The sequence below is a fragment of the Schistocerca nitens genome, chromosome 1 (assembly GCF_023898315.1).
Source record: "Schistocerca nitens isolate TAMUIC-IGC-003100 chromosome 1, iqSchNite1.1, whole genome shotgun sequence".
In the NCBI taxonomy this organism is placed as follows: domain Eukaryota; kingdom Metazoa; phylum Arthropoda; class Insecta; order Orthoptera; family Acrididae; genus Schistocerca; species Schistocerca nitens.
In genome coordinates this window covers 387,432,030-387,504,118 of record NC_064614.1, presented here as the reverse complement: position 1 = coordinate 387,504,118, position 72,089 = coordinate 387,432,030, and the positions used below count along the sequence as shown (strand labels likewise).

The following is a 72,089-nucleotide window of genomic DNA, read 5'->3' as shown; positions in this document are numbered from 1 at the left end:
TAAACGCATCATTGGTCCGTCACTGCACCACACGCCTTCTGTCGTTCGAAAAGAGGAAAAACCGCGACTCCTCCGACCGCAGTTCACGCCTCCAGCCACTCAGTGTTCAGTTGTCTGGCGTATTGGAAACGTGTAGTTTTATTAGACCGGTCAACTAAGACCAAATAAGTAGAATAGCAGATAAAATTCGTGTAGACAGAAATTTTTGTACTGTGGTAGCAGGAAGTGCCATAGTGCCATGAAGAACGTAATAAAAATCCCGACCGGTGGCGTATGACCGCGTATGTGTGTGTGGGGGGGGGGGAGGGGGAGAAGGTGAGTCATTTAAAGGTATTTGGAACACTGTTGCAGAAACAATGAAAAAAGTATGCCAAATTTAAAAGAACACAGAATCTTTAAGACTGGCGGGGTTTTACTGAAACTGGAAACTCAGCGCGGAACTCAATGCGAGATGCTTTTAATAGCTTTCACAACGAAACACTGTCTCGAAATCTGGAAGCAGATCCAAAGAGATTCTGATCGTATGTGAACTACACAAGAGGCAAGCCAAAATTAATGCCTTCACTGCGAGCAATGGTAATATTACCGATTCAGCACCACCAAAGCAAACTTATTAGTTTTCCGAAATTCTTTCACCAAAGAAGACGAAGTAAATATTCCAAAATTCGAATCAAGAATTGCTTCCAACATGAGTAACTTAGAACTAGATATCCTCGATCTAGCGAAGCAGCTTAAATCACTTAATATAAGCAAGTTTCGCGGTCCAGATAGTATACCAGTCTGGTTTCTTTCAGAGTATGCTGACACAATAGTTGCATACTTAGCAACGATATACAATTGCTCGCTCGATGAAAGATCCGTACCAAAAGACTGGAAAGTTGCACAGCTTGCACCAATCCTCAAGAAAGAAAATAGGAGCAATCCGATGAACTACAGACCCATATCACTAAAGTCGATTTGCAGCAGAATTATGGAACATATACTGAGTTCGAACATTCTGAATTACCTTGAATAAAACTATCTATTGACACATAGTCATCACGAATTCAGAAAATATTGTTCTTGCGAAACACAACTAGCTCTTTGTTCGCACAAAGTAATGAGTGCTATCAACACGGAATCTCAAATTGATTCCATATTTCCAGAAGGCTTTTGACACCGTTCATCATAAGAGACTTCTACTCAAATTGTGGGTCTGTGTCAGGATCGCGTCAATTGTGTAGCTTGATTCGCGTTTGCTGTCAGATAGGTCACAGTACGTAGTAATCGACGAAAATCATTGAATAAAACAGAAGTGATTTCCAGTATCATTTTTTACAAGTAATGCTGTCATTTACCGTATAGTAAAGTAATCAGAAGATCAAAATCAATTGCAAACTGATTTAGAAGAAACATCTGTATGGTACGAAAAGTGGACATTGCCACTGAATTACGAAACCTGTGAGGTCATCCACATCAATAAGACACTAAATCCGTTAAATTAGGTTACACAATAAATCACACAAAAATAAAGATTATAAATTCACCTAAATACCTGTGAATTACAATTACGAACAACTTAAATTGGAACTCTCACTTAAATAATGTTGAATGGAACGCAAACCAAAGGCCGCTTTTTACTGGCAGAACACTTAGAAGATGCAATAGCAACATTGTCCTCCGAAAGCGAAAAACCCACATAGGGGGACATGATTATTTTAGTAATATCAGAGAAATCAGAGCTCGTACAGATTATTTTAGTCTTCATTTTTCCCGCGCGCTGTTTGAGAGAGAGTGCGACGGTACAGGAAGAGTCTGAAGGTGGCTCTAAGAACCTCGAGCCAGGCACTTAAGTGTGAATTAGAGTAGTCACGTAGAAGTAGATGTAGTTGTAGATGTCAACCACCGACGTCTAGTGAGAATGTTCCCCAGTACAAAATTGAAGTGTATTAAATTCTGTAGAAGAAAGGTCATATAGCCAGATTCTAAGTAAATCAATGCACAGTTCTTCACTACCAGAAGGGAAATCGATTCTTAGTCCTTCTATACGACGACAGAAGCGGAAAACGCAACTATTTGGACTACGAATGCTGCTCGCTTTTCAGTTTACAGTGAAACTGCACCGCCCCAGCACTTCTTGTCCACTTCTCTTACGTGAGTAGACAATATAACTTCCCTCAATGAGCTCCTGTTCATATAGAGGAGTCACCAGCGATTTATAAGGTACGTTTCGGAGGGTCGATATACACTACGTGATCAAAAGTATCCGGACACCCCCAAAAACATACGTTTTTCATATTAGGTTCATTGTGCTGCCACCTATTGCAAGGTACGCCATATCAACGACCCCAGTAGTCATTATACATCGTGAGAGAGCAGAATGGGGCGGTCTACGGAACACACGTACTTCGAATGTGGTCAGGTGATTGGGTGTCACTTGAATCATACGTCTGTACGCGAGATTTCCACACTCCCAAACATCCCTGGGTCCACTGTTTCCGATGTGATAGTGAAGTGGAAACGTGAAGGGAAACATACAGCACAAAAACGTACAGCTCGACTTCGTCTGTTGACTGACAGAGATCGCCGACAATTAAACAGGGTCGTAATGTGTAATAGTCAGAAATCTATCCAGATCATCACACAAAAGTTCCAAACTGCATCAGCATCCACTGCAAGTACTATGACAGTTAGGCAGAAGGTGAGAAAACTTGGATTTCATGGTCGAGCGGCTGCTGGAAAGCCACACATCAGGCCGGCAAATGAACGACGGCTCACTTGGTGTAAGGAGCGTAAATATTGGACGATTAAACACTGGAAAAACGTTGCGTGGAGTGACGAATCACGGTACACAATGTGGCGATCCGATGGCAGGGTGTGGGTATGGTGAATGCCGGGTGAACGTCATCTGTCAGCGTGTGAAGTGCCAACAGTAAAATTCATAGGCGGTGGTGTTATGGTGTGGTCGTGTTTTTCATGGAGGGGGTTTGCACCCTTTGTTGTTTTGCGTGGCACGCTGTAATGGACTGGCCTGCACAGAGTGTTGATCTGAATCCTACAGAATACCTTTGGGATGTTTTGGAGCTCCGACTTTGTGCCAGGCCTCACCGACCGACATTGATACCTCTCAGCAGTGCAGCACTCCGTGAAGAATGGGCTACCATTCCCCAAGAAACCTTCCAGCACCTGATTGAACGTATGCCTGCGAGAGTGGAAGCTGTCATCAAGGCTAAGCGTGGGCCAACACCATACTGAATTCCAGCATTACCAACGGAGGGCACCACGAACTTGTAAGTCATTTTCAGCCAGGTGTCCGGATACTTTTGATGACATATTGTATATCGTGAAACACCCTTGGTTGCTTCTTGTGACGGAGTGGGGAATCACTTGCTCACTCTTAAGGCTGCAGGCCTTTGAAGCAGGGAAATGCATGATGACAGTACGGCGACCTACTTTCGCTCGCACGTCTACCCTCCATTCCTCCCCCCCTCCACTCCGTTGCAACCTGTTACACTCCAGAACATAATTTGTACCTTAATACGGCTCTGTTGCACTTATACGTGGTATACACATTAAATATTTGCTCTTAACCAAAGTCATTTAATAATAAACATTAATTTTATAGCATTGAAACACTAATTTAATAATGTGTTATCCTTCCATCCCCTGTAACTCGGAAACCATAAACCCAAGAGAAAGAAACAAGTTGTTCTTTTCTTTATAGAGTATTTAACGTAGTTTAATTGTATAGTGGAAAATATTTTTGTCAGAAACCGTGGTATTCCAGTTATTTAAGAAAAACATAAACCGACCTTTAAGCGCCACCCTCTCAACCCGTCCTCCACCCTCACACACGGTCGGGAATTTTAATATGTTGTTCATGGCACTACCTCCTACAACTGTACAAAAATTTGCGCCTACTCACATTTTTCCCTAATTTTTCTTCGTTCGCTGTAATATCTGTGTCGCCGTGAGCAGTGGGCTTTTGCGAAGTAATGTCCGTTACATGCATTGTTCGCTCGGAGTCTGGTTGAAATGGACCTGTATTCACCGGCAGCAGAAATTCTTGCCGGGTTTGAAACCGTCACTCTTCTCTTGTGCCTGTTGGTTACGATCTTTTCCGATCACTGTGCTCACCCCGTGTTACATGGCTGCGAGTGGTACACCACTCCTTGTAAACATGTTGGACAGCCTCGTTTGATAAACTAACAAATCGGATAACTTCATTTACATGTGGTCATGGGTACGCTGAAATACGGATGCTCATTTCTGCCTTCTTTCCCGTTTCCGCTTTGCTGTGCTGGTTCCGTACAACCGACACCAACACTTAGACCAGCGATGGAGGGGGTCACGTGACCGACTGGTACCATTACCTATAAGATCTACAGCGCTTCAAGGCGATCGGACTGTTTGTTCAAAAGGGTGACTAATGTTTTCACCGCTGAACTTACAATGTAATTCTCATGCCAGTAATTGGTAAATGCGTCGATGTAGTTATTAATAAGCGTCTGATTTAGAGCAATATTGTTACATCTCAGAAGTGGTTCTTGGCCTGCAGTTCTTACACTGAAATTACAGCTATTACCTACGTCTGCAGACAATTTTTCTTCAGTCTGTGCTTCGGTTTTTCACGGAGTCTTTCTGTCAGAAGGATGTTCTCAAGTATACTTCTGATAATTTGACGAGTGTCTTCCTGTCATGTAGAGGTACATCATGTTGCTTCATTAGTTTTTTTCCTTATTCTTTTATGTAGCTTATTAACACTAAATTTTAGTTAGAATTTCATAGTATGAAGACACATGTAGTCTTAAGTCGGTGCTGAAAAGTAATGGAAGGGTCTCTGTCGTAATAATTATTTACTCTCCGGCGCCGCAGCTTGCAGTCGAAGTTAATTTCTCCTGGGGAACTTAAGTAGACTGATGGAAATTGCCTCTGTGTCTCCGTTCCTGAATCTACACTACTGGCCATTAAAATTGTTACACCAAGAAGAAATGCCAATGATAAACGGGTATTCATTGGACAAATATATTATACTAGAACCGACATGTGATACATTTTCACGCAATTTGGGTGCATAGATCCTGAGAAATCAGTACCCAGAACAACCACATCTGGCCGTAATAACGGCCTTGATACGTGTGGGCATTGAGTCAAACAGAGCTTGGATGGCGTGTACAGGTACAGCTGCCCATGCAGCTTAAACACGATACCACAGTTCATCAAGAGCAGTGACTGGCGTATTGTGACGAGCCAGTTGCTCGGCCACCATTGAGCAGACGTTTTCAATTGGTGAGAGATTTGGAGAATGTGCTGGCCAGGGCAGCAGTCGAACATTTTCTGTATCCAGAAAGGCCCGTACAGGACCTGCAACATGGGGTCGTGCATTATCCTGCTGAAATGTAGGGTTTCGCAGTGGTCGGATGAAGGATAGAGCCACGGGTCGTAACACATCTGAAAAGTAAGTTCCACTGTTCAAAGTGCCGTCAATGCGTACAAGAGGTGACCGAGACGTGTATCCAATGGCAACCCATACCATCACGCCGGGTGATACGCCAGTATGGCGATGACGAATACACGCTTCCAATGTGCGTTCACCGCGATGTCGCCAAACACGGATGCGACCATCATGATGCTGTAAACAGAACCTGGATTCATACGAAAAAATGACGTTTTGCCATTCGTGCACCCAGGTTCGTCGTTGAGTACACCATCGCAGGCGCTCCGGTCTGTGATGCAGCATCAAGGGTAACCGCAGCCATGGTCTCCGAGCTGATAGTCCATGCTGCAGCAAACGTCGTCGAACTGTTCGTGCGGATGGTTGTTGTCTTGCAAACGTCCCCATCTGTTGACTCAGGGATCGAGACATGGCTGCACGATCCGTTAAAGCCATGCGGATAAGATGCCTGTCATCTCGACTGCTAGTGATACGAGGCCGTTGGGATCCAGCACGGCGTTCCGTATTACCGATTCCATATTCTGCTTACACTCATTGGATCTTGACCAATGCGAGCAGCAATGTCGCGATACGATAAACTGCAGTCGCGATAGGCTACAATCCGACCTTTTTCAAAGTCGGAAACGTGATGACACGCATTTCTGCTCCTTACACGGGACATCACAACAACGTAACTGCTGTTTGTGTATGAGAAATCGGTTGGAAGTTTTCCTCATGTCAGCACGTTGTAGGTGTCGCCACCGGCGCCAACCTTATGTGAATGCTCTGAAAAGCTAATCATTTGCATATCACAGCATCTTCTTCCTGTCTGTTAAATTTCGCGTCTGTAGCACGTCATCTTCGTGGTGTAGCAATTTTAATGGCCAGTAGTGTAATAGACGAATAGACAGTTTGGACTGATGTCCATGTATCAAGAAGAATGCACCCTTGTAAAGTGATCTCATTTGAAAATATCTGTTTCATGCCATTTTGCTGTTGGCTGCAGTAGATTAGCAGCGCCACAGATTAATACAACTTGAGAAAAAATTACAAAAATATAAACCAAAAACGTTACTTGAAGAAGCAATCAGTGTGAAACACGTGATAGCGTCGAAATAGCACTCGAGAGTACAGTAAATAAATAAAATGTTTGAAACGTACAAAAAGGATGCATAGCATGAGCATAGTTCAAGAAATGTCACAATTAGGTGTCGTTGTCTTGAACAGCAATACAATATACACACTGAGGTGACAAAAGTCATGGATATCTCCTAATATCGTGTCGGACCTCCTTCTGCCCTGCGTTTTGCGGCAGCTTGACGAGGATGTACTCCACATGTCGTTGCAAGTCACCTGCGGAAACACTGAGCCATGCTGCCCCTACAGCCATCCATAATTGCAGAGCGTTGCCGGTGCAGGATTTTGTGCATTAATTGACCTCTCGATTACATACCGTAAATGTTCGCTGAGATTCACGTCAGGCGATCTGAGTGGCCAAGCCATTCATTGGAACTATCTAGAAAGTTCTTTAAACAAATCACGAACAATTGTAGCCCGCTGACATGGCATCGTTGTTTGAGAACATGAAGTGCATGAATGGGTGCAGATGGCCTCCAAGTAGCCGAACATAGCCATTTCCAGTCAAAGAGCGGTTCAGTTGGACCAGAGGCCCCAGTCCATTCCATTAAACACAGCCACGCCGTTGTTGATAACTTGTGTCCATAGTTTCGTGGGGTTTGCGGCACAGTCGAACCCTACCATCAGCTCTTACAAACTGAAATCGGGACTCATTTGACTAGGCCACGGTTTTCTACTCGTGTAGGGTAAAACTGACATGGTCACGAGGCCAGAAGAGGCGCTGCAGGCGATATCGTGCTGTTAGCAAAGGCACTCGCGTCGGTCGTCTGCTGCCATAGTCCACTAACTCCAAATTTCGCCGCGCTTTCTTAACGGATGCGGTCGTCGTATCTCCTACATTCATTTCTACGGTTATTTCAAGCAGTGTTGCTTGTCTGTTAGCACTGACAACTCCACGGGAACACCGCTTCTCTTGGTCATTAAGTGAAGGCCATCGGCCACTATGTTGTCCGTGATGAGAGATGATGCATAAAATTGCGTATTCTCGTCACACTCTTGACACTGTGGATCTAGGAATACTGAATTCCGTAACGATTTCCGAAATGGAATGTCCCGTGCGTCTAGCTCAAACTATCACTCCGCGTTCAAAGTCTGTTAAATCGCGTCGTGCGGCTATAATCACGTCGGAAACTTTTTCACATGGATCACCTGAGCACAAACGACAGTTCCGCCAATGCACTGCCCTGTTCTACCTGGTGTGCGCGGTACTTCCGCCATCTGCATATGTGCATATCGCTATCCCGTGACTTTGGTAACTTCAGTGTAGAGTGTTGGTTGATGTTGCCTGTGAGAACCACACTACGTCAGTGATGATCGTCCAGCAAGCTCCGTACACCGACCCTCCCCCAAATCTAAATATGTTCTGTGGGATTCACGTATGGGGATCGACTTGACAATTGTATAAACAGAATCATCAGTTATGGAAGGGTGCTTTGAGGTCGAGAGTTGTCCTGTGTAGTGAAATTTCCCGTGTTCGATCGGCATATGGACGCACGCGACATCGAGGATGGTGGCTTTATAGACCTGAGCGGTCAGTGTTCTACATTTGCCCCCCAGCCTACATACAAAAGACAGACACGTATTAAGGCACGGTTTTTGAATCAGCTCAGTGCACGTCTTGGCTTGCCATCCGTAAACCCTCCGTCTGTGACGAGAGGCACGTACATGTCTGGCCGGCCGGCGTACATTCAGCTTTCGTGGGTACTTTATCCACGGTGCGCTATTGTTTCACCCTTCGCGTCCATGCAGCAACGGCAGGGCACAACTGGTATGACGTCATGGCCTTGTACCATCGAACGCGTAACAAACATATCCGTCATCGGCACGCATCTTATTCCCTGGCCGTCCTGGGATCTGGACGTTCTCCTTCCATGAACAACAAAAGGAGGGGCAATTAACCACTTCGTCTCTTCTGACTGAGCTGCACTTGCCTCCAAAAAATGTGTGTGAAACCTTACGGGACTTAACTGCCAAGGTCATCAGTCCCTAAGCTTACACATTACTTAACCTAAATTACCCTAAGGACAATCACATACACCCATGCCCGAGGGAGGATTCGAACCTCCGCCGGGACTAGCCGCACAGTCCATGACTGCAGCGCCTGAGACCGCGCGGCTAATCCCGCTCGGCACTTGCCTCCAATCAGATAACGGCGTCTATCGAATTTCGTCCGGCAAATAACGGTCTAAAGTCTTCCATCAGACTGGCTGTCCCAACGGTATTATGTTGCTCGTAGCACCAGCGTTGCTGCCCTACTCTTAAAACACAGTCGCCTGCTGCACACAGTTGATATAAGCTCCGTTTTGTGGTAGTTTCATACAGCACTACTGACGTATAATTCACATCACTTTTTCAAGTACTTCATGTTTTTGCTACCTTCTGCTCCTGTACTACTTCCATGTTCTGTGTCAAGTGTGGTTTAGTGTCCTGAGAGCGTTCCACTTGAAGCTTATGGTGTCTACATCTACATCTACATCTATACTCCGCGAGCCACCTTACGGTGTGTGGCGGAGGGTACTTATTGTACCACTATCTGATCCCCCCTTCCCTGTTCCATTCACGAATTGTGCGTGGGAAGAACGACTGCTTGTAAGTCTCCGTATTTGCTCTAATTTCTCGGATCTTTTCGTTGTGATCATTACGCGAGATATATGTGGGCGGTAGTAATATGTTGCCCATCTCTTCCCGGAATGTGCTCTCTCGTAATTTCGATAATAAACCTCTCCGTATTGCGTAACGCCTTTCTTGAAGTGTCCGCCACTGGAGCTTGTTCAGCATCTCCGTAACGCTCTCGCGCTGACTAAATGTCCCGATGACGAATCGCGCTGCTTTTCGCTGGATCATGTCTATCTCTTCTATTAATCCAACCTGGTAAGGGTCCCATACTGATGAGCAATACTCAAGAATCGGACGAACAAGCGTTTTGTAAGCTACTTCTTTCGTCGATGAGTCACATTTTCTTAGAATTCTTCCTATGAATCTCAACCTGGCGCCTGCTTTTCCCACTATTTGTTTTATGTGATCATTCCACTTCAGATCGCTCCGGATAGTAACTCCTAAGTATTTTACGGTCGTTACCGCTTCCAATGATTTACCACCTATGGCATAATCGTACTGGAATGGATTTCTGCCCCTATGTATGCGCATTATATTACATTTATCTACGTTTAGGGAAAGCTGCCAGCTGTCACACCATTCATTAATCCTCTGCAGGTCTTCCTGGAGTACGTACGAGTCTTCTGATGTTGCTACTTTCTTGTAGACAACCGTGTCATCTGCAAATAGCCTCACGGAGCTACCGATGTTGTCAACTAAGTCATTTATGTATATTGTAAACAATAAAGGTCCTATCACGCTTCCTTGCGGTACTCCCGAAATTACCTCTACATCTGCAGATTTTGAACCGTTAAGAATGACATGTTGTGTTCTTTCTTCTAGGAAATCCTGAATCCAATCACAAACCTGGTCCGATATTCCGTAAGCTCGTATTTTTTTCACTAAACGTAAGTGCGGAACCGTATCAAATGCCTTCCTGAAGTCCAGGAATACGGCATCAATCTGCTCGCCAGTGTCTACGGCACTGTGAATTTCTTGGACAAATAGGGCGAGCTGAGTTTCACATGATCTCTGTTTGCGGAATCCATGTTGGTTATGATGAAGGAGATTTGTATTATCTAAGAACGTCATAATACGAGAACATAAAACATGTTCCATTATTCTACAACAGATTGACGTAAGCGAAATAGGCCTATAATTATTCGCATCTGATTTATGACCCTTCTTGAAAATGGGAACGACCTGCGCTTTCTTCCAGTCGCTAGGTACTTTACGTTCTTCCAGAGATCTACGATAAATTGCTGATAGAAAGGGGGCAAGTTCTTTAGCATAATCACTGTAGAATCTTACGGGTATCTCGTCTGGTCCGGATGCTTTTCCACTACTAAGTGATAGCAGTTGTTTTTCAATTCCGATATCGTTTATTTCAATATTTTCCATTTTGGCGTCCGTGCGACGGCTGAAGTCAGGGACCGTGTTACGATTTTCCGCAGTGAAACAGTTTCGGAACACTGAATTCAGTATTTCTGCCTTTCTTCGGTCGTCCTCTGTTTCGGTGCCATCGTGGTCAACGAGTGACTGAATAGGGGATTTAGATCCGCTTACCGATTTTACATATGACCAAAACTTTTTAGGGTTCTTGTTTAGATTGTTTGCCAATGTTTTATGTTCGAATTCGTTGAATGCTTCTCTCATTGCTCTCTTTACGCTCTTTTTCGCTTCTTTCAGCTTTTCCTTATCAGCTATGATTCGACTACTCTTAAACCTATGATGAAGCTTTCTTTGTTTCCGTAGTACCTTTCGTACATGATTGTTATACCACGGTGGATCTTTCCCCTCGCTTTGGACCTTAGTCGGTACGAACTTATCTAAGGCGTACTGGACGATGTTTCTGAATTTTTTCCATTTTTGTTCCACATCCTCTTCCTCAGAAATGAACGTTTGATGGTGGTCACTCAGATATTCTGCGATTTGTGCCCTATCACTCTTGTTAAGCAAATATATTTTCCTTTCTTTCTTGGCATTTCTTATTATACTTGTAGTCATTGATGCAACCACTGACTTATGATCACTGATACCCTCTTCTACATTCACGGAGTCGAAAAGTTCCGGTCTATTTGTTGCTATGAGGTCTAAAACGTTAGCTTCACGAGTTGGTTCTCTAACTATCTGCTCGAAGTAATTCTCGGACAAGGCAGTCAGGATAATGTCACAAGAGTCTCTGTCCCTGGCTCCAGTTCTGATTGTGTGACTATCCCATTCTATACCTGGTAGATTGAAGTCTCCCCCTATTACTATAGTATGATCACGAAACTTCTTCACGACGTTCTGCAGGTTCTCTCTGAGGCGCTCAACTACTACGGTTGCTGATGCAGGTGGTCTATAGAAGCATCCGACAATCATATCTGACCCACCTTTGATACTTAACTTAACCCAGATTATTTCACATTCGCATTCGCTAATAACTTCACTGGATATTATTGAATTCTTTACTGCTATAAATACTCCTCCACCATTGGCGTTTATCCTATCCTTGCGGTATATATTCCATTCTGTGTCTAGGATTTCGTTACTGTTCACTTCCGGTTTTAACCAACTTTCCGTTCCTAATACTATATGCGCACTATTTCCTTCAATAAGCGATACTAATTCAGGAACCTTGCCCTGGATACTCCTGCAGTTTACCAATATTACGTTAACTTTTCCTGTTTTTGGTCTCTGAGGACGGACGTTCTTTATCAACGATGCTGATGTTCTCTCTGGTAAGCCGTCAGGTATTTTATCGTTTCGCCCAAGGGGGGGTCCCTCTAACCTAAAAAACCCCCGTGTGCACGCCACACGTACTCTGCTACCCTAGTAGTCACAAAGTATTATTCTACAGACCATTCTATATTTTTACTGTGATCGAAACAGGCCATAGACCGCTTGACTGACGTCGGTATCTCGAGACTATACCAAAGACGCGTTCAAATAAGCAAGTAACCACTTTGCAGAAAATTATGAAATTTGGGAAGGTAACAATATGATTGCCTCCGAATGGGATGCCTTCAGACATTGTCTATACCTGCATCTGTATTCTGCAAACCGTTGTGTGAAGTGCATGGCAGAGAGTACTTCTCATTTGCCATATGTTAGTTGTTCCCCTTCCATTCGTGTACGGAGCACGAGGAGAAGCCTGCTTAAATACTCTTTGAGCGTGCTGTAATTAGTTTAATCTTGTATTGTGATAAGAGGAATGGATGAGGCTGTGGCATATTCCTCATGTTAGTTTTGCGGTGAATAGGTGATAGTATCATCTCAAATGGATTTTGCTACTAGCCGGTATCCATTGCCTACACCACCTTGCTTACGTCTTTCTGTAGACGGGCAAGAAGTGAGGTCGGTTTGAAAAGATAATATGTTTTCTAGGGGCAGAGGCAGGTGCTCCCCGCCTCTCCCCTCCCCCCCACACACACAGACACACATACACACACACACACACACACACACACACACGTCGGCGCGCTTAATTACGAGTATAAGCGACCGCCTACCCAAGTGCACTGTGAACTCGGCACGCTCTTTCGAACTGCACAAGGGGCTGTATATGGTAATTTCTGTTATCAAAAGAATATTGAGAAAGAGATCCCTATCTTTTTTTAAAAGAGGTTGTCGTTAGGAAGGTACCAAACCTTTTTGAGCAGTTTATGTAGTTTTGCCTCGAGAAAGCCTACTTAAAGTTGTTATGTACATCGCGTAGAATACTGTTAACACCACCACTCGTTGCTGATGTTACCGTCCGCTTTAGGTTATTCCGCGTTCCTGTCATTCACATACACACCGTCGACTGCTAACGCTTGTGTTGTCACTCTGTCCCATTTTCATTTACAGTAATTCCTGTCTATTTCTTGTTGTTGAGAAATCACTGAAGTTTTGCGAAATCCACGACGTCCTGCTGATGCGTTATGAAACCCGTTACCGTCTGTCGTCGAATTGTCAAAATATTTGATAATGCAAAACCTTAGCCTGTACAGGGTGATCCATTGATCGTGACCGGGCCAAATATCTCACGAAATAAGCGTCAAACGAAAAAACTACAAAGAACGAAATTTGTCTAGCTTGAAGGGGGAAACCAAATGGCGCTGTGGTTGGCCCGCTAGATGGCGCTACCATAGGTCAAACAGATATCAACTGCGTTTTTTTAAATAGGAACCCCATTTTCATTACATATTCGTGTAGTACGTAAAAAAATTTGAATGTTTTAGATGGACCACTTTTTTCGCTTTATGATAGATGGCGCTGTAATAGTCGCAAACATATGGCTCACAATCTTAGATGAACAGTTAGTAATAGGTAGGTTTTTTAAATTAAAATACAGAACGTAGGTACGTTTGAACATTTTATTTCGGTTGTTCCAGTGTGATACATGTACCTTTGTGAATTTATCATTTCTGAGAACGCATGCTGTTACAGCTTGATTACCTGTAAATACCACATTAATGCAATAAATGCTCAAAATGATGTCCATCAACCTCAATGCATTTGGCAATACGTGTAACGACATTCCTCTCAACAACGAGTAGTTCGCCTTCCGTAATGTTCGCACATGCATTGACAATGCGCTGACGCATGTTTTCAGGCGTTGTCGGTGGATCACGATAGCAAATATCCTTCAACTTTCCCCACAGAAAGAAATCCGGGGACAGTGAACTTGCGGGCCATGGTATGGTGCTCCAATCCACCTGTCATGAGATATGCTATTCAATACCGCTTCAACCGCACGCGAGCTATGTGCAGGACATTCATCATGTTGTAAGTACTTCGCCATTCTCTCATGCAGTGAAACATCTTGTAGTAACATCGGTAGAACATTACGTAGGAAATCACCATACATTGCACCATTTAGACTGCCATCGATAAAATGGGGGCCAATTATCCGTCCTTCCATAATGCCGCACCATACGTTTACCCACCAAGGTCGCTGATGTTCCACTTGTCGCAGCCATCGTGGATTTTCCGTTGCCCAATAGTGCATATTGTGCCGGTTTACGTTACGGCTGTTGGTGAATGACGCTTCGTCGCTAAGTAGAACGCGTGCAAGATATCTGTCATCGTCCCATAATTTCTCTTGAGCCCAGTGGCAGAACTGTACACGACGTTCAAAGTCGTCGCCATGTTATTCCTGGTGCACAGAAATATGGTACGCGTGCAATCGATGTTGATGTAGCATTCTCAACACCGACGTTTTTGAGATTCCCGATTCTCGCGCAGTTTGTCTGCTACTGATGTGCGGATTAGCCGCGTCAGCAGCTAAAACACCTACTTCGACATCATCATTTGTTGCAGGTCATGGTTGACGTTTCATATGTGGGTGAACTCTTCCTGTTTCCTTAAATAACGTAACTATCCGGAGAACGGTCCGGACACTTGGATGATGTCGTCCAGGATACCGAGCAGCATACATAGCACACGCCCATTGGCATTTTGATCACAATAGCCATACATCAACACGATATCGGCCTTTTCCTCAATTGGTAAACGGTTCATTTTAATACGGGTAATGTATCACGAAGCAAATAACGCCCGCACTGGAGGAATGTACGTGATACCACGTACTTATATGTTTGTGACTATTGCAGCGTCATCCATCACGAAGCGGAAAAAGTGGTCCAACTAAAACATTCATATTTCTTTACGTAATACACGAATATGTAATAAAAAATTGGGGTTCCTATTTTAAAAAACGCAGTTGATATCTGTTTGACCTATGGCAGCGCCATCTAGCGGGCCAATCATAGCGCCATCTGGTTTCCCCTTTCAAGCTAGACGAGTTTAGTTCTTTGTAGGTTTTTCGTTTGACGCTTATTTCGTGAGATATTTGGCCCGGTCACGGTCAATGGACCACCCAGTGTATATTATTTCTTAATCCTTAATAATAATTAGTTTCTATCATTAGTATTTTTCACGATGAATCTTTCGTTGATTTAAAACTGAACCTTGATTTGGGCGGTACAGTTATACAGTGGAACTAAAATATTAAATAGCAAAAACACAACCCATTATCACGTATAATGAAGTGTAAGAAAACCGTTAGCCTTCAAAACAATTTCCAGCCGTCTCGGAACAGATAAATACAGCCCCTGTCAAGTTTCCAACGGAATCTCTAACCATTCTTTCCACAAAACAGTGGCAGGTAACGATGATGGAAGTGGATGGAAGTCACGTACCCTTCCCTCCAAAGCAGACCACAAAGGCTCAACAATATTGAGATCTGGTAACTGTGGTGGCCATGAGGGATGCGACATATCATCCCCGTGCTCACAAAACCTATCCTGGACGATGCGAGCTGTGCGAAAGGGGACCCTGTCATCTTGGAACGTAGCATCATCATTGAGGAACAAACATTGTACCACTGGATGGATCTAATCACCCAAAATGGTCATCACACAACCGTTGACGGTATAGCGACCTTGCAACATACCATGGGGCCCATGGAATACCACGGTTTGGCTGCCCAAATAATAACCGAACCCGCGCCATTTTTCTCTCCTGGGACGTACATAAACTCAATCAGAAGTTGGAAACTCTGCGACAAGATTTATCCGACCAAATGACTTACTTCGACTGCTCCATAGTCCGGGTTTTGTGGCTTCGTCACCACGTTTTCATGTTACGGACATTTGTATCACTGATGTGTCGTCTTGGAATTCCACCTCGCTTGGCAGCTCTTACCTGATTGATTGATTTTATTGATTTATTGATCCATCTTTAAGCATTTTTTATGCAATTGATGTCATCATTTTACATACATCATATAATTACAAAATAAGTCATACGTTTTTAACATTCTGAATGAGTAAATATGTTTTATACTGCACATGTTTAGTAGTCATTAAACATAAATGTGTCGTGCAGAATGACAAAAGGAGATACTGTATGTGTAACACAATACACATGCTAAGAAAACCATTTTAACAAATATAAATGAGACAAGCTTAATGCATGTTAACCATTGGGGAAAATGCATTATGTAAATAAAGCACAACAGCATGGTACAATAACATTTTCAGAAGTGCTCATGTAATATGGTGGTCATGTCATACACAGTTTTAATAGATTAGATCATTTTTATTACATACTTTAAATTCTTCTATTGTATAGAATGCTTTTTGTCTAAGCCACCTTTTTCTAATATTTTTGAAGACATTCAGTGATACACTGTGTGCTGTAGGCGGTAGCATGTTAAATAATTGTATCCCTGTGTATGTGTAACTGTTTTGCTTCTTTTTTAAGCCTAGTAACTGGGATGTCCATCATCTGCCTTTGGCGTGTGTCATGGCTATGTACAGACTCGCGCAGTTTATAGCTTTCTTGGTTTTCCTTTATGTGCACTAAGCAACTGAGAATAAACAGTGATGTAAATGTCAGTATTTTTAACTCTTTGAAATAGTCTCTACATGATACAGGTTTCTCACTCCATCAATACACCTAATGGCCTTTTTCTGCCAAAGAAAAATTCTTTTTGCCCCAGAGGCGTTGCCCCATAACAGCACTGCATACGTGAGGTGGCTATAAAACAAGGCATAATAGGCATTTAGCAGTAGCTCGTCCGTCACACAAGTCCTGAGCTTAGTTAGTAGATAGGTGACTCGGGATAACTTTTTGCATGCATAATTGGTGTGATTTTCCCAGGTTAATTTTGGGTCCAGATGAATGCCAAGAAGCTTAACTGAGTAACTACAGTTGTCACTGTTACATAGGCTGAATAGAATGTTTACAGTTTTAGAGCTCCCTTCATGTTGGTGCTGAAAGGGTGCGAGAGCGCGACATTAATTTTGCAGTGACGTTTGCAGCTGTTGTCGCCTTATTTTTCGTCACAATACTCTTCGATGACTGCCTGTCTCAATCACTCAACACACACTTTGTCCGTTTCGTGACTTGGCGCATGATGTTTTTCGCCTTTCCCTGTATGCTATCCTGTATTCTGTAGACATTCCATACAGTGCCTCTTGGAACATCAAACACTGGCTACTTTGGTTACAGAGGCACCCGTCAAACGAGCACCAACAATTTGCACAATTTGATGCACTCACAACTTCACAAAACACTGTTCTGACCCCGACTGACACTTGCACAGCATTGAGGACATTGCTCAGACGTGGCCACCTGCATGTTTGGCTAGCTGCTGTATTTATGTTCAAGCATGCATTACTCGCGGTATTTCCATGTTTTTGATCAGCCACTGTATTTGACAGATCAGTTAATTCAGAAATAAAGCTTATGTAATTTTCTTTTCAACAAGACGACTTTCTTCGCTCTTGCCCAAAGTGTGTACTTGTAGTAGGCCTGTACTTTTGCGACAAAATGATTCTCGAGTAATATTATCAAGGACATTAAGAGATATTTTCTTTAGTTCGAAGGTATGTTAAAATTTCCTTTCGTAGGAACTAGTCTTTTCTCAGTGCGATCTTGCATGACTATAATTCCCCAGCTATTAGAAATTGTAATGCGAATTCCTTCTATACGATGATGCGTAATTACAACATTCCGAAAATCTTCCAGCTGAAGTAGCAGTGACTACAACCAAATGTAGGCATACATGGGTTAATTTCTCGTAAATATCTAATACCTGCCGCAACTCTCATTAGTAATAATTGGAAACATGGGGCGAGTCCAGCGAGAAACAATAGTATCGGTACTATTTTCCTTGCGCTCGGATGACTGTAAACTCAGGAAGCAAAAATCACTGGAGCAGTTGAGTCCCATATTGCTCAGAGCCATTTGAACCATTTGAACCAAAAATCACCGAGGTTTATCCACCAGCCAGCTGATACTGACGGGAAAATCTGAGTTATAATTATCGCTCTTAGTTCACGTATTGCTTTAGGTGTATATAAGAGTTTTGTGCTCCTTGTGTCTGAGTTTTAACGTGACTGTCAAGCGTCTTTTAATATAGATATGGCCTCGAGTTTGACCGTATCCCATAGTTACCGATTTTAATTTACAAATACTGGAATGGCTATCTTCTTCAAGGATTGTAAATGAACGCAAGTGAGTAAGCTGCCTTAATAAAACCCGCAGACATGGGACAGGTAAGTACAGTGATTTTAAGTAGGTTATTCAAACTGAAAGGAAGCAAAAAAATAATAATCAGAAACAGACTTTTTGCGAATTCTTCTTCTCAGAACCGATAATTTGCAGCTGCATTTCAGCGCCTCGTTTAAATGTTTCAACCTCCCGCCAAAATTTTCGCACTGCTAATGCGCTACTGAACTATAGGCTGCTATCATAGAAACACATTATTTTATAGTGGGACCTCTCATTTGTTGTTACAGTTACTTTCATACAAAATTCACTAGTTCCTTTCGGGCAACTGCTTTCTTTTATTAGCGGCATTAGCTGCAGTTGTGACTGGAGTAGTGAGCTGTGCGTTCCATATGTTGGCAACACTGCTTGTTTATACATCACAAGGAAGCGGGAGTTGAAGAAGGCAAGCAGTGTAGCAGGAGCGCGTAAACGCCATTTTAGTATTAGTATGTATCGGTATCGGTCACGAAGTTGTGAGGACGCGACGAACTGAGTAACCGCGCTGCAGGCGGTGCTGTGCAACCGGGCCAGCAGTGAGCAGTGTGTAGCGCGGCAGCTTTTGCAATGTAGACAGCCATGCCAACAGGTGGTTGCACTACGGTACTCCACTGCACCGTTGCCACGGATTCGTGACCAGAATTTGCGGACCGACTGGCTAAAAATAAAACCGTGTATCGGTGCAAATCATGGTTACACCGTTTCTGCCTTCGCCTGACTTGTGATTGCTGACGCCGCGATGGTAGGTCCTGGTGCGCACACTGCTAGAAGGAAGCCAAGGATGATGTCTTGCTCATTTGATGAAACACCAACTTATTCAAAGCCGGAGAAGAAAGTAGGGCCGTTGACAGGTGAGGACACAGCGTATTTTTAAGTAAATTTTTCTTATTGTCGAGGAGTACGAAAGATGTACCGTTGCTTTACCATCGAATAATTGTTTCAGATCATCTGTTACCGACAAACCTGACACTAAAATTCGACACTAACGTCAGGTTGCAGAGGAACAGTGTGCTGACAACAGTAACTATTTTAAATGCGTTGGTTACTGCTGCGTTAATCGTTGCTGCTGTCCCGGCGAGTGTTTACGTACATAGTGAACTTAATAATTCCCAGCATAAAGTCCTAGTCCTTCAAGAGCAAGTTAATTTCTTGACGGATCGTTACGAGTACATCCTAAAACAATTAAGGTCAGTGAGGATCCGATCAAAAGGAAGTTCCTTAAATGAAAATTTAAAGGAAAGTAGTAATAACGAAGATTTTATCAGTGCGCAACATAAATTTCCTAGTCAGTACAAGGATGTTGATTCTGTTAATAGTGGAGAGCGGAGCCAGCACCTGCAAATCAAGAAACCAAGTTTCGTGTCGAAAGACGTCGTGAAGGAGTCATCAAAAGGTGCCCAGGCTACAGAGGATACATTTCCTCCATTTTCTGAAGAGCCACACTCATCAAGAGCAGTGGCATTGGAATCTGACGGCAGTCAGTATGGCACTCATACACTGCGGAGGACTAAGCGTTCAGATTGGAGAGGTAAACAGTCACAGAGGAAGCCTTCGAATGGTGGACGTGGGCGACAGCGAAGGAGAGGAAAATTTAGTGGTACAATACTTTGCCTATACAGAGATTTGCACTTAGTGTTGCAGTTGATGTTGAGAGCTAGTTGGTGTAAAATACCTTATTTAGGGTTGTTGATCCCAGGTTTTTGTCTCAATAAACGAATTATTCTAGCCATAAGGCTAATTTTTGGTGTGATAATTCTCGTGGTCTTCCACACAAGATATTAAATCAGTTGAAATTCTGTAGCTGAAATAAATGGCCTCATTAGAAATTGTCACTGGACAACAAATATGGGTAGGTATGAAATTGAGGAAGAATTAGTTAAAGAGATAATTGAGACCTTGAAACACCCTGTCTGCTTGGCGGAGGATGGAAATAAGAGGGTGGTGGCAGAGGGAGGGGGGAGGGTATAATGGAGTTATAAATCACTGAATAGGTATTACTGTCATTAATATGTATCTGGTGTACGATACTAAAATTTGAGTAAATTCAAAACTTCATACTGTAGCCTGCATGTTGTTTGAAAAATTAATAGAAGGGGGGAGAGAGAGAGAGAGAGAGAGAGAGAGAGAGAGAGAGAGAGAGTGAGATAGTGACTAAGAATGTGTAGCTTTGTTTTGATGAAATTACTGGATGTAGAAATTTGCCTCTATTGTATTTCATAACAATATCAAAATTATTTTTATTTGGTTTCCCAGGTGCTGCTGTTGCACATTTCAAGGGTGGGCAGCCAGAAACTTTCATCAGAGATGGAGGTAGTATGTATAATTTTTTGCACTATTTAAAATACATCTATTGTGCCAGGTGCAGTTACCTTCAGAACTGAGTACATTAAAATAAATTTGGCACAAAGTGTGTTTCTTCTTAGTTAAAAGTACTGTAATAAGGATTTTATACTTTTCAAAATATCTGAATTGAGTTCTGTGCGTCTATGTGCAAATTTTAGTGTATGCGATTTATGTTACTGAGAATAAAACGGGGGGGGGGGGGAATCCTTACAGGTCTATTGAAAGATGTGAGCCATCGAAATACTCTTTGAAACTTGACAACATACATTATGCAGATGACATCTGCAGTAGTTTTGTATATTTGTTGTAGAGGCCATTCATATGTTTCCTTTAGAATATTGTATGTAGTTTTTGTGGATAGTTCAGATAACATTGTGTATTAGACATACAAACTGTGAAGATGTTGATCCATTGACAGGAGTGGTGGGAAGGGGGGGTGGATTGCTTTATATAATGGACCTCTGTAGTTTAGTGGACATAGCAAGTGTGTTGAAGAGTGATAATGCCATCTGATTTGAGTATCAATGTCACCGCCTCCTTTTATCCCCCCTTGGGTTGTTGAGAAAAGCACTAGGTTGCACTCAAAGGTAATGATATAATTCGAGTGTGAGCTAGCAAAGCCTACAAATGTCATGTCTTTTTTTTCCCATTCATTTCACATTCAATAGTTACATTTATGTTCTTGATAAAAACCCTCTGTTTCCCTCAATGATGTATTTGTTTTTTAATATGTCAGTGACAAGAACATCTGTACCCAATCTGTGAAGCCTTCTATTCTTGAGGAGGTCCTGTTAGTGAGTTACTGTTTGGCTAATGTGTTTTTGCTTTGTGATGTCACACACTGCTAAGTTTTTGAGGCTCAGAACTTCACCGTGTTAATGACACCATTAAGTCCCTTTGCAGTGCAGCACTGTTTACTAATCCTATGTTAGTGTGTACATAGTTCTGTCGCCTGCCAAATTTTCATTTTCTACTGGGATGGTTTCTTTGAAGAGGAAGCTTGCCTGTTTTCTTCCACAAACTAGTTTATTTGTTCTATGCTGATTGAATTATTGATGAGTTTGTCTAATTGTCATTAATTCATTCAGTTACTTAAGAAAAATTAAAATGCAGACCTTATGTATTCTGCACAACTGCTGCATTTTTAAAAAGTAAGGGTGGGAAGGTTTTCTGGTTTATACTATTAGTAAAGGTTAATTTGCTGCTCTCCACCACTAGCCCTTTATTCAAAACTGTAGTTGTAATATGAAGTAAGACCATAATATGCATCGTAATTCTTGGTGGACGTCTTTGACTGTATTGTAATACAGATTTTCTGAATTTAATACTGTTTAACAATGGAGGATCCAGGATGGAATAATGACAATATTATGACATGGATAGATTCCTAGTCACCATATAGTCAGTATGACTGGTTTGCTTTTGCCACTATTGTTGTAGTGATACGATGTAGTGTGTATTCTGTAGCAGGTGGTTGCTTTAGGTATCACTCACTCTCTTGTCATCAGTTTCAATATTGACAAAGTTTGGGTGTCTTTTGATTTGTAAAAGTTGTTGCCTTAGTTCAGAGTTCGTAGATTGTACTGCCAGATCTAGTGTATGTTGATGCGGGAAATGGTTATTTTTAGCACCATTACTTTTCTGTGGGTGAACTGGGTTTTGGTCTATAATTAAAGTGTCACCACTGTAGAAAACAAATAAAAATGGTGAAGATTACTAGTTACCAAACTAGCAATGGTTTTATGTTGTGCTATAGGAAGGATGTTTGAAAATCTATTTGGCATGGAACACGGTTTTAGAGATCTGTACTGTTGATCTGCAGTATCATTTATGTTGTGTGTTGTTTTTGTTAATATTACTCATGCTTGCAGCATTGTACCCACGAGATGGGTGTTAGTGAAAATTTTATTGTCTGGTTTTGTTTTTGTAAAAAAGTGCATTGTTAATTGGTCAGGTATAGGGGTACCTGAGGTGGTTGTGGAAATTGAGGAGTTGGCTTTTGTGAAGTGTGGGAAGTGGAAGAAACATATGGGGAGTTTTTATTTTGGGGGGGAGGGGGTTGGTTCTGAAGTTATTTTAGGACGGATGGGGAAATAATGAGTGGGGTGTTGAATGATAAGCCATATTGAGACGAGGTTGACTACGGTTTTGGGATATTGTGCTTAATGTAGGGGGTATAATAGACTGTAAATCTTAAAAAAATGAGACTGGGTCTTGTACTTTATTTTATTTTGGATTTGTAAATTGCGTGGTATAGCATTTTCTTTGTGCTACCATTTTTTTGGGGGGGTGGGGGGTGGGGAGAGGAGGAAATTTTGTGTTTTTAAGTATTTTCTGTTCGGTGTGGTTTATTTTGAAGTGGATGTTTCTATTTTTCTGTCTTCTTAGTTGATAAAGGGAAGAGTGGTTATTCGGGGCTAAGTAGGTGAGTTAGGTATTTCATTTGCTTGTTTGTTCTGTGTACATATGGTGTGTGAAAAATTTATTTAATTTGAAGTTAATGAATTTCAATTCTCGGATTTGTTTGTTTCATGTCTGAGAGTAAGGGGGTTTGTTTGACAGGTCAGTTCTTACCTAATCGTTGTCGGCATCCCATTGTTTACACATTGGTCTCTAGATTTTGAATATACTTTTGGTAATGAAATGTGTGTAGTGTGTTTGTTATGGTTATTTCATTTCCATAAGTTACAATATTTAGACATTTTGATATAACAGGTAAGAGGTGATCTCTAGTATTGAATGCATCAGTATTTCAATGCTTCTAATGTCTATCAAATGACATCTATAACATCACATTCTATTTGAAAAACAGCTAGTATGTGCATGCTATGGGTTACATAATTACTCGCCAGATTAGTTATGTCATTTCTTTTAACCTGCCAGTGAAGACAATTAGTTAATACCTTGCATTTTATTTATGAATGATGTAAGATACTCATAAAATGAAGTAGTGAATTACTCCTGTAAATACATTGTGGCAAATCAAAAGAAAACACTGTGCCATCGATATAAGCAGCTACTCATTACCAATGTGTGTGTGACAAATTCTCTACACTATGAAGACATTTGCCCCTTACAGAAAAAATGACAGATGTGATTTTTGCTCCATGTAAATCCTTATACATTAATATTTATTGTGCAAAGGTCAAGGAAGTCCAGTTGCACAGACTCCCAGTTAACCTAATCAATATTCCATGTTTTATCTATGTGGTAATTTAGACATCACTGTGTACTATACCCATCAACAGTGTTGCACATGCCTTTATCTTAAGACAGGAGAAAATCAGAGGCCAACTAGATGTATTCTTAGAAATCTTTTTTTCTGTGAGAAAACAGTTAAGGTTTGAGAATAGGCAACTACCACATTTAACCCCTGCTGCTGTTGACACATGGCTACCAAAGAACAGAATAGCTCATTTTGCAACAAACATGTTCTTACGTAGCTTCTTTCTAATTTCGATCCCCACTATCTCCTGTAGGAGTAAGATACCCTTTGTTTTAAACATCATGTACATGTTGGAGCCCTAGTGTCTAGAGATACAAAATAAGGGTGCAGCTCAGTGAGGTCTGAGTGCTGTTTGTGCCTCAAGAGAGTGCAAGAAAAGTATCAATCTCACACACACACAGGTTCAAGGCACAATAAGAACATAAATACGTCTTTTCTTGCCCAGTGTATCAGTAGGCAATCGCAAACAAAGGTCTCTCCTTCTGTCCATAGTTAATAATATAGATTTGTTAAAAAAAGGAATAAGACTGGCAAGAACATGTTTGAGGTAACAATGCAATTACCTTATTCTTCGCACAGCATGTAGGTTGAATTGTGCATTTGATTTAATACCAGTTTGAACTTTGTTTAGTTGCTACATGAGTGTTGGAAGTGTCTGAAAAGAAATTGTGTTTATCATATGCATTACAAACATGGACAGGTTTGCAAAGGGCTTATGTAAGGACTCTCTCCCAATCTCAGTAAATTATGAATGAGAAGATGGGAAATCAGCTAGATGCTCTTTATTTTTTCGGTTTGGGGATTGTCTACGAGAAATTTTGCCTACAGTAGAAAACATCATTTAGACTTTTTACTGGCAAGTGCTTGAACTGCTCAGACTTGGTTGCAGTTGCAGCACCCTCTCACAGGGCAAACTACATCAATGAATTTTTGCTAACAAATAATGTTTTTGTGATTCCTCAGCTTCTCTGTTAGCTGGATCTCATTGTATGACTTTGTTTTATTGCCCAACATGAAAACCACTTCAAATGGCATCACATTGGTGCTACAGATGATATCCAGATGTGTCTACACAGTGAGCTGAATGGTGCTTTAGCAGAAGTGTCCCAGAACTGCATAGAAGACTAGAAATTGGTGACAAAATTGTTATGTAATTGCTGCTGGGAGTTATTTTTAAAGGGACAGTCTGGATGGATGTAAAAAGGAAAAAAAATATGGTAGCTAAAAATTTTCTCATTACATTTCTTTCAAGCCTTGTATGTGCAAACCTTAGGTTTGTAACATTAGACAGTGTGCAGTCTGCCAAAATACAGTGAAATTGAATGGTTTCCACTCAGCTGGGAGCCACACATTTATTTAGTTCCATTGATTACAGTAGTTTCATTGAATTCATCTTGCCTTGCACCATGTTCATGAATTATACTGTAGAGGCTGTTTCTCTTAGTCTGTTCGGTTTAGTTTTATTATCCATGTCTTACTAGCCTAATACTTAAATGAAGGTGGTGTTGTTGGATGTTAGGCCTTTTTAAGATGTACACAGATCACTGTTACATGAATTGACTGCAGTGCCATCTTGATTCTTGATATATATATACCAATGTAATAACTCCATATTTAGCAAATTTACATAAAACTGCTTGCTCGAAGAAAGAGATGTACCTAAAGTATGGAAAGTTGCACAGATCACACCAAAACGCAAGAACAGAAATGAAAGTAATTTGCTGAATTATAGACTCATATCACTGATACTGATTTGCAATAGGATTCTGAAACATAGGTAACATCATGATTTGCCTCGAAGAGAAGGATCTGTTGACACGGTTTTCATTCATGAAATATTACTTTGAAACACAAGTGGCTCTTTATTCACACAGAGTAATAAATCCATATTTATATATTTCCAGAAGCTATTGACAGCATTGCTCAGCTTCTAATAGAATTGTGCGACTATGGAGTACTGTTACAATTGTTATTAAATTTGTGATTTCTAGTCGGAAAGGTCAGTTTGTAGAAACTGATGGAAAGTCTAAATTTAAAACAGAAGTCATAACTGGTGCTTTCACAAAGAAGTGTTCCACGCCATCTGCTGTTGCTGATGTATATAAATGATTAACGGAAAATTTGAGCAGCCCTCTTAGACTGTTTGAAGATGATGCTGTCATTTAACATTCAGTAGACTCATCCACGGACCAAAACCAATTGCAAAAGGATTTGGACAAGATATCTGTATTGCACAAAACTGGCAATTGACTCTCAGCAGTGAAAAGTGAGATCATGCTCTTGGATTGTAAAAGGAATTCATTAAATTTTGGTAACATGATAAATCTCACAAATTTAGCAACTGTCATTTCAACTAAATATCTAGGACATACAGTTACAAATAACTTAAATTGGAACGATCACACAGAAAATGTTGTGGAGAAGACAAACCAGAGACTTTATTTTATTGGCAATACTTACTGAAGATGCAACGAATCTACTAAAGAGATTGCGTACATTACCCTTGCATGTCTTCTTCTGGTGTATTATTGTGCAGTATGTAGGGTATGTACCAGGTAGGTGTTATAGCAGGCATTGGAACAGTTCAGAGTAGAGGAGGATATGATACACAAATTGGGGTGGCAAACATCAGAATGGAGTAGTTATTGTTTCAGTGAGATCCTTTCATGAAATTTAAGTCACCAACTTTCTCCTCCGAATGTGAAAGTATTTTTTCAACTCCCACCTACAAAGGGAGAAATGACCATCATAATAAAATAAATCGCAACTTACACTGAAAAAGATTTAAGTTTTTGTTTTCCTGCATGCTATTAGAGAGTAAAATGGTAGAAAAATAATCTGTAATTATTTGATGAAGCCCCTATTAAGTGCTTAAGTGTGAATAGCAGTGTAATGTAGATGCAGGTATGTTCCTTCCATAAACTAAAAATTGAAATATAGATATATTATTTTCGTGAATAGCTGCATTTGCAGTGCTATGTTCTGTTGGTATTTTTACTAATTAATTGCAATAATAAAGGTTCAGAATAACTGAACATTAATTTAAGAGGACATATATTATCTGTGTTTGTTCCTGGATATCATGATTGACAGTAGTTCTGTATAGTTAGTTTCTCCCACCCTTAGATCTAATATGTTTACGAACTGGGGAAAAAACTTGATAGTAGTGCCCTACCCCTCTCAAGCATTTGAGATAGGACATTGGAAACAAAAATAAATAAAAATGGATTTTTCAAAGATATGTTCATTTTGTAGTGCACATCTTTCTGATGAGCATGATATATCAAAGTTCAAGGAAATGTAAGGCATGTTATTTGGTCTTAAGTGTGCCAGAGTGCAGTGCTATGTCTCTTCACACAGCATTCTTCTATTGCAAGAACTCAAATTTGTATGTTTTGTAATTTAAGCCATCAAATCTATATTCAGAACAGTGGAAATTGAAAAGTCTTGTGGTGACTCTCCTGCTCTCAGTTGGCCAGATTAACATCCCCCTCCCCCCCCCATCCCCCTCCCCATCACCACCTTAAAGAAGAAGAAAAACACTTGGACGTAATACTGGATGGGATTATTTGAGAGTGTGTGAATAAGACCTCTTCAGAAAATTTGCACCCTTTATTGGCTGTTGGCTAGTAACTTTCTCTTTTGTGTGACATAAATTTAGGAAACATAAAACCTGTAAATACAAGAGATAAGACAGTACACATTTCTTAAAACCTTAGGTCCAAGCATTTTTTCTCTCTATTCCTGCTACAAGTTTACGTGATGTGCTTTCCTTTCTGCGAAAGAATCTATTACCCTATCAAAGTTCGTCAAATGTTATGCTGCATGAAAAAACAATGTTTTTGTCTAATACTGAAAAAGCTGTTAATATGAATAGTACCCAAGACTGGTGTGATTTCTCAATTTGATTACATCTATTTTCCCACTGTCTGTTAGAAATGCTTATTTCATTTTATCTAATATTGCAGCAATTGCAACACATGCCAAATAAATGATACTGCTTTGCCTCACATGGTCATTTTTTTTATTGACCTCATTTACATACAGGGTGTCCAGAAAAGAACTCTCTGGTTCCAAAATTAAATATCTCGAAAACAAAGATCGATAGAGGAATGCAGTAAACGGTATGTTTATTGTGAAAGCTGTAAGAAGTTTATACAGCAGTTTGAAATAATAGTTACAAAAGCTGCTAACAGATGGCACTGTAATCACCATATGTAATGCCTAGTATAAATAGTGATCCGAAGCCCAGAGTGATCAGTTCCATTATTGAAACGTGAAAGGTTAGCGTACCAAAGGAAGAGATTAAAATCATGTACTCCATTGAACAACGTGTTTTTCCGGTGCTAGAGTACCACAGGTTCGAAGAGAGTCCTACGGCAACAAGGCGGAGTTTTCAAGCATGATTTAATGTTCCAAAAGGACCCGAAGCAAAAACCATTCGTACGCTCTTCACAAAATTTCAACGAACAAGCAGTGTAATTGATGATCTAGTGGGGCATGTTGGCCGCAAGCAAACCAGTTTCTGGAATTATTCAGCGATATCCAATGTCATCCGTCCATAGAATTGCATCCGAGACCGGTTTGAAGTGTTACAGCATGCAGAAAATACTGAGAAAGAGCCTACACATGTTTCCATTCAAAATTCAAGGGCACAAGGCCATACCCGTACGAGCTGTGCAACAAAGGGTTGCCTTTGCTAATTGATAATGAAGGGTTTGATGTTGGCTGCATCTGGTTTACAGATGAAGCACACTTCCACCTGAATGGATATGTGAATATGCAGAATTGGCGATTTTGGGGTTCCGTAAAGCTATATTGGTGTGAAGCGAAACCCCTGTATTCTCCTAAAGTTACTGTGTGGGCTGCAGTATGCAGCAGAGGCATTATTGGCCCTTTTTTCATTCGAGAAACAGTCACTGGCACACATTATGTTGCAATTTTGGAACAATTTGTCGCCACACAGCAAACGTTAGAGGATCGACCAGGTATTGAATGGTTTATGCAAGATGGAGCCCGACCACATCGGACTGAACAAGTGTTTAGATTTCTTGAGGAATACTTCAGGAATCGAGTCATTCCTTTGGAATATCCCAAATTTACTGGTGCAGGCATGGATTGGCCTCCATATTCGCTGGATTTGACTCCCTGTGACTTCTTTTTGTGGGGCACAGTGGAAGACATGGTCTACCCAAAGCATCCCACCATGCTGGACGAGCTTGAATCGGCGATCGCTGTGGCATGTGAATCCATTTTGGTTGAGACACTTCGAAATGTGATGGCGAATTTCATTCTTCATTTGCGCCACCTCTGTAGTGCCAATGGTGAACATTTTGAAAACATTGTGATCTGATTGTTTGCAAAGATTGTTTTCATATGATTATTTCACTTATGTATGCTGATATGAGCTGTACAGCGCCATCTGTTAGCAGATTTGGTAACTATTATTTCAAACTGCTGTATAAACTTCTTACAGCTTTCACAATAAACATACCGTTCACTGCATTCCTCTATTGATCTTTGTTTTCGAGATATTTAATTTTGAAATCAGGGAGGCCTTTTCTGGACACCCTGTAAATAGCTGTACAGGATACAGAACCAATATCAAATGCCTATTAGGCCTATTTCATTCATAATGCTCCAGTTTCTCAAGTGTGAGATCGAGAACTAGTAGTAAGAAACTTATGTATAAATTTGAAATAATCATTCTTCCATATAATCATGTGACGTTCGCATCTCTTCTATTTCCTCATTCTAACAATCAATCTTGTCATCACTAATTCTGTAACTACTCCTGCCATTGTCAAAACTTATTTTCCGGTTAACTTTGGTAGCCCTGCCAGATCACCAGTTTACTCACTCTGCATTTGTCTGGTAGGTGTCACTACGTGTTCATACAACTCATTTTCGGTGCTGTTCCAAAAATTGAACTTCCGAAGATGCTCACCAGGGACTGTAAACCCTGCACTTAGTATTGTAGTGATCTGGCATAAATTGTGTTAAAAATATATTTTTCTTGGAGACACTAAGAAGATAACATATTATCCTTCTTACTCCTTATTCCTGTTATTGTTTATTTTCTCTCTGGTAGTCTGAATCTATGGATTTCACTAATGATGATAATAATGCTTACCATTCACACACCCAATCAACCACAAAAACAAACAGCAATTGACGTTCACCTGTTCGGGTTTATTCGGCTCAGCTCGTATAGCCCAAACCCCTTTGTCTATGTGAGAGTTTTTGTTTCTAGATGCAATATGATTTCCTCTGGCAGACACAGAACATACACAATATGCACGTATTCAAAAATCAATGTATGATTCGTTCAGGAATCATCTTGGAATGTGCTCAAAAACCAACAAGGATGCATTTCATATTGATGAGTAATCGATATACCAACGTGTGCAGGATGCTAGGCACTTTGTGAAACAAGATTTTTTTCCATAAAGAATATGAATTTGGCACCCCCCCCCTAAAATTGCCGTCTGGGGCAGGTACCTCAGTTTGCCTCTCCGTCTCCTCCCCCCGGTGAGTTTTCCAGCATGCACTATGCAGTGTCAACGATGACAATGGACTTCTTTGTACCTGATATCCAGCATGGTAGCCAGTCCGTTGTGGTGGGGCTAACATGTACCCTGTTGGTTGTAGCCCCCTGACCACACAGGGATCACTTTGCTGATGCTAGGCCATTAACTCTACACGTATGTCAAGGGATAGATGCCCATCCCCCTGGGGCATCAGGACTCCTGGCAATGGCCATCCTGCCAGTTGGCCTTTGCTGCGGCTGGGTAGCACCTGTGGGGAGGGCCCCTGGTCGGAGTGGGTGACATCTGGGCGTATGACACACGATGAAGCGTAGTCCATCATCTCTTGCTAGTAGTGAAACACCAGCAGTCTCTAAGTGATCACAAGCTCGATTCAATACACAGAAGAACGACCCCAAATTGTTCCCCTCCCTGGCCACACCATGGAAAGAACGTCAGACTAAGGATGGTAGCAGATCTTATTCACCCTGGTATCTTGTATGTTCGAGAGCTGATGGGGAATCTTTCATGACGATGAAGCCTCAGTTTTTTGTTGAGCATTTAGAGGACAAGTTCGGGGAGGTGCAGGGCTTGTCCAAAATAAGATCTGGGTCAATCTTGATCAAAACAGCATCCTCTGCCCAGTCAGGGGAGTTACTCACTTGTGACAGGCTGGGGATGTTTCTGTAACCATCACGCCCCATAAGAGCTTAAATAGGGACCAGGGTATCATATTTCACAGTGACTTTCTTTTGCATCCCGATGATGAGCTGCACGCCAATTTAGAGCGGCGAGGTGTACATTTCGTCTGGGGTGTCCACCGGGGTCCGAAGGATAATCAGGTTGCCACCAGTGCCTTCATCTTGGCCTTTGAGGGTGATACATTGCCCGAGAAGGTCAATGTGATGGTCTATCTGTGTGATGTAAAGCCCTATATCCCTCCCCCGATGCATAGCTTTAAGTGTTGGAAGTTCGGCCATATGTCTTTCCGCTGTACTTACAGTGTCATATGCCAAGATTGTGGACGTGCATCACATCCCAATACTCCATGTGCCCCACCCCCATCTGTCTCACATGCAGAGAGCACCATTCGCCTTGCTCACCTGACTGCAAGATTCTCCAGAAAGGAAAATCAGAGTGCAAGACCCAGGACAGACTGACCTACACTGCAGCTAAGAGAAAATGTGAACACCTGCACCCTGTGCATATGACATCGTTTCACGCTGATGCTACAACAGTTCTGGCACCATCAGTTCCGCCAACCCATATCTCCTCTGAGCCGGAAGATTACACCTGCCCACATGATGGTGGGGGGCATTTCCCTCCCTGTTGCTACTGCACCACCCACTTCGGGAGCAACACTCCCCCCCCCCCCCCACCTCCCTCCATCCATTGAGGATGCCCATCCCCACTTCTAAGCCAGAGATGCGTAAGTCTTCGTTGGCTTCTCTCACTAGGAAGGGGTCCCTTGGGTCAGTCCCTTTCAAGGTTTCTCCTAGTAGGAAAGATGGCACCTGCCAGTGGCTGAAGAGCCCAAAAGCAGCTGGTCGTAGGGCTTCACGCTCATCTTCAGTCCCGGAGACTGAGCCAGTGAAGTCCTCCCAGCCAGGGAAACACAAGGAGCAGTGAGAGAAATCCAAGAAGAAAACCCCTAAGACCAAGGAAATTCCAGTGGCACCCACACCACCACTACCTAGAAGCTCTGTGGCTGAGGATGGGGTGGAGATTTTGGCATCCTATGAGGACCTAGATCTCGCCAGACCCTCAGACACAATGGATATAGACTGGTCAGGCAATAAATTGGTGGCAGCGGATGACTCTGAGGAATAAACTGCCTCGTTGAATGCTCCATGCCTTCCCAGTCTCACAGTGATGTCATCCTCCAGTGGAATTGCAGCAGTTTATTCCACTGCGTGGCTGAGCTACGGCAACTGTTAAGCTTTACACCTGCTATCTGCATTGTCCTCCAGGAAACCTGATTGCTAGCAATGCGGACCCCTGTCCTCCTTGGCTATAAGGGATATTACAGGAACCTAGTGAAAATAATAGTGTCGGGTGGAGTTTGCGTACTGGGACTGTAGTGAACATGTGCCCCTTCAAACCCCTTTTGAAGCTGTGGCTGTCAGAATAAGAACGACGCAGGAAATAACTGTCTGCAAGGTATATCTCCCTCCAGATGGTGCAGTACCCCTGAATGTATTAGCTGCACTGACAGATCAGCTCCCTAAACCTTTAATGTCCATAACCCCTTGTGGCGTGGTACAATGCTTACTGGCCAGGGCAGAGATGTCAAAACTTTTCTGTCATAATTTGACCTCTGCCTCTTAAATACTGGGGCCGCCACACATTTCAGTGTGGCTCATGGTAGTTAGTCGACCATTGATTTATCAATTTGCAGCCCAGGACTTCTCCCATCTATCCACTGGAGAGCACATTACGGCCTGTATCGTAGTGACCAGTTATCTTCCTGTCACTGCTCCAGTGTCAGGATCACGGATGCCTGCCCAGAAGGGCTTTGAACAAGGCTGAGTGGGGAACTTTCACCTCTGCTGTCACCACTGAAACTCCCCCACGCACTAACAACGATATGATAGTTGAGCAGGTGACTAGCACAATTGTTTCTGCGGCAGAAAATGCGATCCCTTGCTTTTTAGGGTGCCTGAGGCCTAAGGCAGTCCCTTGGTGGTCACTGGAAGTTGCTGAAGCAATTAAGGAGTGTCAACGAGCTCTACAGTGGCATAAGCAGCACCCTTCGCTGGAGCACCTCATAGCCTTGAAACGGCTCCATGCCCATGTTCACTACCTTTCCAAAAAATGGAAGGAGGAGTATCAGGAGAGATACATCTCCACTGTTGGGTGCCATACATCACCTTCCCAAGTCTGGGCAAAGATCAAATGTCTTTTCTGGTACCAGGCACCAACACTGTCTTCGGTGTTACCATAAATGGCTAGTTGTGTACTGACGCAAACACAATTGCCGAGCACTTTGCTCGAGCCTCTGTGTTGGAGAATTACCCCAAGCCTTTCGTACACTGACAGCAGCTGGAAAGGAATGTACTCTTTCACTACACGCTACAGTGAATCCTATAATACCCCATTTACAGAGTTGGATCTCCTCAGTGCCCTTGCACATTGCCCTGACAATGCTCCTGGACCTGATTGGATCCACAGCTAGGTGACTAAACATCTCTCATCTGACTAAAAGCGACATCTTCTCATCATCTTCAACCGGATCTGGTGTCTTTCCATGGCAATGGCGGGAGAGCACCATCATTCCAGTGCTCAAACTCGGTAAAAACCCGCTTGATGTAGATAGCTATCAGACCATCAGCCTCACCAACGTTTTTTATATGCTCCTGGAACATATGGCATGTTGGCGGTTGGGTTGGGTCCTGGAGTCTTGTGGCTTGCTGGCTGCATGTCAGGGCGGCTTCTGCCAGGGTCGCTCTACCACTGATAATCTAGTGTCCATTGAGTCTGCCATCTGAACATTCTTTTCCAGATGGCAACACCTGATTGCCATCTTTCTTGACTTACATAAAGCATACGACACGGCTTGGCGACATCGTATCCTTGCCACATTGTGTGAGTGGGATCTCTGGGGACCACTCCAGATTTTTATCCATAACTTCCTGTTGCTCCGTACTTTCCATGTCCAAGTTGGTGACTCCCATAGTTCCATCCATATCCAGGAGAACAGAGTCCCGCTGGGCTCTGTATTGAGTGTCTCTCTCTTTTTGGTGGCCATTAACGGTCTAGCAGCAGCTGTAGGGCCCTCCGTCTCACCTTCTCTGTATGCAGGCGACTTTTGCGTTTCGTACTGCTGCTCCAGTTCTGTTGTTGCTGAGCGGCGCCTCCAGGGAACCATCCACAAGGTGCAGTCAAGGGCTCTAGCCCATGTTTTTGTTTTCAGCCGTAAAGTCTTGTCTCGTGCACTTCTGTCGGTGTCGTACCGTTCATCTGGAACCCGCACTTTACCTTAATGACAATCCACTCACTGTAGCAGAGACATATCAATTCCTAGGACTGGTTTCCGACACTCGATTGACTTAGCTCCCTCATCTTCATCAGCTTAAGCAGAAGTGCTGGCAGCACCTCAATGCCCTCCGTTGCCTGAGCAACACCAGTTGGCGTACAGATCGCTCTAAGCTGCTGCAGCTCTACAGAGCAATTGTCCAATCCCAAATTGACTATGGGAGTGTGATTTATGGTTTGGCAGCACCTTCAGCATTGTATTTACTTGACCCTGTGCACCATTGTGAGGTTTGAGTAGCGACAGGAGTTTTTAGGACGAGTCCGGTGACCAACGTACTGATGGAGGCTGGTGTCCCTCCACTGCAGATCAGACGTGCACAACTTCTCACCAGTTACGCAGCACACATTCATAGTTCCCCTGAGCATGCGAATTACCATCTCCTTTTCCTGCCCTCGGCAGTCCATCTCCCCCATTGGTGGCCCGGATTGGGGCTGTCGATTTCGATTTCTTTGCGGTCCCTTTTCTCTGAACTGAAGTCCTTCCCTTTACCACGGTCCATTCCCGTATGCCCCCATGGTGTATGCCTCGGCCACAGCTTTGGCTGGACCTTTTGCATGACCCTAAGGACTCCGTTAACCCCGCCGCTCTCTGCTGTCATTTCCTCTAGATTCTTGACGTGTTCTGGGGCTCTGAAGTGGTTTACATGAACGACTCAATGTCTGATAGTCACATAGGCTTTGCATATGTTCATGGATGACATATTGAGCAGCACGCCTTGCCAGTTGGCTGCAGTGTTTTCACTGCAGAGCTGACGGCCATATCTCATGCTCTTGAGTAAATCCGCTCATGCCCTGGTGAGTCATTTCTCCTGTGTACTGACTCATTGAGCAGCCTACTAGCTATCGACCAGTGCTACCCTCGTCACCCTCTGATAACTTCCATTCAGGAGTCTTATCTATGGCCTGGAAAAGTCCCACCATTCCGTGGTGTTTTTGTGGACCCCAGGACATGTTGGAATCCCCGGCAACAAACTTTTTGACAGGCTGGCCAAACAGGCAACACGGAAACCACTTCTGGAGGCATCTCCGAAGCTGACCTGTGTTCTGTCTTACACAGCAGGGTTTTCCGGCTTTGAGTGATAGAATGGAATAACAGCATGCACAACAAACTGCGTGTCATTGAGGAGACTATGAATGTGTGGAATTCTTCCATGTAGGCCTCTCGCAGGGAATCATTTGTCCTGTGCCGGCTCGCCATTGGCCATACGTGGCTAATGCGTGGTTACCTACTCCATCACGAGGACCCACCTCAGTGTCGCTGTGGCTCCCAAATGACAAGTCATCCAGCTCTTGTTGGACTGCCCACTTTTAGCCGCTCTGCGGCAGACTTTTAACTTTCCCAGCACCCTGCCTTTGGTGTTGGGCAACAATGCCTCCACAGCACCTGTAGTTTTAAGTTTTACCCGTGAGAATGGGTTTTATACTTCTATGTAGGTTGTAGCGCATGTCCTTCGTCCCTCTGTGTCCTCCACCATAGTGCTTTTAGGGTGGAGGTTTTAATGTGTTGCAGAGTGCCTGGCTTTTCCTTTTTATTCTCGTGGTTGGCCAGCCACTGTAATCTGCTTTCATGTTTTACTCTCTTCTGTTTCTAGCTTCTCTCTGTTGTTTTCTTGTCCTCTTTTGTTCCTTTTTGCGTTTGTTGCCTTACCTTCGTTTTTGTGGCTTTCCCTTTCTTTCCGTTTTTTGTTATATGTTTCATCGGTTTTATTCTCGCACTTGTGGCATTGTTTTATTAGGAACAAGGGTCTGATGACCTCGTAGTTTGGTCCCTTTTCCCGCCTTTAAACAAACAAACAAACAAACTGCCTTTCATGCTCCCTATAGAGCATTTATTAGCACTAACAATAGGTTGTAATTTCTTCATCTATATCATGCAAACCACCATGAGGTGCATGGCAGAAGGTACATCCCATTGTACCACTTACTAGGGTTTCTTCCTGTTCCAGTTACATATGGACTGCAGGAAGAATAATTGTTTAAATACCTGTGTGCATGCAGTAATTATTATCATCACGGCCGTTAAATGTGCAATATGTTCCTAGAATAATCATTTAAAGATAGTTATTGCAACATTGTGAAGACTTTCTTGGAATAGTTTACATCTATCTTCAAGAATCTTCCAGTTCAGTTCCTTCAATATCTGTGACACACTCCCATGGAGGTAACAAACCTGTGATCATTCATACTGCCCTTCTCTGTATACGTTAAATATCTTCTATTAGTCATATCTGGTATGGGTCCCACACACTTTAGAAATATTGTCGCATGAGTGATTTGTAAGCAATCTCCTTTGCAGATTGAATGCATTTCCCGAGTATTGTACCAATAAACCGAAGTGTATTACCTGCTTTACCCATGAGTGGACCTATGTCATCAATTTTTAGACTTGGGTATTTGTACAAGTTGACTGATTGCAACAGTGACTCATTGATATTATAGGATACTATGTTTTTTTTTAGTTTTTTGAAGTGCAAAATTTTACATTTCATAACATTTAGAGCAAGTTGCCAGTATCTGACCCATGCTGAAATCTTGACAGGATCTGACTGAATATTTATGCAGTTTGTCAGATAGTACTTCATTATAGATAACTGCATCATCTGCAGAAAGCCTGATTTTAGTATTAATACTGTCTGCAAGGTCATTAATATACAATGTGAACAGAAAGGGCCCAAATACACTCCCCTGGGGCTCACCTGAAGTTACTTTTACTTCTGACAAGGACACTCTATCAGAGGTAAAATGCTGTGTCCTCTCTGCTAAAAAGTCCTCTGTCCAGTCATAAATTTCACTTGATATCCCATATGATCATACTTTTGACAATAAGTGTAGGTGTGGTACTGAGTCATAAGTTTTTTGGAAACAAGAAATACTGCATCTACCTGGTTGCCGTGATCTAACACTTTCAGTGCATTGTAAAAAAAGTGTGAACCTGCAATCCTTTCAATACGAATCCATTTTCTTACCACTGAGTCAAACACCACTTCCTAAACACAGTGTCACAGGGGCAATTGATAAGGTGCACATAGTGACAGATCTGAATCAAAATTCCTTTTATTTCCTAAACGCTTGGCCATCTGAAGTTCCCACTTTGGGCATTTCCACATCTCACCACGCCCTACATGTACCATAAATTTTGATGAATTTGGTGATGACGAGTAGGCGTCCTCTCCTTTTTAGTATTATGTGAGCCTCACTACTTTTCATGAGCACTTCAAACTCTGGTACTTTGTTGTGAATGCTTTGGCAGTTTACCATTAGGAATTTAATACTGTCACCTGTAAGAGGCATTTCTTTCGATCTTACACTGATATTTCAGAATTTCTTACAGCTATCAATATCTGGATTGGATGGAGAGTCGCCTAATCTGAAAAATCTGTGTGTGCGCACCACACTGTCAGCTATCTGTGTAGCAGCCTCTGATGTGTAGTGCACAGCTGACCTGCTTACAGGAACTGTACAGTTCTCATCCCTGTGCTCCAGTTCAGGAAATCACAGCCTAGCTTGTCCGCAGCTCACGGTCTAGTGGCTAGTGTTGCTGCCTCTGGATCGTGGGGTTCCAGGTTTGATTCCTAGCTGGGTAGGGGATTTTCTCTGACCGGGGCCTGGGTGTTTGTTTTCCTCATCATTTCATCATCATAATTTCTGACTGTGGTTCAATTGGATTGTAAAAAATATTGGACTGTGTAAAAATTGGGACTTGGTATGGGCACTGATGACTGCACAGTTGAGCACCCCACAAACCAAACATCATCAAACAGCCTAGCTTGTCACATCTTCGAAGTCTCTCATTTGGTTCATTCCACTCAGCTCAGAACCAAACGGCAACAATCAATTCTGGGGCAAATGCTGCAAATTGAGCTTCGTTGAAACTCCATGTGTAAAGCTGGTCTTCTCAACCTTCTCTGCCAGTTGCTGGAATGACCCTAGAATGACCTTGAAATACAGACAATTGGCATCATTTGCTGTGATGTTTATAGCCCACCTAATTTTCTCGTGAGGTACTTCATCAAATTCTCAAGATTTTGCTTGCTTTTCTCCAGACTACGGAGTGAGTGTTCTCCATCCAGACAACTGACCCTTTCATTGCATGCCTCTAAACAAAAATGAATGTCTGGAAGTATTTTACTTTATTAAATTTTCTATTTGGATATAACATAACTTCTTACAGCCACTTTAGTAACAGGGATGTAGGAGAGGTATCATTCATTATTCACTTTTGTTATATGAATATGGAGTAGAGTGAGGGCAGCTGTTGATGTAAAATATAATTGATTTGTTCTTTTCATTACAGCTTTTCTGCGTACTTCAGGCTCTTTATATTTCATCTTCAGCTAGGCACTAGTTTTAAAAATTATCTGCTACCTACACAATCATGCCCCCCCATGAACCATGGACCTTGCCGTTGGTGGGGAGGCTTGCGTGCCTCAGCGATACAGATGGCCGTACCGTAGGTACAACCACAACGGAGGGGTATCTGTTGAGAGGCCAGACAAAAGTGTGGTTCCTGAAGAGGGGCAGCAGCCTTTTCAGTAGTTGCAGGGGCAACAGTCTGGATGATTGACTGATCTGGCCTTGTAACATTAACCAAAACGGCCTTGCTGTGCTGGTACTGCGAACGGCTGAAAGCAAGGGGAAACTACAGCCGTAATTTTTCCCGAGGACATGCAGCTCTACTGTATGATTAAATGATGATGGCGTCCTCTTGGGTAAAATATTCCGGAGGTAAAATAGTCCCCCATTCGGATCTCCGGGCGGGGACTACTCAAGAGGACGTCGTTATCAGGAGAAAGAAAACTGGCATTCTACGGATCGGAGCGTGGAATGTCAGATCACTTAATCAGGCAGGTAGGTTAGAAAATTTGAAAAGGGAAATGGATAGGTTAAAGTTAGATATAGTGGGAATTAGTGAAGTTCGGTGGCAGGAGGAACAAGACTTTTGGTCAGGTGATTACAGGGTCATAAATACAAAATCAAATAGGGGTAATGCAGGAGTAGGTTTAATAATGAATAGGAAAATAGGAGTGCGGGTTAGCTACTACAAACAGCATAGTGAACGCATTATTGTGGCCAAGATAGACACAAAGCCCATGCCTACTACAGTAGTACAAGTTTATATGCCAACTAGCTCTGCAGATGATGAAGAAATAGATGAAATGTATGACGAGATAAAAGAAATTATTCAGGTAGTGAAGGGAGACGAAAATTTAAGTGTCATGGGTGACTGGAATTCGTCAGTAGGAAAAGGGAGAGACGGAAACATAGTAGGTGAATATGGATTGGGGGGAAGGAATGAAAGAGGTAGCCGCCTTGTAGAATTTTGCACGGAGCATAACTTAATCATAGCTAACACTTGGTTCAAGAATCATGAAAGGAGGCTGTATACATGGAAGAAGCCTGGAGATACTGACAGGTTTCAGATAGATTATATAATGGTAAGACAGAGCTTTAGGAACCAGGTTTTAAATTGTAAGACATTTCCTGGGGCAGATGTGGATTCTGACCACAATCTACTGTATTGGTTATGAACTGCAGATTGAAACTGAAGAAACTGCAAAAAGGTGGGAATTTAAGGAGATGGGACCTGGATAAACTGAAAGAACCAGAGGTTGTAGTGAGTTTCAGGGAGAGCATAAGGGAACAATTGACAGGAATGGGGGAAAGAAATACAGTAGAAGAAGAATGGGTAGCTCTGAGGGATGAAGTGGTGAAGGCAGCAGACAATCAAGTAGGTAAAAAGACGAGGGCTAATAGAAATCCTTGGGTAACAGAAGAAATATTGAATTTAATTGATGAAAGGAGAAAATATAAAAATGCAGTAAATGAAGCAGGCAAAAAGGAATACAAACGTCTCAAAAATGAGATCGACAGGAAGTGCAAAATTGCTAAGCAGGGATGGCTAGAGGACAAATGTAAGGATGTAGAGGCTTATCTCACTAGGGGTAAGATAGATACTGCCTACAGGAAAATTAGAGAGACCTTTGGAGAGAAGAGAACCACTTGTATGAATATCAAGAGCTCAGATGGCAACCCAGTTCTAAGCAAAGAAGGGAAGGCAGAAAGGTGGAAGGAGTATATAGAGGGTTTATACAAGGGAGATGTACTTGAGGACAATATTATGGAAATGGAAGAGGATGTAGATGAAGACGAAATGGGAGATAAGATACTGCGTGAAGAGTTTGACAGAGCACTGAAAGACCTGAGTCGAAACAAGCCCCCGGGAGTAGACAACATTCCACTAGAACTACTGACAGCCTCAGGAGAGCCAGTCATGACAAAACTCTACCATCTGGTGAGCACGATGTATGAGACAGGCGAAATACCCTCAGACTTCAAGAAGAATATAATAATTCCAATCCCAAAGAAAGCAGGTGTTGGCAGATGTGAAAATTACCGAACTATCAGTGTAATAAGTCACAGCTGCAAAATACTAACGCGAATTCTTTACAGACGAATGGAAAAACTGGTAGAAGCCGACCTCGGGGAAGATCAGTTTGGATTCCGTAGAAATGTTGGAACACGTGAGGCAATACTGACCTTACGACTTATCTTGGAAGAAAGATTAAGAAAAGGCAAACCTACGTTTCTAGCATTTGTAGACTTAGAGAAAGCTTTTGACAATGTTGACTCTTTCAAATTCTGAAGGTGGCAGGGGTAAAATACAGGGAGCGAAAGGCTATTTACAATTTGTACAGAAACTAGATGGCAGTTATAAAGAGTCGAGGGACATGAAAGGGAAGCAGTGGTTGGGAAAGGAGTGAGACAGGGTTGTAGCATCTCCCCGATGTTATTCAATCTGTATATTGAGCAAGCAGTAAAGGAAAAAAAGAAAAATTCGGAGTAGGTATTAAAATTCATGGAGAAGAAATAAAAACTTTGAGGTTCGCCGATGACATTGTAATTCTGTCAGAGACAGCAAAGGACTTGGAAGAGCAGTTGAACGGAATGGACAGTGTCTTGAAAGGAGGATATAAGATGAACATCAACAAAAGCAAAACGAGGATAATGGAATGTAGTCAAATTAAGTCGGGTGATGCTGAGGGAATTAGATTAGGAAATGAGACACTTAAAGTAGTAAAGGAGTTTTGCTATTTAGGGAGTAAAATAACTGATGGTCGAAGTAGAGAGGATATAAAATGTAGACTGGCAATGGCAAGGAAAGCGTTTCTGAAGAAGAGAAATTTGTTAACATCGAGTATAGATTTAGGTGTCAGGAAGTCGTTTCTGAAAGTATTTGTATGGAGTGTAGCCATGTATGGAAGTGAGACATGGACGATAACTAGTTTGGACAAGAAGAGAATAGAAGCTTTCGAAATGTGGTGCTACAGAAGAATGCTGAAGATAAGGTGGGTAGATCACGTAACTAATGAGGAGGTATTGAATAGGATTGGGGAGAAGAGAAGTTTGTGGCACAACTTGACTAGAAGAAGGGATCGGTTGGTAGGACATGTTTTGAGGCATCAAGGGATCACAAATTTAGCATTGGAGGGCAGCGTGGAGGGTAAAAATCGTAGAGGGAGACCAAGAGATCAATACACTAAGCAGATTCAGAAGGATGTAGGTTGCAGTAGGTACTGGGAGGTGAAGAAGCTTGCACAGGATAGAGTAGCATGGAGAGCTGCATCAAACCAGTCTCAGGACTGAAGACCACAACAACAACAAACACAATCATGGTGTTATTTTTGGTCATAGTGTTAAGCTTTTGCAAAAATTGCAGTTCCAAATAAACAAATCTTTGTCTTCAGAATATATCTGACAGTTTTATCAGTTGGATATGTACCTGTAAATAGTATGTCCTGTCAATTTTGAAAGTATTGTTATTAAATTTCTGTTTTCTAAAAACAATATTGCAGGTTTGGTTGCTCCATGGTTCCTTGATGATGCTGCATCTGGAAGGTTCAGTTTCTCAGCCTTCCAGCTGAAACAAGGAAAAGCAGCGGTTGAGGTGACAGAGAGTGGGCTTTACTATATCTATTCTCAGGTACATATCTTCTGTTGCAGTTGTCTGAAACTGTTCTCTTTAAAGTCAGTTAACAGCGTATTGCTAAATTTTTACTGACATGTTATTTTGTTCCAGATCCATTATTTGACTTCACAAGTTACAAATAGCTACTCCCTGAACTTAAGGCACGGTAGTCAAAGCAACTCCTCCGTCCTATCTTACTGCAGTGCAAGTTCAGGTAGTCAGACTCTGAATGAAGTGAGCTGCTTTACATCAGTTGTCAGATACCTCAATTCCACAGATCGCATTTTCGTACAACAGAGAGACATGAACAGAAGGATTATTCTTAGAGATGGATATAGTTATCTTGGTGTTGTAAGGCTAAGTGCATAATTGCCCAAGCTTGAGAATTCCATTTTCACAGAGTATGAAATACTGCTCAATGAAGAGCTATGCTCATAAGTGAAAAAGTGATATATGCTTGGAGCAACAGTTTCCAAAATGTCGCAGGTTCCGCTACGTTAAGCTGGTGATAATGCATATTGTTTTGGTTACATTACTGTTGTCAAGACACTTAATAGCCAAGAATGTGGTGTGCATTTAAGGTGATCTCCTTCTTTTTAAAATGTAAGGCTTGTGATTATATTTGAGTGTAACTTGTTTTGTTTGGGAATGAGGTGTTACTTAGAGACTAAATGTATGTGCTACACCTGTACTAGAGTTCATGTTGTAGCTGAATCAGTCACTGAAGTCCCTAAAATGGCTAGGAAGCAGTAAGAGATTGACGCTTACTGCAAAGACTGTAAAGAGCAAAATGGTGAACACTTCCTACCAGATGTGCTATTATCTCCAAAGTAGTTCACCCAAGTTAAAAATGTATATTCTATTTAGTTATTAAGATTGCAATGGTGCTAAATTAATTAGAGTGCAGAAGTACAAATATTTGAATAAGTTGAAAGACCCAGCTGTAAATGTGCATATTTCTTTGCATCATTTTAGAAGACTAAATAATTAGTCAGGGTAAATGAGAATGTATGTTTTAAATTTATTTTGTGATGTATCAACTCAGGAGGAACAATATCCACTTATACAGACAACAAATTGTATTCTGTGAACAAACTTTGATTCAAAGTTCTTTTCGGGAAGTATGTATGGGTACATTTGTGTTTCAAATCCTACATGGAATATCTAGCAACCTAGTTGGCAAAAAATGCAAAAAGTCCACTTCCAAGTAGAAAATACAGAAAGCACAGTTACAGAGAATTGATTCCTTCCTTAGTACTATTCATGTAATATTAACAGTTGTACTGTAGTATTGAGACAGATATTCAAACTGAGTATCCAGAATGGGTTGGACAGTGTTTCAGTTGGTGTACAGAAAGATATTTACCTCTTATGGAGTTGTACTCTCAGTAGGAATTTCTGTTGGTCAATCTTTTCAAAAATTAAGTTTCTTGTATACTTGAATCTTAATGGGCCAAATAATTAAAATAATATACATTTTTGTAAACTTCCTCCATATTCACCTCACAACAATGTCATCATTTAATCATTGTTGACTTACCTGTGGGAATGGACAGGGTGTCTTGAGAAACTTCATTTGTTAAGAGTACAATCCTCATTCAATAGGTAGCAGAACATTTTGGAGAAATACAGTACTCTAGAGGAAATGTGTACAGTTTTATTGATGCCATGGATACAATTTGTTATCCAGAAAATTAAAATGAGGTAAGGTACTCCGTTGATTTAATAGATTGTGGCTACTATCCTTATGATGGACCTTACTGTTATAAGTTTCTGTTTATTGGTTAGCTTCAGCTGTAGAATACAGAAAGTTCCAGGAATAAGTTTCCTCTTTTCACTTGTTTGACCATGCTAGTATTGTGGGCAACATAAAGGTAAATGATGGATCACATTTCTGGCAAAGAGTAGTCCAAATGTTCAATATCACCATAATAAGAAAACAATGCAGAGACAAATTTTTTGGGGTTTATTGAAAACTTAAAACTTGTGTTTTACACAGTATTGTCTCTAGATCATTGTATTTTGAGGTAGCATACTTTGTCCACTGAGTGTTGCTGTAAATCCAAATTTGCCTTCTGAGTGTCACAACAAAGCATATGAAGTGAAGTGTTTGGAAGGAAACTTTCACCAACATAAGTGATATTTCACCAGGACCATGCAGTGGTGTTAAGAGGTGGTTTGTTAATTACACCCAGCCCTGTTTTTGTGGTTCTCAGAAACACAGTGATGTTATTTTTCTGCCAAATGTATAAAGAGCCCCCACCCCCGCCCCCTGTGAAAGTAAAAAATGGATATTGTTTAATCACCTTGCATAAACATTGTGAACCCAGTACCCAGTAAGTGTTTTGTAAACAGTCACACATACTGCTGAACGATGATACTATTGCACTTGGACTGAATCACCATCACTCCTACATGCAATAATATTGTGGCCGATCAATAATTTGCTCAAAAGCAACAATGCATAGTTGCACATACAACTACAATTTGTCTTTGCAAGATAAATTTTAGTTATTATGAAAGTACCAATGTAAGAAATTAAAGTGATGAATCATGTGGCTTTGTGCAGTGTTAACATTAGGGCTCAGATTTTTAGGTGCTTAAAAGCTGGAGTTATTTATTTTTTACATATTTAGAAACATTTGAAATATATGACAAATAAGTAAACATATTTAATTATAATTTGGTAAATTTTTGTACATCTGAGCAACATGCAGTATTTATGGGTGCAGTTTATGCTATGCCTCACTGATTGCTGAAGAATGAAGATACACAGTGAGATTCATTCTAAAGTTGTTCATTACAAATCACTGATGATTATGCTGAAATGCTGCCGTATACTGGAAGAATGAGTGCTCACTTTAAGATGTCGGTCTGGAAAATTTATGGCAGGTCAGCTCACTCTTTCACTCACTCACTCACTCACTCACTCACTCACTCACTCACACATTGATAGCCTCTTCTTGATGGACATTTGAAGTTTTGCCCAGTTTGAAACTCATTGTTTTCAAACACATCTGACTTAATTTTGTAACATTGGTGCTGTAGATCCACTATGACAATAAAGTTTTCGTTCAATGTCGTGAACATACTGAACTGTTTGACAGAAGGACCCCCCCCCCCCCCTTTAAATTTTTTAAATTGTGCTGCTAAGGGAAACACAACAGATAACTATGGCAAATAATTTTTTAACACTGTGTTACTTAACATTTCCTAAAGTATTCCAATTGAAATTTCATCCTCTTTCTCTACTACATCAACCGCTAAGGCCAGACCATCAAATTTTACTGTATGCTGCTGGGCTGCAAGGAGTGAAGTTCCCCACTGTGTTACTACTGGGATAGGTAGCTGTGATACGTTGGGGTGAATTCTTCTCAGCAACTTCATTAACAGTTTTCCCCATTAGAAACAAATTTGCCTAAAGATATAATGCTTTAACTTGATCACATAGCCTGTGTAAACTATGCACAGTGCATGTAACGTTGATCATTTTAGAATAACTTGTCGCGTCCTGGCACAGGTCCCGGATACCAATATAGAGTTGGTCGAGCCTGCGTGGCGCAATCGGGACGTTGGCGACAATTATGGGTTTGTGGTTCCCTTTAACTAGCCTTTATTATGAAGGTGAGAGGGAGTAGAATCTCCTGGACTGTCTAAGGGCGTGTAGAAGGTGTAGATACATTAGACAATACTTTAAATAGGTAGCAGGTACAAGTGGGAATTGGCAGCACTGAACTGTCAAAACAGTAAGGTGAGATTTCTCCTTTAACGCAATTTATTGAACTAATATCACAAAGGACATGTGTGGTGTCAGACCCTTCCCCTTACTCTGTACACTTCTATAGATTCAGCCAGAATCTCCACTTCTCACTCTGTCGGAAATGACTACTCACGAGAACTACCGCCTTTGAATTCACTCTTCGTTTGAATAATGGACCCTTGTCCTATCTCACAGGAGACAAGCACCACCAAGTGGCTTGTTCCTTCTATTGCTGAAACTAACTGTGGAGGCTACTTGAGACAGAGACACTGTCCCTGTTCAAAACTATTCCAATGCGAAACATCTACTTAACTAACAGTTGTAGTTGCTTCCATCAGAGCATCACCGGTCTTCTCGTAGTTGCAGTTCCTATAGCCTCATCAGTAGTGGCTGCTACCTTCTCAATGCTGCTGGGCCTTGTCTGCTTGTGTCCTCTTCAACTTCTGCGATGGCTCTGTTTCTTGCTGCTCGTGGATGTCCTTAAATACCCATTTTGAAGGTCTGCCCTGCTCAGACGCAGCCCTCGCATCCACTTTCTCTAATTTATTTTTCGGTCTTCCCGGACATTTTGTCGCTGTGGACCTATATTGGTTTCGATATGTCCAGCAGAGTCCCGGGGCGGAAAGTTGTTTCTTGTCCTCCAAGGTCCGGGAGACATGCTGTTCGTATCCTTGACGTGTTTACTAGCTCAGGCTATTTGTACTGTGTGACACTTTCCCTTCCGTGTCTGTGGAACTCTGGGTTTCACTGTGCGGCATCCCCCGTTGCTAAGAATAGCTGCCAGTGCCAGTGCCTTCTTCATAATTATGTGATGCAGCATCTGTTATTAACCCATATTTTGTCATTTTCACACATGTAATGAATTTGTTGGTAACACTTTGGAAGCTATTTACTCAATGCTGACTTTTCAGGAATGTCAAGATTTGAAATTTTGGAGACTAACTTTCTTAACGCTGTATTACTTACATTAGAAAGATATATGTTGACTAAAACAAATAGCTTACACAAATCTTCACAATAAACTGAAAATTTATGAGATATTGCAGAACATCCTCGAACTGCATCATTTATTAGAAGCTGTTTGTTTAGCAAGTGCAAAACTGCCCCCCCCCCCCCCACCCCCCCACCCAGTTGTTTAACTTGGAATCGCTGTTTAGTCTTTCCTGCTTTCCCATAAGATTGGCAGAACAGGGCATGTCAATATGAATTAAATTCTCCTTAAATTCTGAAACTTACTGCTGCAGATGATAATTTGTTCTTGCTTTTACTTTAGGCTTTGTAGTATTGCCTTGCACTTCCTAGCACCAGAAATGAACTACATGTGAATATGTTACTAGGAAGATGAGACGCATGGTGCAATATGGCTATGGATAAGGAAATTCCCAGCTTTTATGGTGACTGCAACTGATAAGATGATAAACACAGTGCTGCAGGCTGATACACAGAAATAGAATAACATGTACTTTTCATTTAGGGCAGCGGACAGGTTATTCCTCTTTTAAGTAACACACAAAAGAAAAGAAATAAACTAAAATATCTAGCACATTGATAAAAATTGTAAATATTGTGTGCAAATAACTGAAAAACAATTTATGTAATTATAAAAACTTTTTACCTAAAAATCAGAGCCATAATTATCATAGGTCATAATTATCTAGTGTGTTGCATCCCCCCCCCCCCCCTGCGCCCGACCCTTCTCTCTCTCTCTCTCTCTCTCTCTCTCTCTCTCTCTCTCTCTCTCTCTGAAAAAAAGGATGCTTGAGATTTCTTCTTGGCTTGACAGGATGCATTAACATTTCGCATCTTTTCTCCTCAGTTTGACTTACTGAAATATTCATAACTGTAGTCATAACTAAAGACTGGTGCATATTTCTGACCTTGAGATTACATACCAAGTTTCCTTTCATACATTAGTGACTTCTCATATGGCCCACCACTCTTTGTTTGTGAACATGTCTTTTTCACATCACGAATTTGAGTCAAATGCCATATTATCTGAAACCTTCGTATCATAACTGTACTTCTCAAACTAGAAGCTGAGATGACACATTCATCTTTTGAGTGGAAAGCATGAGCTATGACAGCAGTCCTTCAGCTTTTTTGTGAATTTGCTTACTTTGCTGTTGATCTTTATCAGGAGACACATAATTATGTTGGTCCAAATTTCTATACATGGTTTCCACGAAATGTGTTTGAAAAGGATTTTTCAGTGACAGAATTTTATTTTCATGTTTACTGTCACACTGGTGCTCCAGGAAAGTTTACTGAAATCCAGAACTATTAGAAATACATAGATTTTTCATCTGTTAATTTAACCTTCATATTTACTCAATGATGCTTAATTTCTTGTGATGCTTAATTTCTTGTGAGCAGTTGTAAGTAAGAGGAATGCATACTGCTCGGGGAGAAAAACAGCCTGAATATGCTTGTGAACAAACAAATGACTGGGAGGAATAAAAGTGAAAGCAATCATTTACATAGTGACTCCTGTACAGAAAAATACTACTGAACCCTTCTGTCAATGCAGGACATTAGTGGAAGCTTCCTCTTTAACACCCTTTTCATTGGCATGACACATCAGTTACACAAATAATGGCAATTTTGATTGATTGGAGTTTTAATTTTGGTCCAGTTTTCTTCATTTTCAATTGTTTCCAAATCTTGTATATTAAAGATACGAACTGAAAAAAATTAGGAACTTTAAGATTTAGTAAATGCTGCCCATTTTGTGTGTTTCGTAGACAAGACAAGAAAGATATTGAAATATTATTTTTAAGTTCGTCATTCCAAAATTGGTCTGAGTCTCACAGGGGGTAATATTGGATAGTAGGAGGTAAATTCTTGACTCAGGCTCATTCCCCAATATCAATGAGGTGGGTACCTTGGTGGGGAAGACACTACTCGCATTCAGGAGGAACGCAGAGTGAATCCCCAGTCATGTTTAGGTTTTTCTTGGTTTCCTTAAACTGCTTATAGTAAACATTGGTAATTCCTTTGCAATGAATACTGAAAAATTCCCTTCCGCACTGTGAACCTGTGCTTAGTCCATAATGGTGTCGTTAATGACATGATACATGCTTGTCTTCCTTCCTTTTCCATATTTTTTTCTGTTTCTTAGTTTCTGCAGATCGTGTGTGTGTGTGTGTGTGTGTGTGTGTGTGTGTGTGTGTGTGTGTGTGTGTTGTTTTTTTTATGAACTGGGTTCAAGGTAAAAAAACTGATTCTGAGGGGTCTTGCAGTTTAGACTGATTGGATGACAAAATACTTAGTGCTTTGTACATCAAATAACCACTATTGTTATTGTTTCTCCCTCTTTCCCTCTCCTTCATCTCCAACATTTTCGTATTTCAGCTTTAAAACATCACTTAACATTTACGCCTAAATGAGGCTACCATGTCTTCACTCCACCATAATACTGTAGTAATGTGAGTAGCTGGTTTGTCAGCTAACATTACATACTTTCCTGTGCAACTGATCCAAAGTAAAATTTGGTAGGTCAGTATCTGAATTGTCATCTCTGGTACTATCAATTCATCAAGTGATTTCACGTGGTAAAGTCATATTTCTACTTTGCTGTCATTCCATAGTTTAATTTCTCTGTTCATTATTCTTTATTTAATACTGGCACATCCTCTGCTGTCAAAAGGCAATATTTTACTTTTCCAGTCATCAATGGCACACACAGAATCTTAATTTTGCCTTGTAATTTAAAAATACCAATTCGTGTAATAGAATCAGAAAAAAAATCATGTCTTCTCCAGTCAAGACTTCCAATTTGAAATATTACCTTTGTTTATTATCCATGTCTTGTGATTTTGTTACAAAATAATCTTTGTGAAAGTAAAAGCAAATTTCGGGTATTGTGACTGATAATTACATTCATTGAATGACAAATACACAGTACTGCATCACTTGGTCTCAGATAAAATGTGAATAATTGTATGATTGTAATAATACACTATGGGAGAATGTTCATAATTGCTATAAAATCATTTGGCATGCTTAATCACTGATGGATTTAGAACAAGATTGACAAAAGGACTATTAGTTGTATATTTTTTTATCTGTGATAATGTTTAATCATAAATGTGACATTTTAATAGGAAAAGATTTAATGTGAGGCTGTTCAGTAGAAAATTGCATGTTATCATGCAAATAACGGATAGTATATTTACTTCATATGTGTCATGAAACTACCATATTTATTAATTAATAATGTTACCTTAATTTCATGTGAAATTAATCAATGCAATCATCCTTAGTGAATCAACAGCAAATATTTTGTTAACCAGTCTGTGTGACTTTATTTGGAATGAGAGGCATTCTCTATGCTTTCATAGTGTTTGTAGTAGTTTAATTTCCCAAGTAATAAGATGATAGATTGTTGAATGATATGTCAGTTTAGATGAGGATTACATGCAGACATTATTACAGATGTATCTTAATTGTACATAGTGAAGGTGCTCAGTAGATAAACCTGAACATTTCTACTGATTCAAAATAAGAAATATGAATTCTGATCTCTCCTGTGAATTCCATTGTTTGCGTTGCAGAGATTGTTATATTTTTCAGCACTGTTTCTTGATCTCAAAATTTATACAAGAAATTGTAACTTTTTGGCCAATTGTTAATAAAATCTGTAATCACTTCTTAAAATTATTTAGATAGTTTACCACCCTAACAGAATGCATTATTTGTCATACAACACTGGAATACCTTGTTACATATAGGCTATTCTTTATTGATTTTAAAAAAATACTATATTTGGAAAGCGATAAAATCTGAATCGTAAAATTGTTTTGAATAAGCCCTCTATTTTTAAAGCAAAATATACAATATTCAGTTAGAAGCAATCATTATCAGTATTAATTTTTAATACTATGTCATAACCTTCAGAAGCTGACATAAAAACATGGTATTATTGAGGCACTGTATTAAGAAAATGTATTTTGCAGTTTTCAGTTCGGATGAAACAACTAAAAATCATTGACAGTATTGGTTTTAAACATGTTATTTATATTAATGGCAAAGTTTTCGCACATGACAACTTTGAGTATTCAGAATGTCAGAAACTGCTACAGAAAACTGAAGACCAAAGGCAAGAATTGTAAGATTTCTGTCCTAACCATATGGAAAGCACAAATTTAAGACATGTAGATGCATTGAAATTTCTTATGTGAATAAGAGTGCTTTTGCTACAGAAAGAGCAATAGCTTGAAGGCTAGTGGAAATAATGTATTCTGTTCAGACCTTGTAAGTGCCACTCACCAGTCATATCTAGATGAGTGGTTCCCTTCCCTTCCCCCTGTCTCCCCCTTCCCCCTATTCCCCCTTCCCCCTATCTCCTTTCACAATTTTTAATTGTTGTTATTCAGTACATGTTAAAGCATTATAGAAGTGTTGAAGTAAGTACGGTGATGAGAACACTCTGAACTTAACAAAAAGATTTTGAATGAAGGGAAGTTACTTTACTTTGAAACAAAATTCTCAAGTTAAAACAGAATGTGGGATTAAACAAAAAAGACCTGAAAATGAAGCAATAAATGCAGTCACTTTCGGAACAATCTTTCTTGAAGACTGACAATTTAGAAAAGTAACATTGAACCATTATATGGTTTTATATGGTGTGTTGAAACACTACCTACATTATTAGGCCACAATATACATTTAAATGTACAACAAATAAGTTAACTTAAGACTTCTCGGTGATGGTGGAGCTCATGCAGGAGATGGTGCAGGGTGAAGAGCTAACTTTTACTTGGTATCTATTGTACTTTCACACCAGGAAAAAACCAACATTAATCCAATTGTTTGCCGTGCTACAGTGGTAAAGCCCAAATCACCAAATTTATGTATTTTCCTAATAGGGGTCATCAAATTTATGTATTTTCCTAATAGCAAAATACACCACTTGGACTGTATGCATATTCCTATGCCATGGCCACTTGTGAAGCTGTATTCACTGATGATACTTGTCGATTATGTGTTTTTGTCGTTAAGTGCTGTGGTGTGTTAACGTTTGATTTGAACTTTCATTAAGAACAGTCACTATACTATTTTAAACACAGAAATGACTACCATATCCTCAGAAAGAGCCATTATAGGTGATGGTCAGATAAATTGTAGTAATTAATTTTTGACCATAGAGTAAAGCTTTGGACTTTAAAAATGATAAATTGACAATTAAAACGAGCAACTATCTTCAAATAACATGTAAAGGACAGTTCATTTATAGAATTACATGGACAGTATCGTATAAAACTGTTATTGTAGTATGTTGCATAAAAGGGCGGACAGAAAAATGTTTAGTAGCAAAGTGGACAAGTCATGTGATTCACTACAAATAAGCATCAATATGCTGGCATTCACTGACAAGTGTAGTTTGCAGCATGTTTGATGGTCAGATTTTAATAAGACTCATTGTGCTGCATGTCTTGACTGCCACTTGTGAATAGTATGCAGATAGAAGCAACCATCAGATACATGTAGTCTCAAATAATTGTATTTGCTGACTTTTTGCTTCTTACATTATCACCTGCAATATTAGGTGAACGTCATTGTAATGAAAGGATGCCAACAACTATAATTATATTCAGAGATAAGATGTGAAACAATTATTGAAGAAGTTAGGTCATGCAAGTTACTTTTTTGTAACTCTTGGTATGCCCGTGGTCTGGTTTGTAGTGTTGTTTACAGTTCATTGTGTGAAAACAATGAAGAATTATTTAGCAGAATTAATATATTTGTTTTCTGTAGAATACATGGAACATTTTGAGAGAGAAATTTTCAACAAGCTTGGAAATTTTATTCATTTTGTCCACTTTCAGAATGCTAAAGTCTTTGACTGTTGCTATCATGTTTTGCATGATTGTCCTCTTATCTTACCCTACAGCAAATGTGTAGCAATAGTAATCTGTGTTGAAGGATGGAAGGCGTCCATTGATTCCTTACAGTGCATGTGTGGTAGACAAAAGAAATACCTCATTTGTATTTTTGTGTAGATTCTTGGTAACAGCCTGGATTGGAGATATTTCTTTCCAATCACAATTTCACTGATATTATTTACTTTTATGGTACAAATCACCTGACAATTTAGGTGCAAACCTGGCAGTATTTTCTTCCAGTCCTAATTACAAACAACGGTTCGAGATTAGAAGTAAACCATGATAACTTTTGTTTGAAGGTACAATGCATTCATAGATAACTTTATATGGATGGAATCATTTGCAATATTTCACTGAAATCTACCAATAGTGATAAAAGAATGACAGACTATTGTCTGATGTTAGGCATTTAGTATAGCATGGCAATGTGTGGAGTAGGTATTAAAATCCATGGAGAAGAAATAAAAACCTTGAGGTTCACTGATGACATTGTAATTCTGCCAGACCCAGCAAAGGACTTGGAAGAGCAGTTGAACGGAATGGACAGTGTCTTAAAAGGAGGATATAAGATTAACATCAACAAAAGCAAAACGAGGATAATGGAATGAAGTCGAATTAAGTCTGGTGATGCTGAGGGAAATAGATTAGGAAATAACACACTTAAAGTAGTAAAGGAGTTTTCCTATTTGGGGAGCAAAAAACTGATGATGGTCGAAGTAGAGAGGATATAAAATGTAGACTGGCAGTGGCAAGGAAAGCGTTTCTGAAGAAGAGAAATTTGTTAACATCGGGGTATAGATTTAAGTGTCAGGAAGCCGTTTCCGAAAGTATTTGTATGGAGTGTAGCCATGTATGGAAGTGAAACATGGACGATAAATAGTTAGGACAAGAAGAGAATAGAAGCTTTTGAAATGTGGTGGTACAGAAGATTGCTGAAGATTAGATGGGTAGATCAAATAACTAATGAGGAGGTATTGAAAAGGTATTGAATAGAAGAGGAGTTTGTGGCACAACTTGAGTAGAAGAAGGGATTGGTTGGTAGGACATGTTCTGAGGCATCAAGGGCTCACCAATTCAGTATTGGAGGGCAGCGTGGAGGGTAAAAATCATAGAGGGAGACCAAGAGATGAATACACTAAGCAGATTCAGAAGGATGTAGGTTGCAGTAGGTACTGGCAGATGAAGTTTGCACAGGACAGAGTAGCATGGAGAGCTGCATCAAACCAGTCTCACGACTGAAGACAACAACAACAACAACAACATACTGAAATGCTCCTTTTATGACATCCACAGAGTTTCCTTGGTGTCTTGTGAAGTTCCACTTAGAGCAGTGCCGAGAATCCACACTTGTGTTGGACTTGACTAAATGAAAAAAATTCTTTGATATAAGGGAAGTCCCTAGGATCCAAGACATAAGTTCACACTAGCTACGGGTTTTCTGTCTTTGATCATAAGCAACTATAAAAAAATGTACATAAGTGGTACAGATGGACAGTACAAAAATTTCATGTCCAACATGAGATACAGTACTAATGGCAGGGAGGTGAGACAAAAATGCAAAGGTCTAGATCACTAGTCAGAAACTGACCGTGGCACCTATGGTGGAAGTAGCCACAGCCTGTTCAAAAAGAGATGGAGTTTATCTCTCTTCTCCACCTTTCCCTGTGATAGGAACAGGCAGCCAGTCCCGCATGATAGGTTTAGGAGCCACATGGAACTATGCGGAGTATGCTCGTCTTCATTCGAGTGTTACCATCAAAAAGGGCTCCTTGACTTTTTCCTTTATTCGTATGAATAATATTAACAGTTGTCGCCTTCACAATACTTTGTGGAGGCAGAACTCCCTGTTGTTACATGTCCTTTGTCAGAATGCCCTCCCCACTACCTCCCCTATTGAATACCATTGCTGAGCATCCCCAAGCCTAGAAGATTGCTGAGTTATGAGTTTGCACATGTTGAAGCTGGCAACCACAGGCATACAGCAGGCCTGATACAAATGTGTGTAAACCTCTGTATGACCAACAGAGGTCCATTGTTTAAGGTAATAGCTGTCTTCAGTGGCTCTAGCTGTGTGATGCAGTCAGGCAGTTCCATACTTCATAGGATCCACAGAAGGAGGCTCTGTGTTTTCAATGTTCGTTCTTCCCACACAATTCTGTGCTTCTAACTTCGCTGCTTGGTTTGTCCCATGGCTGTTGTTGCATATTGCAACAGTGCAAGACAAACAAAGCAACATGTTTGCTTCATAAATTTACTCATAAATTTTATTGGCAAACCTGGATAAATCCTGTGCACTGATAAATTGTTAAATTAGTCTAAAAAATGGTCCCTAGCCTTGTTGTAACATGAGACAATGTTAAAATTGGCACTTATTCTGTTGACAGAACTGAACTTTTTTTTTTCTTTGACAAGAATAAAAATATGAGTTTCTAGAAGTATTTGTCATGCTGCATGCAAATATTTTCATTTTTCCCCATCAGGCAGGAGTTTCCTGTGATATTCATTTGAATTTTTGATAATTTGTAATAAAATCAGTGACTAGCTATCTAACTGTAAATGATACACTACTCATTCTGACTTACCCAGAAAGTGGTGGATATTGATTTTTTGGACATATTTTGCATCTGTAACTTCTCTTGTTTTGTTGCAGAAGTAGTCAGCAGAATATTAGAGCTCCCCATGCCTTGGTACCTTTTTTCCATTGAAGAAATTTGCTGATGAAAATGCTGACCATACCCATTGCTGACTGCTCAAAGATTTTCTGGGAAAAAGACTAAGTGAGAGTCCAAGAAGTGAATTTTTACGGACATATTGCATCCCATAGCTTTATTAGGATATAGAATATCTGCCACTATGTCACAATAGTTTTCTGATTTAGGGTTTCCAAGGAAACTGCAACACACCTCTGAAAGACTGACAGGCTGCTTCTCCCAGTAGATTTAACAGCCCTTCAAAATATTCATCAGACATTAATGACTGTATTTGTGGTCCTGCAAAAATTCTCTTTGTTTAGCATTGTGACTATGGGTAATACTGATTTAAAATAGAAGAATCCACCAGGAAGTTTATCCATAGCATTGATTAAATATTTCATTACTCCTAGTTTAATATTCAATGGAGGCAAATATATTTTTGCCAGGACTCACTAAAGGGACATGTGACACATTTTTCTGACCAGAGATAAGAGATTCACCTTTAGGCCATGAATTTCTAACATAGTGAGACAACTTATCTCTGCTGTCCCCTTCATACAAAAAACAGCACGATATGGTGAACCCAAATTGCAAACCAAGTAATAAAGCAATTTCTTATTGTCATAGGTCTATTTTGTATCACTGGCATGCACTACAAGTATTGGTGGAAGTTCATTGCCAATATGTAGCAGCACAGCCTTCAAATACCTTCAGAGGAATCTTTGAACAATCACCATTTATCTGGCCAGTGTTCATGCCCAAGATTTTCCGTAACAGAACAAATAGCATTTCAAAACACAAAAACATTTTTGTCAGAGAATAGCAACTGCCTCCATATGTAGGATCATTTTTAATTTCATCTGAATCATGTTCAGTTTGAGGCAGATCATAATCACAGTTATAGATTAAGGTTGTATCTGCATATACTGATACAGAGAACTCTTCACTGTCTAAGCCAGGCCTCATTGTAGCTGGCAAATTTGAATACTTAACTGTATGTTTTCATTTAGATGTGATTCCTTTAATATTTGTTAAAAAATATAACAATCAGTTAAATGATATGTGAGTTCCTTCCAAATCATGGGAATTGTAGATGGCATATGATGTTTACAATTTTTCCACCCATTTAATAGTCACACATGAAACACAGCATATATTGGGACTTAACTCTTATCAAAATGACCCATGTAACAGCCAAAGTAAAGTTCATAACACTCTTTGACAAGTTCTGTGAAATGTCACATATGAGACTTGAAGGTCAGCTTGCCATAAATATAGCAGAAATTGTCTGCATGATTTACACAATTTCTTGGCTTAATGAAACAGCAAAACACTCACACATCATACACAATACATTCTAAACAGAAAGGAAGAAAATAATATTTCACTAGTGATATTCGTGCTAACACACAATCAGCTCATACTGACATATCACACTTCCATATTAACAGGTCTGCACATAAGAAAACATGAATGAATCTGTGCAGTCTTGTCGTCTGGTGCTTCAGCGTGATATTGCATATCATTTCCTGAAATATGGCAGGAGTAAAATCGCTGTATATGAGATACTTGTTCCTATGGCAGGTCAACGAGAATGCTAAAATCAAATTTTAAAAAGGAACTGTCAGAAAAAAATCTGCCTGATGGAAAAGTTCATACTATGTATCTGAATTTAGTGTAACAACATGCAATAGAATCATGAATCAGATTTCTTGTGAAGAAAAGCTTGTTAACCAATATAATAAGTGCTATGTAGCAATGTAACTGCTTTCAAGAAAGTCTCATATCTGACCACTGCCTCCAACTGCTTTCTGGTGACTCTTGATAACAATCTCCTCCATAAATGAAAGAGGATAACAGTGCAAAGTCAATATGGAGGGACGAAAAGACTAAAAAACACCTCAGTGTCCAGGGAAACAACCAGAATTTTAATATCTCCAACTGACCTCTCCAAGGCCACCTCATTCATGAAACAAGTTTCAACTAGCTAATGGCTCCACTTGCTGCTGTGGAGACTTTTCCTAGTCTATGGTTCCTACAGGTGGCAGGGCTGCATTGTTGAAGATGACTAGCATTAATGAAGGCAAGGAAGAGCTAGCATTTTGCAGCATCACTCCCAGTCCTAAATGTGATCTTGTGGACAGTAACTGAGTGGAACAGCTAAACCAGACGCTCAGACGATATCGTGACAATCTTGAATTGAGATTTCCTGACCCCTTCTTGAAAGGTCCGACGTGTACTATACAGGAAGCATCTGCTAGGGCAGCAGGTATGTGTGGTGTGCATATACAAATCTTTTAAAATGAGGGACTGTTATCATTGGATTAATAAATTACATTTTGGTTTCAGAGAGGGCAGAATAGCAGCTTCATTAATTACAGAAATGTCTGCCATGGCAAGTCAGACAAATGAAATCTTAATATAGCATTAATTAACCACAGAAGTGATTGTAGAAAGACCTTATAATTAATCTCACTTGTACATGGGAATAATACCCATACAGTACTAGAGACAGAAATCTGACTGGAACAAGCTGTTAGTACCAGTGGAGTTCTGACTGGGAAGATATCAGAAAAATTTGCTAGGTCCTGATGGTGGAAACCTCCATAGCAGTAATTGAAAATGTCCACTTGGTGTATTTTGGGCGGGAGTGCCCTTTAGGAGAATTCAGCTATCTGACATAAATCATTTTTTATTTGACACCTCTTTGGAGACATGTGTGTTGTCGATGATGATGATGATGATGATGATGATGATGATAACAGCACAACATCCAGCCTGAGTGGAGAAAATCTCTGACCTGGCCGGGAATCAAACCAAGGCCGTTGCATGGAATAGAGCCATGCTAACCATTTGGCCACTGAGTGTAAATAATATAGTACTATGTAGTTACATTAGTATAGATTCCAAAGTTGAATAATTTCAGTGAAGATAAGTAACAGCCTAATCAGATGCCTTTACAGACACACTGTCTCAAAAGCAGCAGTGACAGAATATTTCAAAAAAACTTGGTGAAGAATTGTGCACAAATTTTCTAGTCATATTTAAAGTATTTAAGCTTATAAGCTGTGGAATGGGTAGTGGAGTTGCTGACAGTGAGCAGCAGGAACAAGTAATGGAGAACAGACTTGTTCCAAACAAGCTCAAAATTTTTGACGTGTGTTAATGCAGAGCTGGTAACCACTGAGCAAAGCCTCACTGAATCCAGATAGCAAAAGGAATGTAGAGAAAGGTAGGAATATGTTTCTTTTTGGTAAGTGCAACTAGACATAAATTTCAGATTACCTTAGCAATGAACATCATTCACCCCCTGAGGCAGAAAATGTTCACTACAAGTAAACAGAGTTCAGTTATCTTGAACAATGTGCTGTAGATAGGTACATGCAAAGGAAAGCTGCAAACAGATAAACATGTATGCCAAAGAGATGAAGGTTGGAAAAGACCCTCCATGATTTGACAGCCATATTTGAAAGCTTTTCTGGAAACAGAGGGATCATAATTATAGATTTATACGTAGCTGAAGTCTCATTGACAAACACAAAATGAATGAAGCAAAGTATAACGAGAACTATGTTTCAGGCACCCAAGAAATTCGAAAGTAAAACTATTTATCAGTCTGATAGAAAAACCTAAGAAGTTTTGGTCTTATTATTAAATTCGTGAATGGATCAAAGCCATCTGTACAGGTACCTGATCACCATAATGACATCAAAATTCTAAAATTGGTTCACTGACGAAGACTGTGATGCCCATGTGATAGAAAGCCAATTGAATGTGCTCAAAAGGAAAGGCAGCTGGACTGGATGAGATACTCATTCAGCATGTGGAAGAATTTACTCCTCTTCCAGACACAGTGTATCATAGGACATTCAAGCAATGAAGCATTCTGGCTGACTGCAAGAATACTTAGGTAATTGCCACTTTCAAGACTGGTCTACAAACTGATGCACGTTATGGAACATGTTTTATGCTCACGTATTATGACACTTTCCGAAGACCAAAAATCTGCTATGTAGATATGACATGGATTCTGCAAAGAACATTTGTGTCAAACTCAGCTCTGTTCATCGAAGAGACACAGAAGACAATAGATCCCAGTGTCCAGGTCGATGCTGTATTCCTTGACTTCAGGGCATTCCATATCCTCTGTTACTCTTATCTGGTGTGGGTCGCAATTGATTGTAAGCAATCTCCTTTGTAGACTGAGAGCATTTCCTTAGAATCCTACCAATGAATTAGTCTCCTACCTCATTTACCTACAATGAGCACATGTGATCATTTGACTTTTAAATCCATGCAAAATATTCCATCTGGATATTTGTATGAGTTGCCTGATTCAAATTATGACAGACCAATATTGTAATTATAGGACACCAATTTTCTTCACTTTGTGAGGTGCGCATATTTAGATTTCAGAACATTTAAAATATGTTGCCAGTCTGTGTACTACTTCGAAGTCCTAGTGAGATCTGGCTGAATATATGTGCAGATTTTTTCAGTAATTTTTTGGCTTATCTCCTAACTGTACAACTCTTGAATAAAGCTTTCTAAAATAGCAGTAGCAAGGGTTCCAGCAAACCTGGAAAATGCCTGTAGCTACTAGTACATCTGTTGATGATGCTCTACCCAGGATAACGTGCTGCATCTTTCTTACCAGGAAATTCTCAGTCCAGTGACAAATTTTATTTGGTAGCCAATATGATAGGAAACAGGAATAATGTCAGTCTGTTTTTAAAACTTTCATTATCTACCAGTGCTTTTAACTCAAAAAGGAGGTAGTCTGGTATTTTTTATGGCTGTATGATTTGCTACTTTCTGTGCAAGAATAAAATTAATTTGTGGATAGTGGAGGCTATTTTTGTTCTAGACATTACATTTATGAGTGCTGCTGTTATTTTCAAATTGCATCCAATTCTTCACAACAAACTTCATAAGTGAGAAAAATGTATTATGAGGCTGTTATCAGTATGCTTTATTTTTTAAACAGTTAATCACATGAAGTTCGAGTGTGGAACCAGGTATTATCTATTCAACACATACCAATACAGTACTTCCTTGTCCTTGTGTGGAACTGCCCCAGCAGATTATTCCACATGACATCAATGAATGCAAGTGCACAAAGAATATTAATTTTCTATTGATTTATCAATAAAATCAGCAATTAAGTGTACAGCAAATTTTAAGCTTGTGCCCATAATATTTCCTTAAATTGCACACACATCCTTTTTGAATAACCAATTATACAAATTTCCCTTCCTCCGTACTGGATTGTTGTTACTGATTTATGCTTATCCTGTTTTGTAAAGAATCAAATGAACTTTTCTTTTTCTGAGTTACACAATGATCCATTCACCAAGAACCAATCAATTATGCTAAGACTATTTCATTTATTGTTCCTTGTGTTGGGCTTGATTACAATCCTTGCATCATCAACAAAGAGAAGTAACTGTCAGATGGAAGGTCATTTATATATTGCAAGAATGAGAGTGGCCCCAGAAGACCCTTTTGGTGGTTGTATAAAGCCCCAGTCAGCAGATGATGTACCAAGAATGAGGTATTTAACAAGAGCATTTGCATCTTGTGAGTCCCAAATGAAGTGAAGTTTCTGTAAAAAAATGTGATTTGAACAGTCAAAACCCAAACGCCCCCTGTGCACTAGGCAGCCTGGCTGTGACAAGTGAAATTTTGAGAAGCCAATTCCAAGTACACGGCCAAAAGCCAGTAATGACTGCAAGTCTGAAGTAAATGGGCCAAGACAGACATGGAAGATGTTATGATAGTTAATTTATTGCCTTGTAAGAAATGTAAAACCAAAGGAAGACATTTGATACATTCCCTAGTCCTGGAGTGCCACTCAGATTCTGTTTTTACTATGTAAGAAAATCGACCAATAGACAACCTATTGCAAAAAACAAGACATTCAGTTAGTTACGCAATTACTCTTTCATGTGATTTTATGATTCCAGAATTAGTACTTGGAGGCAAGTGCAAGAACAATACATTTTATGTTTACTCTTAATGAAATCAGTTACTGGATTTTTGAAATTTCTTACATTTCTTGTACTGATTCCCAAAACAAGTTTAATATTTCTAAACACTTATATCTGACAGAATTCAATCAGTTGGTGGTAACACATCATACATCATTATAGTGTGCTTTGTGTCTGGAACAGGCATGGAATATCCACAGTGAATTTACTCACTGCCCAAAGCTTCCAGTCAGAAATTATGATGAATTGGATATCTGTGGTAATATTACTCAGTGGCCAGGGTTTCTGATCCATAATTTGGCCATATCATATATCTACAGCTGGTCGATCCAGTAGCTCATATTTCTGGTTAAATCATAACCAGAATAGCCTCGGCAAAAAAGGCCATATCTGGTGCTATGAGTTTCCAGTGGAAGTAGTAGTGCTCATTTTATTGCATCAATTATTTCAATTTTTGGAAAGCATTTGATGTTCTCAAAAGCCTCTAAAATCTTCTAGAACTGAAAGCAAACCCAGTCTATCTGGATTAGATCCTTGTTACTTTCATTGTCTTCTCTCGCTGCAATACTGTGTTTCAATACTTAAACCAAACTTACATTTTGTTTGGCTCCTTCTTGATCTTGGGAACACAGCCTGTTTAATCCCTTACTAGCTTCAGTAGCAGAGGGAAGATATTTACAGCATCTTACAGGACGTTATCTGTAGATTATTTTATGAATGTAAATAAGCTGTGTTGTTGTTGTGATCCTCTGTCCGAAGACAGGTTTGATGCAACTCTCTATGCTACTCTATCCTGGGCCAGCTTCTTCATCTCCAAATAACTAATGCAACCTACATTCTTTTAAATCGGCTTACTATATTCATCTCTTGGTCTCCCTCTATAAGACTCTCTCTCTCTCTCTCTCTCTCTCTCTCTCTCTCTCTCTCTCTCTCCAATACTAAATTCGTGATCCTTTGATGTCCCAGAAAGAATCCTATCAGCCGATCCCTTCTTCTAGTCAGGTTGTGCCACCAGTTTCTTTCCTCACCAATTCCATTCAGTACCACCTCATTAGTTATGTGATCTAGCCATCTAATCTTCAGCATTCTTCTGTAGCACCACATTTCAAAAGCTTGTATTCTCTTCTTGCCTTAACTGGTTATCATCCACATTTTACTTCCATACATGGCTACACTCCACACTAATACTTTCAGAAAAGACTCCCTTACACAAATCTATATTCGATGCTAACAAATCTCTCTTCTTCAGAAATACTTTTGTTGTCATTGCCAAATTACATTTTATATCCTCACTACATCAGTCATCATCAGCTATTTTGCTGCCCAAATAGCAAAACTCATCCACTGCTATAAGTGTCTCATTTCCTAACCTAATTCCCTCAGTGTCACTTGATTTTATTCAAATTCATTCCATTATACTTGTTTAGCTTTTGTTGATATTCATCTTGTGTTCTGCTTTCAAGATACTGTCCATTCCATTTAACTGCTCTTCCAAGTCCTTTGCTGTCTCTGAGACAGCTATCTGCAGCAAATGTCAAAGTTTTTATTTCTTACTTCTGAACTTTAATTCTTATTCCAGATTTTTACTTGTTCAATGCAAGAATTTTATAGTGTAGAGGAGTATATATGAAAAGAATGAGGAATGCTTTTATTACCTGTGTATGTGTATTGCAGTTAATTAAAATATTGTATTATGATGTATGTAAATAACTCATAGTATGTAGTTTTACCTTGTAAATGTAGGTTAAATATTTTAAGATATTAGGCGCTGGGTAAAAGTGTACAAATTGCCGATCCAGCAGTTCCAACAAATTTCGACTGTAATAATTGCAAAATATGTTCAAAAAGAGTTATACGAGGTATTCTGTGTATTAACTGTAATTACTGGTACCAGGAAAAATGCGTCAAAGTTAACCTGAAATACTTTAACAGTGCATCATAGAAGCAACTGAATCCAAAGTAAACAATACTCTAAAAACACAGGATCACATAATTACGTCATTGAAACAAGAAATAATGGACCTCAACCTCAAGCTTGAAAGCCTACTGGTGAAGTATCATGAACTATTAGTGAAGTGTAATGAACTTGAAGTGGCAGTAACCAATAAAACCATGAACAATGAACTCGTTATCCGCACCCCGAACGTAAATATCAGTAACAAAAACTGGCGTTTGATGGGAAAGCGCACTACGAGAAATAGTCAAGCCGTAAATTGTGCTCAGAATGCAATGCTCAGAAATTGTGTGTTGTCTAGCGCCACGTGTGATCGTAGCCCTGTAAAAGTGCATGTAAACGAACTGCAATGGAAAACAAAGCTAATGTGGGGGTAGGCCTACATGAAATGGATCCAGAAAGTCGTTTTAAAAGTGTAACTACTGATAACCGCCTGGTGCAAGATGCTTGCAAGGTCAATTTACAGTCTAACTTTGCACAATATTACGCAAAAATTAACCCAAAGTGAACAATCCACCACAAAGTGTATGAGTAATCCGTCGACGAACATAATCTCTCAAGCACCAATATATGTGCAGGACAAAAATGAAAGAAATTCCACAATGTTACATAGCAAGAAAATCTCGGAAAAAATGAAAGTGCTAATATTAAGTGACAGTCATGGAAGAGACTGTGCTCAAATGCTGCAAGACAAACTAGGGCCCTCATACCAGGTAAAAAGCATAGTAAAACCTGGCGCCCCACTAAAAGTGGTGATAAAAAACGCAGAAAATTTGACAAGAAGCTTCAGTGGACGTGATACTTTGATTGTAATAGGGGGTTCTAACGACATAGACAAACCTCTCGATCTAATGTTGAAACATGCGGTAGAACCATTGGAACCAATACTCGCTCTAAGTCACAAAATGAATATCATTAGCCATCCTATACCCAGGAGATATGATGTTCAAAATTTAAATAGTAAAATTAATACTGCAAACCTCCATCTGATACAGGCTCTGAATTTAGCTAAACATGGATACAAAAAAAGAATTGCTGTGAACTTTGAAATAGGGAGACTATCCAGAAACCACTTCACACCTAAACAAATGTGGCAAGGAGATTATCTGCAATAGACTGGCCTTCCTGACAACTATGGGGGACAATAAGAGACCAAAAGTCAGAAACCATAAACAGGCGCTAATAAGCAATTGGATAAAGACAAACAAGATGGGAAATAAAAAGAGTAGTAGTGGCCATACTGTGCAAACTACACTAGACAAATGGGTCACGAAGTCACAGAGATGAAACACAAAGCCCCCGACCCCTCAAAAAGGTCAGGAACCTGAAAGGATCAATAATGTGATGGTGAACATTATCGAGACATCCCTCCAAAATGTCAATGTGATGCCTCAGCGGTGTGAAGTGCATGTGGATACTTTTCAGGCCCACCTGGAAGATGAGTTGGCTGCCAAGGACGACCAACAGAACCAGCACAACTGCTCAGAAGTCAACATACCTGGAATACAGCACAATTTAAACTAAAGGTCAGTGACACAGTAAATATGACTTCGAGCCCCTTGAGTAAACCCCACTCAGACCTGAAAATCTATTATCACAATGTCCAATCCTTGAGCAACAAAACTGATGACTTAAGCATTTTGCTGACCAGTGAACTCAGTGATATCTCAGTATTATGCCTAGCAGAGCACTGGCTCTGCACTGATGTAGTTAAGTTTATCTCACTACCAAACTTTGAACACTGCTCCAGATCAAATGATGGACATGGTGGTATTGCCATCTTCATCAAACAACACATTGAATATAGCCCACTTCCTACCCTAAAGGAAATAGGAACAGACAAGATCTTTGAATGTGCAGCCATAAAGCTTACAGATCTAAATCTAATTGTAGCTACAATTTACTGTCCCCCCTCCAGTAGTATTAATGATTTTCTGTTACAAATGGACTTGTTTCTATCCAAAATAAGTCAGTGGAAACAGGATGTGATTTTAATATAGACTTTCTCACCCACAACAGAAACAGGGAAACATTGATTAACATTGCAAAAACTTATAATCTGCATGGCCTTGTAAACGAGCTCACTAGAATAACACCCTCATGCAAGACAGCTCTAGATCAAATTTTTGCAAATAGAAATAAACTTAACCCAACTCTAGAAGTATACAATGCAGGATTCAGCAACCACCAAGCTTTCTTTCTAAAGGTTGATGTTAGCAAAGATACTTCAAACCCAGTCCCACCTAAAACTTTACAAAGGTTTTTCACCCAAGAGAACTTGAACAAGCTAAATGCCCTCCTTAGTAAAGAAAAGTGGACAGAGATGTACACAGCCAATGATGTCAACATGAAATTCAACATATTTCTTGACAAAATGATCCACCACTTTGAAGAGGCCTTTCCACAAAAACCAGTAAGAATAAATAATAATAATAATAAAATAATAATAATAATAATAATAATAATGGAAACAAGAGTTGGATTACACCAGCTATAAAAATCTCTTGCAAACATAAATGAATACTCCACATGTTGTGTAAACCAAGTAGTGACTCCCCCCAACTAACAGAATACTATAAAAACTACACATGTATCCTAAGAAGAATGATAAGACAAGCAAAAAGGATGCAGAATGATGAGTACATTGACAAATCCAGCAATAAAGTAAAAGCAATGTGGAATATCATAAAAAGGGAAAGAGGGGAAATGAAAGCTTCACACACGAACATAGAAATCAAACTCAACAATGAATCTATATCTAATCCCGAAGTTGTGGTGAACTCTTTCAACAATTTCTTTACGAGCATTGCTGAAAAATTGGTCCAAAATAATCCTAACACAAATTACCAACCAGCAAACCAAAAGGATTACACATGTGCAGAGTCAATTTTCATTACCAAAGTCACTGAAAATGATGTTGCAAAAGCCCTCAGAGAGTTAAAAAATCCATATTCAGCTGGAATTGATGGTATCCCAGCAGCTGTAATCAAAAATTGTAAACACACAATTGCTAAACCATTAACTCACCTCTGTGACTGCTCTTTCCAGGCAGGTATCTTCCCTGAAGCTCTGAAACTTTCTAAAGTAATTCCTGTCTTCAAAAAAGGTGATAATAAATATATGAATAACTACAGGCCTATCTCAATCTCATCGTGCTTTTCTAAAGTTTTTGAAAAAATAATGTACAAAAAAATGATGGACTTCATTGAAAAAAAAAAAAAGATTTAGCTCAACATGGGTTCAGAAGCAACAAATCTACTGAAACTGCAGTATATGATTGCATAAATACGCTATTAGAACTGTTAGATAGAAAACAACACATAACAGGCATATTTCTGGATCCGTCAAAGGCTTTTGACACTGTTGACAACAAAATATAACTGGAAAAATTAGAACACTATGGTATCAGAGGAATTGCAAACTGGATTGCTACATTCCTAACCAATTGGATGCAGAGAGTCAGCATGAAATATACTAATAGACAAAGCAACTCAATAACCGAAATACTATCAAGTAATAAAACTGTAAAGCAAGGTGTCCCACAGGGCTCAGTATTGGGACCCCTACTTTTCCTCCTGTATATTAATGACTTGAGCCTGAATGTTGATGCATAATATTTGCTGGTGACACAACTGTACTCCTCAAAGGGAAGAATACAGAGGCTGTGCAAAAAGCTGTGAACTTGGCCACTGAACAACTAAGCAACTAGGCTAAAATCAACAGATTAACTATCAACACCAAAAAGACAGCTTCCATGAACTTTCACACAACACAAAATGCAAATTCCTCTCAGCCATTTGTTACCGTAAATAACCAGTCAATAGATACCGACACTGTTTTCAAATTCCTGGGTGTGTGGGTTCAAGATAACCTGAAATGGAATACACATACAGGATCCCCCTACGGGTTCGGCGGTTAGAATAGGCCCGCGGTCTTCCTGCCTGTCGTAAGAGGCGACTAAAAGGAGTCTCAAACTTTTCGGCCTTATGTGATGGTCCCCTGTTGGGTTTGACCTCCATCTCTCAAAATTTTCCGAAGAGCAAGCCGATTGGGGAAGGGCGCCTTACTTGGTGCATTGTGTCCATCTTGCGTTGAGAACTTTCGCCACCTTATTCATTGTTGCATTGCAGTCCTGCCCGCTCTCCATCGCTTGGGCATGGATACGCTCCTGCGTGCACTCTCTGCCAAGCAATGTGCAGGGCCATTTTCTGCACTGACGGTGAGCATGGACCACATGTCACCTAACATCCAGCATGGTAGCCAGTCCTTTGTAGTGGGGCCGCCATGTACCCTGTTGGTTGTAGACCCCGGACAACACAGGGATCGCTCTACTGATGCCTGAGCTACTACCTCCCCATGTGTGCCAACGAGTAGATGCCTATCCCTCCGGGGCATCGGGACTCCCGGCAAAGGCCATCCTGCCAGGTGGTCTTTGCTGTGGCCGGGTGGCGCCCGTGGGGAGAGCCCCTGGTCGGAGTGGGTGGCATCAGGGCGGATGACCCGCAATGAAGCGTGTCACATCATCTCTCGCTGGTGGGCCTCCACCAGCAGTCTCTAAGCGTTCGAGGTCTAACCTCAACAGCAAGCAATTCAATCCAAGATCATTTCCCTCCCTGGCCACTCCATGGGAGGAACACATGGTTAAAGACAGCAGTGGAGATTATTCACCCCGGTACCTTGTCTGCATGCGGGTCGATGGTGAATCTTTTATGCAAACTAAGCCTCAGTTTTTTGTGGATCATTTAGAGGACAAGTTCGGGGAGGTGGAGGGCTTGTCCGAAATGCGCTCTGGGTCGGTTCTCATCGAAACAGCATCCTCTGCCCAGTCACGGAGGTTGCTCATTTGTGAAAAGTTGGGGGATGTTTCTGTCACCATCACTCCCCATAAAAGTTTAAACATGGTCCAGGGTATTATATTCCACAGGGATCTTCTTCTGCAGTCCGACGATGAACTATGCGCCAACCTAGAACGACGAGGTGTTCACTTCGTCCGACTCGTCCATCGGGGTCCGAGGGATAATCAGGTAGCCACCGGTGCCTTCATCTTGGCGTTTGAGGGTGATGTCTTACCCGAAAAGGTTAAGGTGATGGTTTACCGTTGTGGTGTGAAGCCATATATCCCTCCTCGGATGCAGTGTTTTAAATGCTGGAAGTTCGGGCACATGTCATCTCGCTGTACTTCCAGCATCACGTGTCGGGATTGTGGACGTCCTTCGCATTCTGATACTCCATGTGCCCCGCCTCCTATCTGTGTTAACTGCGAAGAACACCATTCCCCCTGCTCGCTGGACTGTAGGATATTCCAGAAAGAAAGGAAGATAATGGAATATAAGACCCTGGACCGCCTGACTTACCCCGAGGCTAGACGGAAATACGAGCGGCTCCATCCTGTGGCAATGACGTCAACCTACGCCGCTGCTGCAACGACGGTTCTCCCATCATCACGAATCGGCTCTAAGATCGGTCAGCATCCACCAGCCCTCTTGCTTGTGGGGGGCACTTCACAACCTGTTGCTCCTGCTCCATCTACTTCAGGAGCAACACCCTCCCAACAATCGGGGACATCAGTTCCCCCTTCCCAGCCAGAGAAGCGTAAGACTTCTTCGGCTACTCTCGCAAGGAAGGGGTCCCTTGGGGACCTCCCTTCGCAAGTTCCGACCAGCGGCACAGCAGACACCCGCAAATGGCTCAAAAAACCACCAGTCCCTGGTCGTAGGGCCTCACGGTCGTCGTCCGTCCCTGAGACTGACCCTGTGAAGCCCTCCAAGCCTGAACCACCGATGGCACAACGAGGGAAACAGAAACAGAAACAGAAGAACGTCCCCAAGAATACCGACATTGCGGTGGCACCCGTCCCGCCGCTTCCTACAAGCTCTGCGTCTGAGGACGAGGTGGAGATTCTGGCGACCGCTGAGGACCTCGATCTCGCCGTCTTCCCAGTCTCGTCACGTCTTTCTCAGCCATGGACAACACCATCCTCCAGTGCAACTGCAGCGGTTTCTTCCACCATCTAGCTGAGCTCCGCCAACTTATCAGCCTTCATCCTTTCCTCTGCATAGCCCTCCGTGGCTATCGGGGTTATTATAAGAACCGAGCAGCTTATGAAAGGGTGTCTGGTGGCATCTGCATCTATGTCCTTAACTCTCTTCACAGCGAGTCTGTCCCTCTACAAACAGCTTTAGAGGCTGTCGCTGTTAGGGTGTGGACACTACAGGCTATTACCGTCTGCAGTCTTTACCTTCCACCAGATGGTGATGTCCTGCTGCATGTCCTCGCTGCACTGATAGCCCAATTGCCGCCACCTTTCTTGTTACTGGGCGACTTCAACGCCCATAACCCTCTGTGGGGTGGGTCAGTGGCAACAGGTCGAGGCGCCACCATTGAGCATTTATTGGCACAGCTCGATCTTTCACTTCTAAATGATGGTTCCTTCACGCACTTCAGCGTGGTGCATGGCACGTACTCCGCCATCGACCTTTCGATCTGTAGCCCTCGCCTCTTACCGTCTGTCCAATGGAGTGTGCATGACGACTTGTGTGGCAGTGACCACTTTCTGATCCTTCGGTCAGTGCCACCATGTCACTCTTCTGGGCGCCCCAGCAGATGGGCTATGAATAAGGCTGACTGGGACTTGTTTTCCTCCATTGCCGCTATTTCGCCTCTCTCTAGTGTTGCCCTTGATGCGGTGGTTCAATCGGTCACCACCGGCATCGTTACTGCCGCTGAATCTGCCATTCCCCATTCTTCCGGGTCCCCTCGGCGGAGGGCTGTGCCTTGGTGGTCGCCTGAGATCGCTGAAGCGATTAAAGATCGCCAGCGGGCGATCCAGCGTCACAAGCGACATCCCTCCATAGACCACCTTATCGCCCTCAAATGGCTGCGTGCGCGGGCCCGCCTCCTTATCCGCCAAGGCAAGAAGGAGTGCTGGGAGCGGTATGTGTCCACCATTGGCCTCCATGTCACTCCATCGCAGGTGTGGGCCAAGATTCGACGCGTCTTCGGCTATCGGACCCCTGCCAGCGTCCCTGCGCTCTCACTGAATGGAGCAGTTTGTACTGACTCCAACGTCATTGTAAACCGCTTAGCAGAGCATTTTGCTATGAGTTCCGCTTCTGCGAATTACCCCCAGGCCTTCCGCTCCATTAAAGAGCAGATGGAATGTCGGAGCCTTTCTTTTCTCACCCACACTGCTGAATCCTACAATGCTCCATTCAGTAAGTGGGAATTTCACAGTGCCCTTGCTGCTTGCCCTGATACCGCTCCCGGGCCAGATCGCATCCACTGTCAGATGCTGAAACACCTTTCAGTGGACTGCAAGCGATGCCTCCTCGACCTTTACAACCGTCTCTGGGTCGATGATGAGTTTCCGTAGCAATGGCGGGAAAGCATTGTCATCCCTGTTTTGAAACCGGGCAAGAGCCCTTTGGAGGTGGACAGCTACCGCCCCATTAGCCTCACCAACGTTCTTTGCAAGCTTCTCAAACGGATGGTGAGCCGGCGCTTGAATTGGGTACTTGAGTCTTGGGGCCTTCTGGCTCCGTCTCAGGGTGGGTTCCGTAAAGGCCGCTCCGCCGCCGACAATCTGGTGAGCCTGGAGTCGGCCATCCGTACTGCCTTTGCCCGCCGTCAGCACCTGGTCGCTGTCTTTTTCGACATGCGGAAGGCATACGATACGACATGGCGTCATCACATCCTTTCTACGCCTCATGGATGGGGTCTTCGGGGCCCTCTGCCGATCTTCATCTGCAATTTCCTGTCGTATCGTACCTTCCGCATGCAAGTCGCAGCCTCATATAGTTCCTCCCACGTCCAGGAGAACGGCGTGCCACAGGGTTCTGTTTTAAGTGTCTGCCTGTTTTTAATAGCCATTAACGGGCTCGCTGCGGCCGTGGGAAATTCTGTCTCTGCTTCCCTGTATGCTGACGACTTCTGCCTTTACTACAGCTCTATTGTCATTGCAGCTGCTGAACGTCAGCTACAGGGCGCAATCCGCAAGGCGCAGTCTTGGGCTGTAGCGCATGGTTTTCAGTTTTCGGCTGCCAAGACCCGCGTTATGCATTTCTGCCAGCGCGAAACGGTCCATCCTGAGCCACGGCTTTCTCTTGACAACGAACTTCTTGCTGTGGTGGAGACCCACAGGTTTTTGGGTGTCGTTTTTGATGCCCGGCTGACTTGGCTGCCTCATATTCGGCAGCTTAAACAGGCGTGTTGGAGGCATCTAAATACTCTGAGATGCTTGAGCCACACCAGCTGGGGTGCTGACCGATCTGCCCTGTTACGGCTCTACCAGGCATTAATCCAGTCTCGCCTGGATTATGGGAGCCTGGCTTATGGCTCAGCATCCCCATCTGCGTTGCGGGTGCTGGACACAGTCCTCCATAGCGGGATATGCCTTGCCACTGGTGCTTTCTGCACCAGCCCTGTGGACAGCATACTAGTGGAGACAGGTGTCCCTCCACTGCGGTTCCGACGCCAACAATTACTGGCTGCTTACGCTGCCCATGTTTTTAGCTTGCCTGGGCATCCAAATTACCGTGTCCTG

At 41.2% G+C, this 72,089-nt stretch overlaps 1 protein-coding gene across 5 annotated transcripts; it reads left to right on the top strand.

The window, feature by feature from the left end:
- The first annotated feature begins 18,566 nt into the window (after window positions 1-18,566).
- Window positions 18,567-50,682, top strand: LOC126249276 (uncharacterized). 5 transcript variants are annotated; one of them, XM_049950959.1, is made up of 6 exons: window positions 18,567-19,020; window positions 19,113-19,356; window positions 19,486-19,766; window positions 20,423-20,482; window positions 42,154-42,281; window positions 42,378-50,682. In XM_049950959.1, the coding sequence occupies exons 1-6, from the start codon at window positions 18,909-18,911 to the stop codon at window positions 42,633-42,635; spliced, it is 1,083 nt and encodes a 360-aa protein (XP_049806916.1). In that variant the 5' UTR covers window positions 18,567-18,908; the 3' UTR covers window positions 42,636-50,682. The 5 variants fall into 5 exon arrangements, with proteins under 5 accessions (XP_049806916.1, XP_049806909.1, XP_049806903.1 ...); XM_049950952.1 differs by having other exon boundaries at window positions 19,113-19,697; window positions 20,423-20,479; XM_049950946.1 differs by having other exon boundaries at window positions 19,113-19,697.
- The last annotated feature ends 21,407 nt before the right edge of the window (window positions 50,683-72,089 follow it).

Bases quoted from the DNA above. Each gene is read 5' to 3' on its own strand.
- LOC126249276 (XM_049950933.1), top strand. From the start codon at position 18,909: ATGGTAGGTCCTGGTGCGCACACTGCTAGAAGGAAGCCAAGGATGATG. The intron at 19,021-19,112 runs GTGAGGACACAG...TAATTGTTTCAG, and splicing joins GAAAGTAGGGCCGTTGACAG to ATCATCTGTTACCGACAAAC. The intron at 19,767-20,422 runs GTACAATACTTT...TTGGTTTCCCAG, and splicing joins AAGGAGAGGAAAATTTAGTG to GTGCTGCTGTTGCACATTTC.